The sequence below is a fragment of the Amblyomma americanum genome, chromosome 8, assembly GCF_052857255.1.
Source record: "Amblyomma americanum isolate KBUSLIRL-KWMA chromosome 8, ASM5285725v1, whole genome shotgun sequence".
In the NCBI taxonomy this organism is placed as follows: domain Eukaryota; kingdom Metazoa; phylum Arthropoda; class Arachnida; order Ixodida; family Ixodidae; genus Amblyomma; species Amblyomma americanum.
The window spans coordinates 82,695,294-82,767,382 of NC_135504.1; the positions used below are offsets into that span (position 1 = coordinate 82,695,294).

The window sequence follows — 72,089 nt, forward strand, 5'->3', positions numbered from 1 at the left end:
AACCCTCTCAAATAATTTTACTCAGGAAAACGGCGTTCTTCAGGGATGCATTTTAAGTACTACATTGTTCATAGTAAAAATGAATTCTTTAACCAGTATAATTCCACAGTCCATTATGTACTCGGTCTACGTTGATGACCTTCAAATTGCATGCACATCTTCTAGCCTGGCAACTTGTGAGAGACAACTACAACTCACAATAAACAAATTAGCACTTTGGGCAGACACAAATGGATTTAGGTTTTCTCCAAAGAAAACGTTTGCGGTTCTTTTATCGCTGCAGAGAGGACTGCAGAAGGATCTCACCCTCCACTTGAACGACACCACACTTCCAGTAAAACAAGAACACAAATTTTTAGGCTTAACTTTTGACAAAAAGCTAACGTTTCTACCACATATAAACACCCTAAAAAAGAAAGCCACCCAATCCCTGAATATACTTAAAGTACTCTCACGGAAGCGTTGGGGATCCGATAGGAGGTGCCTATTGCACATCTATCGCTCTCTAGTACGCTCTTCGTTAGACTATGGATCCATAGTGTATGGGTCTGCGAGGCCATCATACCTTAAAAAGATAGATCCAGTACAAAACCTCAGGTTGCGCCTTTCAACTGGTGCTTACAGAACATCACCCATAAATAGCCTTCACGTAGAAGCAAATGAACCGACCCTCACCAACAGGAAAACAATGCTTACCTGTGCATACGTACTGAAAATAAGGTCCCTACCGAAACATCTTTGTTACACCATAGTTACAAAATGCCCATCCAGAACATTGTTCACCAACAAACCTCAAGCTGTAAAACCATTGCTCCTCCGCTTTGAAGAAATATGCCAAGAAATAAACATACTAGATGCACTTCCTGATGTTGCCCAGAGACCCGATAGGTTGCCACCTTGGTACTTGTTTCCTGGTGTATGTGATTTCGCACTGACACACATTCAAAAAAGACATACCCCACTGGAATATATACAGCAAGAGTTTCTTGGAGTAAGTGAAAAATACAACAATTGCACAGATTTCTACACAGATGGCTCTAAGACAGCACTCTATGTAGGGAGCGCGATAGTGCAAGGGAAATGGGAAAAAGTAGTCAGGCTGCCTCAGTGCGCTTCAATCTTTACAGCAGAATGCTACGCCATTGCTCTAGCTGTAGAACAAATATTGAAGAAAAACATACAGAACAGTGTTTTCTACAGTGACTCTCTCAGCGTAATTACAGCAATAAACCCCAGAAATGGAACTGAACCCTTAATAGGAAACATAATACATAATGTAATACGAGCTTATTCACAAGGACATACAATAAAGTTTTGCTGGGTTCCCAGTCACGTGGGCATCAGCGGAAATGAGAGGGCTGATGCAAGCGCCGCACTTGCCCTTAACGCAAAAATAAAACCAGTAAACATACCGCATAAGGACTGCATCAAGTCAGTCCAGAATAAATTGAGAGAAAAATGGCAGGCCTCTTGGGACAACGAGATTAACAACAAGCTGCACTTTGTAAAACCTGTCCTGGGTGAATGGAAGACCTGTAGGCACCAGGAACGATTTATTGAAGTAATTTTATGTCGTCTCCGCATTGGACATACACACATTACACATAATTTCTTACTAACGAAACAAGATAAACCTCGTTGTGAAAGATGTGGAGACGAACTAACAATAAACCATATTTTATTCTCGTGTGCAAAACTCGAAAAACTAAGAAATAAGCACTTTACGAAGTTTTATAATGAATACATTCCTTTACACCCAGCGCTGCTTTTAGGCGAAAATGCCATTGTTAACATATCTTCCGTTTTTAGCTTTTTAGAAGAGGCAGATGTTCTTCAGAGACTGTAAACTTTGATCCACAGCTTTGCTTTAAAATATGATGCATTTCAGCCATTTTCTCATTTCATGAGAAGAGGGCTGAGGTGGTTATTGGAATGGATGGGAGCTTCAGGATCCTTGCCCTGCCAAGGATGGCTACTGAGGTTATCTGACCTTCTTGAAAACATTTATTTTTAGCCATTTATAAAATTTCTTCTTCCTCTTATTACTACCAGAACGAAATAGCAATTTAAGTCCTCTACACAACCATGTTTCCTCCCACCTACAGAAAAGTGTTCATATACCTTGAGCCTGGCGCATGATAGCCTTAGCTGCTTATGTGCCATTAAACCCAACACAACAACAACAGCAACACAGCGTATCAACGGGACACACCTTCGGTTAGGACGAAACATCAGTCGTTGCCACAAAGAAAAACTTATCATCGCGCCTTCTTTTAGAATCTGTTCATATACATAACACGAAGCATGCTCTTAACAAGACACGTGGAAATGTTCCAGGATATCTACAATCGGACGGAACTCAATTTTAACCCTACTTTAGCCGCCGTCGATCCATGCATCGCTGTGTGTAATCAAGGGACCCGTACGGGCCCCGAAACGTCGTGCTTCTTTTTTTCATAAATATTGGCGAGTGTATTATTTCTGCTATGCTCTCTTCTCGCCAGACGGTATTCCGTTAAACTCTGAGCTGTACCTTGCCGATATAAACACCTTACCCCTAGCAAAGTAGCTGGGAATTTGTTCAGTATAGTCAGCCTTTGTGGGCTTATTGATTCATAGTCCTCGCAAAACACTGCAGCGCAGCAGAAGACGAAAACACAGAGAACAGAAGCGCCCCTGGTGTTCGTTTCTATTCTTTGTGTTTTGGTTTTCTACTGCGATACAGGTTTTTTTCGAGAAACTTATTCACTCCGCGTCGCATCGCTCGGTTACTCTAGGCAGGCTTGTTCACCTCTGTAGTAAATACAGGGTGCACGCAAACATCAGTGATGAACTGTTGAGCAACGCCAATGTGAGTCCTCGTATAGCAGACATGGCAGCTCAGCGCACGGAGTTCCCATCGTCTCTGGTCCCAGTGTTTCCGTGCTGGCTGTCCTCCGCTGCCGTTTTCCCTTCTGCTGCTGTTTAAAGCGATCGTTGTGTGTCGCTGCTTTACCAACCTACGTGCGCCATTTACGGTGCAAATCTCGAGGAGCTTTGCTTACGTGTACAGCTAGAAACAGTATTAAAGGGAACGGTCGAGTCTGTGGCGATGGGGTCGGTCAAGGTCTCTTGGCATTTCTTTAAAGTTTGGAGACAGCCCTGTCGTGCTTTCCAACCGCTTGCTTAAGCAATTCGTATTGGCTGCTATGCACGCAGGAACGGAACTTCGATGAATATTCTGCTTTTGAAAATGCAGGAACTGTTCTTAAACTTCCAAACGTTTATGAAAATATAGGCACGCTTCGCGCAAGCATGACGGGACATGCTTTCAATATTTACAGCAACCGTGGGAGCCCGTGAGACTCGCAGCGCTTTGACTGGCTGTTTCCTTTTTGTGTTGTTTCTTCAGGTACAGTGGGCAGAAAAGAAGATTGCCACAAGTGATAGACGTCGAGGAACGAGGAGATCACGATACATCCAGGACTAGGCAGGCTGGGCCATTTATTTTTTTGGGGGGGAGGGGGTGGGGGGTATGAGGTCCAATCCTTCACTAAACACCTCTATTTTTTTTTCTTTCAGCCCAATTAATTTACCTGATATACTTACATATCGCAATGACGGTAGAATCCTGTTGCGACCCTGTGATCACAACCCGCCTTTTTCACATAGCCACTCTGCGCATACATGCCTTTTCTATTCCAGCTCAACTGGCTGAAATCTGCCAAATCCTAGTGCGCATGCACTGGGAAAAGCCATCCGCTTTCGCTTCTGAATCTGTTTTCCTTGGGACGAGCGCTCCTTCGCCGCCTTTATTCTCCCGACTAGAGAATCATCGCTACGCGTCCCAGCATTTGTGCTCCCGATTAGATCCCCCGCGGTACGTGACGTGTGCATGATTTTTCAACAAGTTCTCGCCCACTCGCCAGAGGACGGCACATCTTATGAAAAATGTTGATTTATGCATTGTTTTAATCACTTTTCAATTACGCCGCTCCACGTGTGACGTTAAATATTTTCGACCAATCCAGGGTCTCGCAACGCAACAATGCCGGGCGCCGCCGATGGGAATGCCCGGCCTCTTCCGCTGAACGGGACCCTCGACGCTATCGCGTTGAAAGTTAAAACTGCCGCTGTGGCAAAATATGGCAATGCGGGGGAAAAATGAGACGCTCTTTTGTAATCTAAATATTACGTAGTATTGCAGAGAAGGTACACGAAGTGCTCTCAACTGTCATTAGTACAATCTTTTGAACCTGTCAGCATGGCAATCACTGCATTTCGAAAGAACTCGGCACTGCTCTGTTAAACGGCCTGCTACAGACTAGGCTGTTTTACACACGGGCTCTGCCTGTAGCCTGGTTACGTCATTTTTTCAAATTTTTGCTTTTTTCAATATGTTCTTATATTTAATTTCATTGTTGTTACTTTTTCTCAGAGTGAATGCGCAGTTTAGGCTAAAGGAAACCTGTTTCTTATTATTTACATTTACTCGATCAATACTGTTTTGGGGTGGGCGCTTTTAGGGAGGCCAAAAAACTTGTTTACATCAGCGCTGCTTGATTTTTTTAGTGGTTTCTTGATGTATTAGTCCCTCCAATAGTCACACTTTTTTCCATTTTTTTTTCACGTTCGAACCATATCAGGGAGTTGGCAATAAAGCCAAGACGTTTTCTTCGAGCCGTAAAATATGCACCATGATCTCGTGTTTGGATCATTCGTAGCTTGCTGCTGAAATTATTCTTTCGGAAGAAAATGAGGTGCAAACATTTTTAAACTGCGTATGCGATGATAAGAATGGCGCGTATCTTTATTGGTCTTAATAACTGCGTTAAGCCAAGATGCTTGGTCGGTGGAGTTGCAGTCTTGTGCGCGCCTTTACGACCACTTTTTCGTTCACCAAATCTTACTTCATAATTTTTTTTCGTGGTTAGAAAAGGCCAATCTTGGCAGCATTAAGTTCACATTCAGCGAACATGTGCTGGATCATGCCAGTAAAATATTGGGTTTGTAATAGCATGCTTACAGCTACGAGGTGCTAAGCAACAAAATTTCACGCTTTGCTTGCCGTCGCGATCTGGTCTATACTCTTCCCTAAATCCGACTCAAAACTTCTTGCATCGATCCACTGTCGTATTGACCGAGTATGCTAAAATATGAGCTACTTCACGCGATAGCGTATACAGCTCATTCGGTGGAAAAGCCGTCGGCTAGTCGGTAGCGCGTGTCGGAAATAATCGAGGACTGCGTAAATAAAATCGTATCATGGCAATTTATGATTCTAGTAATTGATGATTGATTGGAGTGTGATGAAGAGTGAATTAAATCATAGTAATTAGTTGTAAAATAAAAAAAAGGTTTCAAATTGCTCAGAATGAAAAGCCAATGCTTGATTGTGCTAATTAAAAACAGTGTAATTGAGAAATACTTCAATTGAACTAATTGGAAAAAATGAAAATGCCTTCAAAGGAGTCAAACTGCTCGTAATGGAAAGCCTAACCCACAAAACTACCGCGTCGTACACTTAAGGAAGAGGATGAGTGTCCTCTCCAATTTTTTATCCTGATAATGCTTGCCTTCATTTCGCAGTGAGCGATAACTGTCAGATAAGTATTCGGCCATATGCTTGATAATCGTACTGTAAGGAAATTTCTGGAACGCAGCGGGCCCTGGGACTGTCCTTTACTTTAGAAACGCGTCTTATTGACGCAGATATCTTTCTATGTATCATAGCGTTAGTCGCTTTTGTGCCGTGAAACTCAGTATAACTGACTAACCATTCTATGTATATGCCCCCGATATCAGTTTCAAGGAAAGCGTGCCTTGCATTTGCGCGTTCATCTCCTTCCGAGGTGTGCAAACTTGTCATTTGCCAGAGCAGATGTTAAATAGCGTAAGTATTAAAACATGCATGTCCCAACCGAAAACTGTTTTCTTTAAAGAACTTTCAACTTGCACCCACGGCACGCCTTCAAAACACTTGAGCTGCAGTTTCGCCACGCCATCACGGAACGCTTATTTCTTGCAGGTCAGATGGCTAGAAGGAGAGACCCAAGTCCGGACCTGCTGTCGTCCAACCCAACGGCTACATTGCATACGTGCCGAATTTGTTTGGGATGCGTCGGCGGCTACACGGCTCCCTTTACAGGGAGAAGTGTTTGACTGCACACTGCCCTGCACCGGAAGCAAAGACCAAGCTTGCCAGATCATTCACCACCTGTCTGCATGGAACGACGCGCTACTCCAGGGCCGCTATGAACTCCGCGAACGAGCGCGAACACGTCCCGAGTTGAAGTTGGCGTTCGTAGCTCCGTTCGCCGCACTGAACGATCTTGAAAAGCTGCTGAAAGTGGCCACGCTCCCCTCTACATCCTGATCAAGAAACATCACTGCCTGACAGCGGTTTGACGTCGTCATTGGCAGACTGAATGTGTACGACGCATTCCTGTGCGACGCCCTTCGTGACAACGAGCACATCCAGAGTGTCACCCTCCTGGATTTGACGCACAACCGCGATGAATTTAAGCTATTTTTCTCCGTGATGCGTCGCTGAAGAACTTAAGGCACTTCGAGTACACAACCGACGCAGAGGTCCGCAAGGCACATCTGAGAGCGCTCGAGTCAACTCTGGTGAAAACAAACACGCTGGAGTCGTTGCACATTCCCGGACTCTGGATTACGACATGGACTCAACGGACCTCCTGACTGCGATTGCCCGATATGCCTCTTTGAGAGAGCTTACGCTATGCTTCTCGTTTTTGGAGCAGGCCACCGACGACCTGCGGCGACGAGTTCTCGGAGTATCTCAAGAACAGCGACACACTGACGACGCTGAGCCTTGAAGGAGACTGCGACTTCGTGATGCTGCGGGAAGCGTTTTCTGCGGGCGCTACGCGATAGCGAAGCATCCTCAGTCTGAAGGTGGACGAGATTTTCGTCGATAATGAGGCGCTTGACCTCATCGCCAGTGTGTTCGCAAATAACACCGTGCTTCGTAGCTTCCTCATTCATCCTGCTTACAAGTGTGTCATTGACGGGGGTGGACATTGTGATAGCTGGCTCCCTAGTCTGACAAGAAATGATACCATGAAGAAATGACGCTGCCTTTTCAGATCTGGCAGCCACCGCAGTGGTTGGAGTTCTTCGAAGTGTTATCGCGGAAGCAGAGACTCAAAATGATCACCATAAGGTTGGGCCTGAAATGTCGGTGTCCGACTTGAACGAGTTCTGCATGTTAATCTGCCAAAGTGGAGCAGAAGAGAGAGTTACCTTCAACCCTGTATTCGATCTTTCCCTCTACGATAACAACTTCAGCCTCATTCGGTGCAAGAGCTTCGTCGACATCGAGGCTGATTGTGAAGACAATGCTGCACAACTTCAGAAGCTGACAGCCGAGGTCTCTGCTGTAAGTCATGTGACGTCATTAACACTGAGCATCTCCCCGCTTCCGGCTGAGGTGGATCCTTTGTCTCCCATCGCCAGCCTCATCGGAACAACAACCACGCTTAAGGCGCTGCGTATTTTTGTGACTGCAACCGATAAAGCTGCGAACTATACAAACTTAAGGCTGGACAGCCACCATCGAGTCGCTCTCAAGAAACCAGAGCATCTCAAATCTGCACATAGACTTGAACATCATGAAGGCGGAAGACATTGAAAGACTGGCCGATGTTATCAGATTGCAGTGATACAATCACAAGGCTCGGTGTGACTGTTGAAGAACGGATGTCAGACCCTTCCGAAGCACTTGTCCAGAGCATTGCCAGAAACTACACCCTGCTTAGCGTTCAGTTCCTCGGTCACTCGGACCCAAACGCGTTCGCTGTCACGGACACGACACGGCGGAACTGCGGTCTGGTGGCACGTGCATCTCAGCTCCGGATGGGAGCTCGACTCGAAAGGTACGTGTGACTTCTTCAAAGACCGTACATGGGTTATTGAAGCGAACAGCTTCACTACGCAAGGTAAATCAGTCGTCGCGTAGGTCGGAGAATAACACTGGACGACCTTCAGCACAGCCACGTAGTCGTGTGTGACCATATGTGGTACAGTTATAGTGCCCAACTCTTGACCCCTGACCTTGACTCATGACCTTTATTTGACCTCTGAACTTTGACCTGCGACCCTTTATATTCTGTCTTTAACGTCTAACTTCTGATATATGACCTCTGACTTTTAACCTCTTGACAATGGGCTATTTTTTGGTTTGATCATTGATCTTAAGAACATCCGATGTGCTGATGTGAAGCCCCGTGATGACATCCGATGGGGAGCCGCCGCGGTGGCTGAGTGGTTATGGCGCTGGGCTGCCGGCCCGAAAGACGCGGGTTCGATCCCAGCCGCGGCCGGTCGAATTTCGATGGAGGCGAAATTCTAGAGGCCCGTGTGCTGTGCGATGTCAGTGCACGTAAAAGAACCCCAGGTGGTCGAATTCCGACGCCCTTCACATACGGCGTCCCTCATAGCCTGAGTCGCTTTGGGACGTTAAATCCCCCATAAACCAAACATCCGATGGGGGTGCCGTAAGACCATGTGATACCACGTCACAGCCGCGGGTTGTGTGGATATATATAGAACGGCTGTCGCGAGCGTGTAGCGGAGGAGCCATGGAAGAGCATCAAACACTTAGCAAGCGTGCTTGCTTATCGCTTAATTCCTGGCTAGCCAAGATAAACTACAGCCAATTTTGGACAGGGTGAGGCTCTGCATGGGAGATAATTTTACGAAGGTGAAATGTCTGAAATAGCGATTTTTCGGTAGTTTCACAGTGCCGCTTTATTCTTATATGCGGAACTAGAATAGAAGAGAAAACGACGAATTTTTTCTGCTAGTGAAGGAACGAGCCTCGTCCAGCGTACGCTCTAATAAATGCGTTCAGCTTAACTTAACGACAACGCAACCAGCCATGCAAAGAAAATGATAGGTGTAACGTTAAGAGACCGGAAGGCGGGCAGAATGGGTGAGGAAACAAGCGCGGGTTAGTGACATCCTATAGTCGAAATCATGAGGAAGAAATGGGCTTGGGCAGGGCATGCAAAGAGAAGGCAAGATAACGCTGATGTTTGATGGTAACGGAGGAATTCCCACAGAGGCAAGCATAGCAGGCGGGTGGCAGAAAGTTATTAACGGATGAGGTTAAGACATTGGGGGGGGGGGGGGGGGGACTACCAATTATTTTGTTGCACTGCACGTTGTTTTTTATTTTTATGTAACCACTCTCCTCTATAATGCCTTCGGCCCTGAGGATACCCGCGAGGGTACAGGTCTTTGCCCTGCAGTGGGTGTTGTCAGGCTGATGGTGATGATGATGAAGATTAACACTGTTTTACAAGCCATTTTTATTTGAGGGAATCTATTCATACCGCTGCATTGTTCAGTTATTAAACCGGTCGAACTTTTTTCGTTAAGCCCGTCTTCCTAATTCTCGCAGCAAATGATGTTTTTTTTTCTTGTAGTTTCTTGCAGGGTAAAAAAAAAGTGGTTAGTGCGACAAAGGTGACAGCCGCTGGAAGGTTGGAATGCCGGCGTGACTTCAAATTGAATTCTTGAGGTGCAAGAGTGAAAGGAACGCACGGAATAGATAACACATCGTGTTCCCCTTTAGTTGTTTGCCTCGCTGCAGTGGACTGTTGACGATCTCATAATGTTACAAGAGCATTTGATGTAGTAGTGTGCAGGTGCATCAAATGTGGCACCCAAAACGAGTCCATTTCCTGCCTTGCATGTTGTTTTGAAACATTTCCCCGTGTTAGGTCTGGATGCTTGCTGCGCACGGTCCCCGCGTCGCTCATTCACGGCGACGGAGGCAACACGTAGATAAAGTTTAAAGCAACGCAGACGGATGCATACGTTCCACCCTCTTACAGTAATGCGTGCTGGAATGCATCACGAATGAACCCATCCCGATGACTGGTTGAAGTGTAGAACACTCACGAAACACACTGCAGTTATCCCGCTTTAGGAGGTGAGCGAAATGTTTAACCAGTGATGCGTCATTATGTATGTATATCCCCCTAGTACAATATTTATCATTCGTGTCTGCAAGCTCTATTCACAGCTAGTGGAGGTTGGCTTAGTGGTTTGATAATCCGCCTCGAATGCGGGAGGTGCCCAGTTCTATCTGCAGCGCTGTCAGCTACGCTGAGGTGATACAATTGGTACAAGCTTGTCCTGGTTTGATGCCCGGATTCTTCAGGGTTGAAATGCTTGGTAAACGGTCGCTGACTCCATCTAGAGTAGACGAGAACGCCTTGTCATGATGTTCTTTGGCCGCAGGTGCCTTTGCGCCATAGAAATTTACCGCTGATCATTGGTACTTATGCACTGAATGAGTTTGTCGCCTTGCCTGATTATTTTGTTCGCGCTAACCTCCTTGAAAAGGAAACGGGAAACACGCAATCTGCCCCTTTGAAAAGGTAAGTCACGTGACTATATAGAGACACGATTTGTTAGTCGCCAACTGACTTTTTAAGACGCCTAGAATTGGGAAATGTTTCCTTCTCTTCATTTATGCGATTTCGTTGTTTCTAGCAGCTACAAGTTATAGGTTACTGTGCGTCACGGCGCGCTTGCTTTATGTTGTTGACTCAAAAGATGTAGCACACAGGAGATGGTGAACAGGAGAAAACTGATCCAGGTTTATCTGAAGCCGCTCATATATATATTTCTATTTGATCAGTCTATTGAGGCGCCGAATTTAGAGAAAATATAATATGCAGCAGATGCAGGAAGAGCATAGCAAAACTGACTAGAAATGCAAGCTTTGTATTTTAAATCAGTTTTTTTATCCGCCGCAAGAAAAATTAGCGGTGACTAGGTCTCCTATGCCTAGTACACGTAGCAAAAGCGGCCACAATGAGCAAGGTTTGTCTTCTTCCATGGCTTGCAACTGACGGCCGAGCGCGGCGCACTTGTCGCGAAACTCGCGCTTGCGCAGTAAGAGCAGACGGCCAAGTCGGGCGAAATCACTCCGGCTAGCGTAGTGTAGCTTTCGCTACAAAACAGGTGCCGTCTTTTTCGTCCACATCGACTTTGGCAGGAAATAACCTGACACGAAATCGTGACGCGGTGTGAGGTCACTAGCCGTCAGCAAATCAAATCAGATTTCTGGCCACTTCGTGGATGGTCATTTAGAGAATGCCATTGTTCGGAAGCGCACGTCACAACTCAGTCTGCTGTCTCGTCCCAAACGGTCCGCTGTGTCCGCAGGACAACTGCCTGTGCCATGGAACGCGTCTTCCGCCATCGTGCCCTGCTGAAGGAGTTCGCCCAGGTGGAATGCATCTCCGTGGAAAAGGCCGCCGCTGAGCTGAGGGTCGCACTGTGCGCGTTCGACGACATGCGCTCCTTCATGGTCATGGCTGGCGTCGTTCGCGTCAGCGTCGTGTGCCACGCCCGGGAAGACATGCAGACGCAGCTCGATGACCTGAACGAGCCTTGCTGGAGGGTGCTCCGGCGCTACCTGTTCTTGGACCATGTGGTCACGGAAGTGCCGCCGGCGTTCTTACTGCAATAAGTGCAGTTTCGTATTATTACCGTTTTGTACTGACGCTGTTCTGCCTTCACAGCAATTTATGGGGGCACCTAAGATATTTTAATTGCCATTGTGGGAGCATTGCTTGTCGCTGAGGTGTTGAGTAGCTCGCTTCGCGCGTTTCACTGCGTTGAGAAGGTGCCGTATGCTTCTTTGGCATTGAGCTGCCTCCTCCGGCCACGCTTTGCTGTCTCGCCTGATGACGTAGACGCAAGCTGTTTAACCTTTAAACGGTGTAGAACCCACAGCGCCGCAACATCCCTCTCCGAAAGCTGAAGCCAACCTATTGTGGCGGGGTCTCTCCCTTTAGTGTAACCTCTAGCGGCGTTTACGTGGATATGACCACGAATACGATTACGGATACGTGAATATGGCGCATCGTATTTCCAGCGTATCTCTAAGGGGTGACACGTCACTTTTTACATGTACATACCTCATCAAGTCAGCCAGGAGGACAGTGGTCTCTGGCCCAGTGCAAGCGTCGGAGGTGGCCAGCGGCTCCCGTCTTGAGCACGATCTGCTTTGTTATCTGGCTGAGGGGGTCGCCAGGGAGGAGGGGCGGCTCCAAACCTGTTTCCATTCATTGCGGAGCTGGACGACCTTCTCAGAGGGGGAGAGTCACCATCCGCAGTGTGAAGAGTGTTTCTCTTTCTTGTCTTAGCTGTGGCGGCGGTAACACTTCCGGGAGGGGTGATGACGTCATTCGCGTGCCCCGTTTCTGCCGTGGTTTATTCCCTAAACGAGCGAAGTAATGTGGGTGCGGCGCTCGCATTAAACCACTTGGAGAATTACTGTTTTTGCACGGGGCGTTTTTATAGTGAGCACCTGGTATTCATCAATGAAGCAGACATTGGCTGGACTAAGTAAGAGCCACAATACTGCCTACAAGAGGCGCTTTTCATTCTGCCATTGTTGTGTGCACTTAGTTTCCGAGGTCTTCTGCTTCCTCCTGGTAAGACACTAAATTTGTTATCCCGTTTAGTTTTCTTATGCCGATGCCTTAAAATTGACCCGGAACAGCTTAGTTAAGCACAGCTAGCCCTGGGAGAGGTGTTTGAATCCGTGGTTGGGGATAAATGTGACACTCCCTGGGGGATGGAGATGAAGTAGACTGGTTGGCTTGAGTTGCCGCCGTGCGAAACGCGTACCACAAGTGTGAAATTTTTTGACGCCGTGTGATCAACCGCTGTGGCTCAGTGGTTATTGCGCTGCTGACTCGAAAGACGTGGGCTCGATTCCGGCCGCAGTGGTCGAATTTCGATGGAGGCGAAATTTAGAGGCTCTTGTGCTGTGCGATGTCAGAGCACGTTAAAGAACCACAGGTGGTTGAAATTTCCGGAGCCCTTCACTACGGCGTCCCTCATAGCCCGAGTCGCTTTGGGACTTTAAACCTTGAGAAACCAAACCATAGACCAAGTTTTTGCAATATTTCAGGTAGCCTGAGGTCCTCCTCATTGCTGAGGAGAATGCTGAGCTTAGCCTTACCTGCCAGATGCTTCGCCCTTCTTGCTGAAGCAAGGATTGTGGTTTTGAGGCTGCCTGGCTTCGTGTTTTATATGTAACGAGTATTACAATTTTATAGACGCCATGCACCATAGGACATTCCACCCGACTTACACACCCTCTCGACGAACCAGAATTATAAGCATACTCGTTGCTATTTGGCGCTGTACACCCGGTGTTGATTTTACCCTGTGCCATAATTAAGCCTGAGCCGACCAGAAGCCTTGTGTTTGGCGCTCTTTGGCCTCGGATGCCCTTGCGCAAAAAAAAAAACCACAGCCACCACCACCACCATCATCATTTCTTTCTGCAATAGTCACTCGGTGGCTGTGCTGTAAATGAGCCATTGCCGATCTCTGACGTTTCCACTGGCATCGAATTCAATGGCAGATTTTTTGTACCGAAGGCTGGTACTAGTATCCGAACCTCTGACACCTGTTCTTTGCGATATATATTTATCAGCATTCGATCAGCGCTTCACGCACCCCCTGTCTAGTCGGCATGTTTCGCTCGTTTCTCGCTATGTTGACGATTACCTAGTTATACTACACTTCACTCTAGAGCATATCTTGACGACGCCGTTCGTGACATACTTGAAACATACGCATTTGTTTCTAGAGGCCTCACTTTCACGCACGGGTTGGCAAGTGATAACTGCCTGCAGTACTTGCACCTTGAGCTTCAGGTCGTCGTCAAGCACATTTGCTGGTCCTACAACCCTAGGACTAAGAGGGCCCCATTGTCATTGGAAAGCTCGCAATACAGGCTTGTTAAACGCACTAATGTAACATACCTCAGCGCTTCCATACATCTCGTTGCTCTCTTCATTTAATAACCGATGTATGTGAAAGCTTATCGAAGAAAATGAAGGCCTGAGAGTGGAGGAAGGCACTACGACGAAAGATCTCTTGCAGGTTATGCCCTACTTCAATCGTGTTTTGCACAACGGTACGCATTCAAGATCGGCTTTTCGGCACCGTGTGCACTTAGCAGAGTGTCGGCATTGATGGCAATAGAATTGACATCAAGGGCTTGTTCCTCCCGAAAAACATTGTTGAATATGATAGTCTGAGTCTGGGCGTTTTTCACGATACCAATACTAACGAGAATTTCGAGAAAAAAGTGGAATTGTGCTTATGGTCCTAATGTCCATTTCTTATATGTGCCTTTTTGTGTTTTGTTCCCCACCCTGTAACAGCCCGCAAACGGCATACAGTATTGTAAATAAAAATAGTAGGTCCCAGTGTAGTTAAGAAGCAGGTCAAGAAGTTCACCGAGTCTATTTTGGTCGTTGTGTACAAACTTAGCTCACCTAGGGCAGGTTCTACATTGTACAAACTGGTTGGTGTTTCAGTTGAACATTCTGCAGAGGTAACGGCCAGAAAGAGTTTCAGTGGCAATGCGATGTTTTGAAAAACGTTTTGTTCCGTTCGAAAGACCAAACCGTGGGAGTGGTGGTGGAAGCGTTTCACAGCATGAAACGAACGACAAGTTTTGACCGTGGTTATGGTGCTCGGCAGCTGACCCGAAAAACGCAGGTTCGATCCAGGCTTATGCGGTCGCATTTCAGCGGAGGACAAATGCTAGAGGCCTGTGTACTGTGCGATGTTAGTGCACGTTAACGATACCCGAATGGTTGAAAATATACCAGAACCTTTCACTACGCAGCCCCTCACAGCCTGAGTCGCTTTTTAAGGTCACACCCACATAAACCAAACATTTTCGCGTTGTGTTTTAACCATTTCTGTGCTTGCTTGTTCACGTGTTTTAGGCCACATTTTTAATCATTTATCTGTTCTTTTATCTGTTAGTAAGCCAATTTATTCGCTCATTGTTTTTTTTTATTTCCACATTGAGTTACATGTTACTGCCCCACCACCACCTTTACACTGTTTTTCATTCCGCAGTCTGCGTAGACATCTCGCGTTTTATCGCCTAACTTTCGCATTTACTCTTGACTGTTTTGCATTTCACCATTTAGGTTTCCGTGGCACGTGTTTTTATTTCGTCGCTTTCCGCCTTTACTCCAGTTTCTTGGAGTGTGAAGAGAGTATGCCATCCCTGCATGTTTGTTTTGATAGTTTTTTATTTACAAGATGCTACGTGGTGTGACTTCAGATTTTCTTGTTAATTCACCTCACCTTAAGTATAGACCTTTTCACTGCCCACACCTTAAGCGCACGTGCGTGTTGGACTGTGCTGCGCATGCGCTGTAGATGCCTGTATGAAATCCGCCAATCAGAATGGTGCTGGAACAGTCCAGTGGTGAGACGGTTGCGCTCAAAAAGGCAAATGTGAAAAAGGCTATAGTTGCCAGTTAGATTTTTCTCCCCCTCTGTTTTTCTCCATATGTGCGAGTGACAAAGGTGGTCGCTCGCCAGGGTTCCCGCCTTGAACGGCCACTGCTTTCGCTTCCTTCAATAAACGGTTGTATGTCTGCAACCCTGGCGCCTTATTTGTTTCTTTACCTCCTGTCCTCGTCCTAACGTTCTTCGAAAATGAACCAACTAGCCCTCAAGACCGTCCTACTAAAGAGCTTTGATCTCCAGGAATCTTCCAGTGAAGCGGATGAATTTCCTTTCATGATTTAAAGGGAGTCAGATTTATTTGGCGTGGGAGGTGATGGTAAACTTTTATTATGACATAAGAGTTTTGGCCACAGAGGCCCTTGGGCCCGCGCACAACACCACTACACTCAAACTTTCATGTTCCTACGGTCGATGACGTCAGCAGCCCGGTTCGTGGCGGTCTTCTGCTGGACGGGGTCCTCGGAGCTTAGCAGGGTCTTCCAGTCCTCCCAGATGATGTGCTCCATGCCCAGCGGTAGAGGATCCGCCGGCCACTGTAAATTTGTTCTTTAGATCACAAACTTCGTAAGCTCGGTTTCCGTTAGGTCAACTTCGACCAGGTCGACCAGAGTTTTGACGAGACGATGTGGAGCCAATGGGGTCGAGTGGTGAGCGACCACCTTGGCGGCAAAATGGAACGAAATGAGAACTGTTCAGAGTTCCAATACGGGAGGGCTGAGAAAGCTGAACGACATGACCACAACAAATATGCAAGCCTACGATTACGTCAAAGGACGTGTGCTTACCTCCACGTTTTGACAACTGAATCTCCGAAGTGCCAAAAGCAATAATGTGTGAACAGCTTTGCTAAAAAGTTTCACGACAGCGCTCATCTTATTGGGACGCACGGGCAGACGCACTGTGTTGATGGTGAAACATGAATGTGCAGTCTGTATTACATTCTCTGTGCCTACTACACGCAGGCCAAGACATTGGCATTGCTCATTTGCACTCACACCGATACCATACAACAGGACCGGAAATGCACAGTCGCCGTTTGAGCACACCGCTGCCCGTATGCGACGACAAACATAAGAGAACCCTAAGCAGTTTTCGTGTGTGATGTCTGCGACGCAAGATGCACAGCAGTGTCACGTAATTCAATAAATACAGCACCGTTATCCACCGCTCGGATGTGTGCAAATAAATAGGCATTGTGCGTAACTGCTCGTCAGCGCAGATTCTAGTTTTTTTCTTAACTGCGCTCGTATGCTTTACCTGTGTGCATAGGTTATGCACACGAAGTAATACTTTCTCGTCAGTAGGCCGCTTTGTTAGAGCCTGAACAGCGGGCGCGCAGACACGCACACTATGGTATTCGCTGTTCAGCTGATAAACATGCCTGAGTGAGTGTAGAAAAAGAAACAAAAACGGTTGACTTACTTATGAAGTTGATTCAGGCGCTGGAAGCCACCGGTACCTCGGTTGGCGGCGAGGTACCACATCCAAACAAACAGCAACTCTGCGATGACACCAGGAGAAAATGGTTGCTACAATGTAAACAGGTGATTACATGCTATTACTGATGATCTCTGGGGATTAATGAAGCGAGTGTCTAAGCCAAATGCTGTGCCGGTACTCTATTGATACTGTTTTTCAGCAGCGCAGGGGACAAATGTCGAGACAAGTACACAGACATGGTGCTGAACTTACAACTGGTTTATTGAGGCGATTTCCACTACTTAAATACAGTGGCAACCAATCTCAAAAGAAAAGACAGATACACAAAACAGATTGACGATAATGACAATTATTGAGCATAGGTCTACAGTGGCACAACACCAGCTGTGCACATTTTTCTATTCTCATTAAGGAAACTTAGTTCTTTATCAGACAGCTATTGAGGCAACGCTTACGCAATCATTTTTGAATTTATGGATTTCATGGGCTTCAATGATTTCACGAGTGATTTTCATTCTCTTATCTGACAGCACTCCGCACTGACTGAAAACAGGATAACACGCCGGTTTTTTTATCTTTTTTATTTCCTCTGTGCAGTCTCTGCAATGAACGCCAAGGTGACGAGATGCGGTGCCGCTCACGTTGTTGTTGTGTTCCCGCAGCCAGTCGTTGAGGCAACTACCAGTTTGCCACGTGTATCCTTGCCACATGTAAGCGGAAACCTGTACACAACATTGTTTCTACATGGTACAAAACCTTTTTGGTGTTTCTTATCGCATCCCACTATCCTTTCATTGCTGCTGTTTAGAATTTGGCAGTTTAGAGAGCTTATCGGGCGCGGAAAAAAATGTTTACATCAGCACGCACTCCCACCCTTTTCGGATTATGTGAAATGCGCTGTAGATAAGGAATAACCACACACTTTCTTTTTTCTTTCTTATGCCTTTCAGTGGAATCTCTGCGGCCTGAATTAACGTAACGTAAGTTGTAAGTTCAGCGCCGTGTCTGTGCACTTTTCTCGTCCTTTGTCCCCTGCGTTGCTGAAAAACAATGTCACACCAACTTGCCCAAGCCTCGACAGTATCTATTGGTACAACAGTGGTAGTCAACCAACCCCAAGCATGTCCAAGTATGCGAGCGCAATGTAATCGATTAGACGCACAAGCTTAAGTCTACGCCCGCTAAACCTACGGAGTGGGGCACCAAGTTCTGCTTCAGACTTTTGCTCCTGTAAGACAGCGCTCACCAACAGTTTTGTTTTTCAAATTACAATTATTTTCTAGGTGCCAGATGGCCACTAAATATTACCGAGTGTGACATGAGATGTCGTCACGTACTATTTCGATACAACGAGCTCTCGCATAATATGGCGCTTATGTGCACTGCCCCATAAGCCGTGCAGTACCTATCAGATTTGTCATGGTAACACTGCTTCCAATCTTCTTGCGGTAAGACGTAGGCAAGGCGATGAAACAATGCCCAGATATACAAGGCCCGAAAAGAACACATAATTCTCTGCCGAGGCACCGCTTAAAACCACCGAGCAACGGTGGTTTGTTTCATAGCCGCGTAGCGAAGCACTTATGGCAGCTTTTAAGCTCAGAGTTTGTCTAGAGTAAGCTGAACCCTTGTCCTCAGGTCCACATACCTTTCGATCTGTAGGAGTGCCGTAAAGCTCCGATATAGTGTTGAGAACCAGAAACCTGGTGCTCGGTTACTTTTGGAAAAGGAGGTACTTACGGTTTTATTTAAATCCAGCTAGTGTTTCTTGTATCAAGGGTCATTTGTGATTGGTCAACAGTTCATTCTTCCTTCGCACTAGCAGGCGCTGTCATGTGATTATGAACCGTTTTTACATTTTTTCCCTCTGGGTCCTAGAAAAAGGCGCCACTCGCCGACACAATACAAATATAAACGAACTCACCGACGAATTTCAGGCCATTGCGCTTAAATCCCGGGTTCTGTTCACTGGTCGCGCTCAGCCCAGGTACCACATCCAAACAGAAAGGCCAATCCTGTAAAAATTACAAAAAAATCGGGGTTGCACCCTAATAAGGCATTGTTATAATTTCCACCACTAACACTTCACCGAGTCATCAACTGTAGGGGAGTAGGGCGGGTGGGTGTGGGTAGATAGGCAGTATTTGAGGGTGGATACTTTTGCTTTCTCAAAGGGTAAGACTAAGACCAGAACAGCATGGAGAGTTTATTACTCTTACCACGCAGTCACTTGTTGAACAATTCGAAAAACCACGCCCACTTTTTGCAGTATTCTCAATCGACGTCAACAGTTTGTTAAATGGCACTGCAGGCGTGACGTTTTCAAATTTCAAAGGGCTCCTGAATACATGAAGCATGGGGAGAGTTACTGCAGTGTCAAAGAATAGCACTACCGTTTAGGCTTGTCTCTCATATCTCGGCGGACACCTGAACCGCGCTTTAACTGAAGGAAAATGAAAGTTTGCTTTAAGATAAGGAAACAGCGCCTGTCGTAGGTTGCGCCATTTCCTTTCCTCAAAAAACCAATTTCTTTTTCAATTTGGCTTTCAGAATTTATCTCCAGGGTTCGCGCGTCGTTTGTAACCGGACTTGGTTCAATTTCTTCGCATACAACGAGCAATAATGGCTCTCCCACTGAAATCTCTAATTCCAATGTACAAGTTCAAAAAAGTTAAAACAGCACAAATTGAGTAATTAGTCATTGGAATCCACCCAAGAGCACCCATACGGCTACAAATGAAAGCCATACAGCTTTCACAGAAAGTTCGTAGTCCCGTAGCACGGCTTAGCCGGACCAGGACGAATTTTGCTTTGACTACGATGTTTCTGAGAAAGCTGTATAGCTTTCCTTTGTAGCCATATGGCTGCACATGGGTGGAACTAGGGGGATTCCCCTAAACATTTTACTAAAACACCACATGTTAACAATAATAGATAATTAATACGTTCTTGTCTTTAGAAATTCTGGTTCACATTATTTTCTGTACATGTGCGTCTTTTCTGTTTTTGTTTCTTTTTCACAGATCGGATTGTTGCGCCTGGGCTGGTTTATTAAACTGTTGATGTAGGTATAGTGTGCCCGATTTGTAGTTCCCTTGGGCCTCCTGCTTATATGTAGTATATAACCATGTACGTACTGCACAGTAAATATGAAATAAAAATGTTCATGTTCAAATGAGATGTATAGTTTGCTCATATGGCCGTTTAAATGCGTACCTTGGGGGGCCATCCGCACGAGGCTGTTTCCAGCCTTGACGTCGGACTTGAAAGGGGACAATGTGCTGAAGGCACCTGGAAAAGTGATGACGTCATCAAAAAAGCGAAAGAGGTGCATAGAGGGACAAATAGGCACATAGACACACAAGACAGGCCCTTAGTCATTGCAGCAGCACATGTTTTTCCATTTCGCCAGTGCGGTTTGCCGCAGTAACCTCAAACGTTTTGGGACGCGCGGGAAGGCGCAGAATTTTGATGGCGAAGACGTAAAGCACAAATGGGTAGTTTGTATTATATTCTCTCTACTTACTACACTTCGGCCATGACATTGGCATTCATTTGCACACACACCGATAACACATCTCAGAACACGCGACTGTGAGGAATTCCTGACCATAGATTTCAGGATCCAAGGTAGCGATCCATATATTTGCAACCGGAAATGAACAGTCGCTGTTTGAGCACACAGCCAGCCGTATGCGATGGAAAAAAGATGTGGCTCAAATCCACGCTGTGAAAGTGGTTGGACAGCGAAGCTGTAAAACGACACCCAATTACCCACCACTACTTCACTTGAAAGTTCCCACACGTGAAACCGGAGACAAGTGAGATGCACTTGAGCTGTATGCTACATGCCTCATTTAAAGGCAGATATGCTGTATGCATTCAATTTTTAGCCTGGCGTTTTTTGCTTACGACGACACGAAAACGCAACCATAACCTTTATCGGCAAACACACGCGGCGAGCAGGAACGTGCTTCGCATTGTTTGCAGGTGCTGCTATCATACATTATGCGGCTTGCACTTCACACGAGGGCTTCGAATGGCATCAACTCGGTATGGCAGTCGCATACCGAGAAATCACGGAAGGCTACAGACTCAATAGAAGGAAATTACCACCCCCCGACAAATCGCTCTCACTAAAGGAAACAATGGCCTGGAGGAAGATACAAACAAACACCCACTTTTCGCCAGAAGTCTTATGTATATACAATCAGTACAGGGCAGAGGACAGGCTATGTAAATACTGTGGAGCTGAAGGTACTTGGGGACACATAACTATAGAATGTGGCAGCTCCCCAGGGGCTTCGGAGTTCAATCATGAAACAGCCTGGGACGATTTGATGCGAAGCGAGGATCCGGCTATGCAGAAAAAACTCGTCAGCCTGGCGGCCGAGTCTTTGACCGCCCAATGGCACCATCCCTGGCACGGTAGCCCAACCCGCCTGGGCTTTCGTCTTAGGCTGGGGCCCACGGGGGAGCAAACTACCACCGTTTGGCTAAATAAAGTTGACTGACTGACTCACTGAGCTCTGCAAACGTAATGTTTACCGGAACGCGTAGTTGTAATTGTCGCCACCGCGCGTCGGAAATATTCCTTCCCTTAAGGCGCGGTTTGGGTGTCCGCAAAGATATATGCGACAGGCGTCATTTCCTTTCCTTAAATTGTCCAAGGAGCAAGGCGTCACACTGAACGGATGACGACGTTCCGTGGACCCCTTGGCAACAACGCTGCATGCTGCACCCAGTCGCGTACCGCTCTTAGAGACTCTACTTAAGCATCATGCGATTTTTTTCACTTGTTTATTATTTTAAGCAAATTATGCCAACGCCGTTATCATATATTATGTGGTTTGCACTTCACACGAGGGCTTCCAATGACGTCAACCCCTTTCGAAGAAGCTGAAAACCTAATGACGGATTGGATGGTGTTTCCACTGTATATAAAATTTTACTAGGAAATTTGCTCAGCACCTGAGATGCAGAAATATATAATGTGCTATATACGGAGAGGCTCACCGGACTTCACTGAACTTACGGTTTCTCGCGTGCAAAATTAGTGCATTTTCGAGCGTGTTTTTCTTTAGCCTGGCGTTTTTTGCTTACGACGACACGAAAATTTCCTTGACCGGTATACAGCTTCGCTGTAAAAATTGGAGACACTCAGGAGTTTTGTTATTTGACGTGTGTGGAGGCGATAAATAATGCAATGCAATGTCAGGTGATTGGATTAATACAGCACCGTGATCGACTGCTCGAGTGTGTGCCATGGGCCTCTCGCCAGTAGGCCGCTTTGTTAAAGATCCTGAACAGCGGGTGCGCAGATGGGTACACTATTGTAATCGTTCTTCAGTTTTTAAAAACATGGCTGACTGAGTGAACAAAAAACAAAACAACGGTTGACTTACTTATGAAGTTGATTCTGGCGCTGGAAGCCCCCGTTATCTCGGTTGGCGGCGAGGTACCACATCCAAAAAGACAGCAGCTCTGCGATGACACGAGGAGAATGTTGCTGCTGCAACGTAAACTGGTGATTACATGATATTACTGATGATCTCCCGGGTTTAATGAAGCGAGGTCAGCTCGTACTCTAATGCTACAACACTGGTAATCAACTGACGAAAGCATGTTCAGGTATGCGAGCACAATGTAACCCAACAGACGCAGAAGTCTAAGCGCACTAAAACAACGAAACGTGGCACTCAATTCTGATTCAAGCTTTTGCTCCCGTTGAAGGCAACGCTCACCTCGCAGACCCTTTTTTTCAAATTATAATTATATCCTTGGTTCCAGGTGGTCACGGAATCTTTCTGGGTGTGAGTCTTACTGTTTCGTAATAGTGAACTGTGCTCTGTGCCCTAGAATATGGCGCCACTCGCCGACAAAATAGAAATTGAAGCGAACTCACCGAAGAGTTTCAACCCGAGGCACTATAATCCCAGGTTCTGGTCAGATATTTCCCTCCGACCAGGTACCACATCCAAAAGAAATGGCGATCCTGTAAAAATACCAAAAATAGGCGTTGCAACCGGAAAAAATGCTATACTTTCCACCACAGCACTTCTGTGAGTCATCAACTTTAATTATCAATCTTTAAATTTCTTGTTTATTTTTATATAGACTAAGCAATCCTTCTCACGCATTTACATCGGTTTTCTCCGAAATACTCGAGCAAAACCTGCTTCAAACACAATCTATTTTCGTTAATTCAATTTAATTACCTATTTGTAATTCATCAACAAACTTTCCCATTTGATCTACTCATGCACTACCTAACGCAATCAAACCTTTCCACCTATATTATCCCCAGAACGACATAATCGTGCGGATAAAGTCAGCGGATATTTTTTGCTGACGCGACATAATCATATAATGCTTTCGCATTAATTACTCAATGGCGGCAGCGCGCAATAGCAGAGGGGTTAAGGTACGTATACTTAAGGTACATTCGTAAGGACGTATACAGTCTTTGGCAAAAGTTACCAGGCTGCATGGTTTTCTTCTCATTCGTATATTGAAGCTATTATGCCAGCCGTCAAGCTCTCAATCTCTGTATGGTAAAAAGAACCCTTGTCCTCACCTTCCGATAACTTCTTGTTATATAGGGAAGGCGTAAAGGCTCTACTATTCGAATGAGAAGCAAACCTTGCAGCCTGGTAACTTTTGGCAAGGGCTGTACATGCACTGCTTCAGTCAAAACTTTCGTTACCGGTTCTATCCCGCCCTATCCCCGCCGGCAAGAGGGAATCATGCTGATGTGGCGGGATAAGATGCACCCACACCACGAAGGCACCATGGACCGAGCAGGCAGCCCCGTTTGCGCTCCCAACACCAGTCCTTCTCCGGCAGTGGCCGTGTAAGCAATTAATGAAAAATTATTCGTGTGGGAGGAAAGCTGCCGTCAAGGAAAGTGGAAGGATATCGCAGTAAAGATGCAGCATGTTTGTCTGGAGGTCCGGTCATTTATAACTAGTGAGGAACAGGCCAGGCACAACCCATGCTGTCGCTCAAGACGTAATGCGCTAAATTATACGTAGTAACAAAAGAATAGTTTAATATTCATTCTTTTCTCATACCACCGTCGACTGGAACGACCTTGCAGACGACACTGCAGCAATATCCTGTCCCGCAAACTTCGCGCGCAGAGCCAACAGGTGCATGTTGTCATGATAGCACTTGACCAATAAACATTACATACAACACATTGAACCCTCCTCTTTTGTAATGCCCTTCAAAAAGGGGCCTTTAAGGAAATCAAAATGAATGAATGAAAAATCCTTGTACTCAACCTTTAATGATTCATTCGCAGAATTCGTGACAGGCTACGGACAAGCTTTCTGCAGCCTAAGTCAGTTTTTTGCTAGTTATCACTGACGTAGGCACCGTACAGAGAGAGAGAGAGTGCCTGCGACGAAAGTGTCCGACGGACTATTCGTACGTGACACCAAAACTTAATAGAAGCCAGAGCACGTTTCCGCGCTGTCGTATTCAGTGTAAGCAAATTGTCATAGTCATATGATCACGTGGTCATACCACCACGCAGTGAAGTTCGGTTTGACCTAGCCCGTAGTTTTCACACACGTGTGCAAAAAAAGCGACAGGTACCGACTATCCTCGTAAAGATCAGCGCTTTTCGTTCATTTTATAGGTACTGTATTCTTACGATAGAAAGTTATCGTTGTTAAGAACCTTATTTCGCTAAGACCTTTCTTTTCCTCTCACCTACGAGTGCCTGAGAAGATAACCCTCTGTTGCCCTGTCCTGTAGTCAAACACACGTTACTTCTCCCCAACTCCCTTTCTTTTTCCTTTAAATTGGTTTGGTTAGTGGCGGGCTCAACGTCCCAAAGTGACTCAGGCTATGAGGGACGTCGTAGTGAAGGGCTCCGGAAATTTAGACCACCTGACGTTCTTTAACGTGCACTGAAAACTTCCGATATCGATGAGGATGATAAAAATACCTTCAGTGCAGCACAAGGTCAAACCGAACTCAACTGCGTGGTGGCATGACCCAAGCTATGGTGTTATGACCACGTGATCATGACTATGACCATTAGATGCCCGACCTTGACTGCTGAACTTAACGCTTGACCTTAGCATTCAATTTGATGCAGTCGGCACCTGATCTTGACCTACGACCTTGACCCTTCACCTTGAAATTTGATTTGAGACAGTGGAGACCATGCTTAACAGAGCTTTCGCTCGTGCAACTAGGTTCAAGCCACGTTGAACACACCAGCAATTTTTGCAGAAACTTAGAGGGGGGGGGGTGGCACGAGGCAATCGCTTTAACTCACTTAATGTTGTAGAGTGCTTAGTGAGAATGTGCGAGTTTATCGAGATGCTGAAGCAGAATAGAAGGTGTACATATATTTAGAATGTGCAAAGCGACCGGGCCAGTCACTTCCAGAAGAGCCCAGTATCAATCCTGCTCACCTCCAGCTCATCCCTGTTGCACCGGGGGAGGATCGGTGTCGCACCCACGTGACGAAGGCACTGCAGACTGCGCAGTCTGCCGCGGCTGTTGCTTGCACTTCAGCACCACTGGTTCTGCTGGTTGAGAGCGAAGCGAGAAAAATTAAAGCTGGCTCGCTACGACTAGCGTTGTGGCGACATGCTCTATGTAGAAAAATGGTGGTTTGAGCTAGTTGGTACATATTCACAATTTCACCAGCGCTGCGACTAGGAACAAGAACAGAGAAGCAGAGAAGCATTGTGGTGAGCCCAAATACGCTTATAGGGCAGTGAAAAAAGGAGTGAGCTGTCCTTTAGCGCACACCTTTTGATACAAGGGTGTGCGCTAGAGGAGAGTAGTCTTTTTTTACTCCTTTCTGTTTAAACTGTACAGCGTCGAAACGGAGGGAGCGCGTGCCGTCTACGCCCCTCGGCGCGCTGAGTGACCTCTAGCGGCGGCGGGCTGCGGACAGCAGACGGCACGCGTAATCCGAACGCTCTAGACAGAGCTGTGGAAGACTGTTTGATTGTAAAACATCTATTGCGCCGAGAGCAGGTTGCAGAAGACACATACCAGATGGCCGCTAGCCCATGGCTGGCGGTGACCTCATTGGCCCGCTTGATTGCCCGTACTTGAATCTTGGGGCCCGAGCTGACCAGCACGGCCTCCCACCGCTCGAGAGAAGGGAGCTGTATCAACTCCACCGGAGGCGGATCATTTGCGCAGTTCCACAAAATGTGGTCGTATGTTGCCCTTTCACCCTATTCATGGCATTTTGGGTCGTACTGGCCAGGGTACATGAGGGCAAGCACTGCCGGATTAAGAGGAAGCGTGTTTGCACTCGGCGCCAGGTGACTTCCGGCGCTTTTGTTAACGATTTTTGGGGCGGGGGATATGCGCGCCTCTCCAGCCTAAAGGGATGGGTGATGTCATGAAATGAGACAAAACCGTCCCTCGTGAAATTCGGGCCGTAGGACGCGCTCACTGGCCGGTCGACGAAACCTCGGGCTTGCGCGTGAGCCCCTTCGTTCCCTTCATTAGACGACTGGGCCGGGACCCAGATAAATTCAACTTCTCTAATCGGAAGGGGGGGGGGGGGGGGTGTTTTGAAGGATGTGGAGTGAGGTAGATGTGATACGGCTCTTCGCGAAATTCCGAATGGCTGTTTTGGAGTCGCTGAATATAATATCAGCACGCGTGTTCGCTATAGCTAAGGCAATTGCCGCTTCCTCCGCCATCTCGCAGGAGGTGGTTTCTATCGACGCGGCCGCCAACGGGGCGCCGTTCCCGCGCGCTAAACGCTTTTCTCTGGGTTTGCTGATATTCCGCTCCGTCCACGTACGCCACATTGTCGTTTCGGCCGTATTTGGTGTATATGGAGGATCGCACCACAACAGCGCCGAACTTGCATATTAATTGTTCGGTCTCCACCGTTCGAGCGAGGCTGTTATGCTGTGGGCCCTAGCGCCGCATCTCTCTGCTGCCGTGTAAATAGTGTACATTATGCACCTTGTTCGGCAACGGAAGACGCCTTAGTCACAGCAGTAGCTGGGAGAGGTGGGGTGCACAACTTTTAACACTGGTGACAGCGTGCTGGTGTTGCAACAAGACGCGCAAGCACACAGGAATCGAAATATTTTTTCCATGGCGCAAATCTAACGTCAGATTGGCTGACAAAGAAATGAAAAATGAAGAAAGGGGGTGTGCTGATATATGTGTTTTTATAAACTTATAAGTTGCAGTTATATTGTGTCGCGGTTGCCAGCTCCGCGCCACTCACTTCGGCGTCTCCTAATCCCCGATTATGACAACGCTTTATCTCATATCACCATCATAATCAGCCCAACTGCGTCCGCTACAGAAGAAACACCTCTGCCATATCTACATAGCTAATCCTGCCCTGTGCCAGCAGGGTCCAGACGATGCCCGCTGACTTCTCAAACTCATCCGTCAACCACTCTCTCAGCCTGTGATCTGTACGTGCGCAAAACGGAGCAAACTAACACAAAACAAACTAATCGCAGAGGCATAAGGTGATTTCGCCCCTCGTCACATGCAGTAAAAAGCAGCGGCCTGACCATTCTCAATTGGACCTTTGTAAGAGCTCAGCGTGCGAAACGGACACAAATAAAAAAAAATGTTCTACCAAAGAGAGATCCCTTTCTCATAGCACCTACCCGTGTTCTGTGAAGAGCGCCTGCAGCACCAAACGTGTATATAAAAGGCGGCTTAAATCGATTTAGAAAGGATCTGTCGCAAGTTGCGCTCACCCATGAAAGCAACATTCTTCGCGAAATTAAAATACCGGTGCCTTGAAAAAAAATTAATATATTGTCAAGCAAGAAGTGGAATACGATTAGCTCTTTCAATGGCGTTCTTGTGCACAAAATACTAAATTCGGAGTCATACACATTTGCCATTCTTTTGCGTGTGTTCAGCGGTTTCTGAGGCCTTGCGGGTATTGAGCGCTTCCAGTGTGTCGCAAATGGCAGCTTCAAGCTCTCGCCACCATGGCGTGGTGGCTCAAACCTGTCCCAGAGTGTTGCGCAGAATATCCATCATTAGTAAGATAATGTCTAAAGAACACGACTGTACTTTTCGTGCTCTAATATTCGCACTAACGTTCGAGACTGGTTGTTGTCTTGGCGACACACTGGTATTTGCAAGTCGGTGAAATGCTTTTAGATTTGAACAAAGCTGCCAACGTGGATAAATCACACTGTAATCACACTGTAACAAACTTTCTCGATAAATTGATCAGGTGGTTACCTCAGAGGAACGTGCTTCACGCACACAAAAACAGCGACGTCATGGGCATTCTGTCCAGATACTCGCTTTGGTGGGAAAGGCCTCGAGTAATCTAGAAGAGAATGCAGTAGCATACTCACCCATGAGGTTCAGGGATCGGGGCAGCACAAACTGACCTCGCCCCTTGCACCACATTCCAAGAAACGCTGTTCCGGCAGAAGGCACGGGAGGAGGAGGAGGAGGAGGAAGAAGAGGAAAGGCAGGGAAGGTAACATAGATTAACATTAGCATCTCGTGGGGTTGGCGTATCTGCATGGTCAACTGAAGAATCAGGTACATCTAGTGACCACTTTCCAATAACCTTTTCTATTATATCCTCGCCTATCAGAAAATGTGGTGCAACCATGAAATTTCTGAACCACATTATGTACAAAAAATTGATATCTGCCTCACTCCCCTCCATAGTTAGCTCAGGTCGAGCACAAAGAGCTCAGCGGACAATTACCTTTCTGCAAGATGCTGCTGAGAGCTCTGTATTCTCGGTGTGCACTACTGCTCCTGCCAGACAGCCGTCTCCTCGGTGGACGGAGGAGTGTGAGAAAGCTTATCGTCGTAGAAAAGCCGCCTGGAAAAGCCTTTCCTATAATCAGAGCCCAGCTAATTGGATAAATTATAAGTTCTTCTCTGCATGTTTCAAAAGAACTGTTAAAAAGGCAAAGGAGGATTATAATCAAAATTTAAACACGTATCTCTCAAAACCCCAGAATAAGAAGGCTCTCTATAGATTCATGGCGCAGAATAACAGCTCTCCGGCCTCCAATCGCATAAGGTCAATGGTAATGTCTCCGCAGGAGGCTAAGCAAAACCTTGAACGCATCGCGCAGGGGCTGGCCTTACGTTTCCAGGTACAGAAAGCAGAACCTTTGCACACTCTCACCCCCAGCTCGGACTATCCTGAGGTCGACGTGTCGGAGCTCCTGCAAATTGTTTCCTCGATGCACTCTGCTGCTCCGGGATCTGACGGGATTACTGTGGGCATGTTAAAGATTTTAGCGCACGACTTTCCAACTCACCTTCTAGATATTGTAAATGCGTCATTGGAAACCTCTTGGATTCCTCACAGTTGGAAAATTGCGAAAATAATTTTACTTTTAAAAAATGCAGACAATGGATTTCAATTAGACAATATTCGGCCGATTGCTTTAACCTGAAATTTAGTAAAGCTAATAGAAAGAGTAGTACACAGTCGCCTCACAAAGCATGTTCATCATATTAACGGCCTCAGCCCCGCACAGATTGGCTTTCGTCGCGGTTGTTCCATATGGTCCGCGCATGTGGATCTCGAGAGCCGAATACGACTCTCAATGCGCCAGAGAGAAGTTTCGGCCTTGGTGACGCTTGACGTTGCGAAGGCCTATGACAGCGTGGAGCACACAGTCCTCATTAACAAGCTTGCTCAACTACAACCACCGCATTACCTCTACGCCTGGATTTGTGAATTTCTAAAAGATAGATTTTTCTTCTGTACAGACGGATCTTTTTGTTCTAATACCTATGGTCAATCAAGAGGTGTGCCGCAAGGCTCTGTTCTTTCTCCGCTGCTTTTCAACATATTAGTTCGGGACATCCCCATTCATCCTAACGTTACAGTTTATGTATACGCAGATGATATAGCTTTTTTCGCATCAGCAAATGATATTCATGTGCTCTACGGGTATTTGCAGGCATATCTGAATGCTCTTGAAGTCTGGTTGGACCAAATCAATTTATCACTTAATGTCAGCAAATGCGGCGTGCTGGTATTTCCACCCGACGCTCTTATGTACATCTCGCTAGCCTACCGCTCCACTCCAATTCCGCAGGTGGAGTCGGTTAAATACCTAGGTGTTACTTATGACCAAAATTTGGACTGGCGACACCATATTAAGAATAATGTTATTAAAGGGGAACGTGCACTGGGCCGTTTGACCCGAGTTGGCAATAAAAAGTTTGGCATGCGTCGTGACACGCTACTGTTGCTCTATACGGCTTATATGAGACCGATTCTGGAATTTGGTTGCCCCTTGTTCTCTGGTAGCGCGAACTACAAGCTGCAGCCATTAGCCTTACTGGAAAGACGTGCCCTACGGCTATGCCTCGGGCTCCCAAAATCAGCTTCCAACGCTGTCCTTTATCTGGAAGCGCGTATCCCCAACCTCTATTCCCGCTTCCAACTTCTAACAGTGCGTACTTTCCTCAAGTCTTTTGACCCGGCCCCAGGCGTTAGTATTCCAATTTTTGTATCCCAACCACACCTTTTTTTGACTAATCACTGGCCACGTTATCAGCTTCCGCAAGTTAGGTTCACGCAGAATCTGTTAGCTCCGCTTCAGGTTGATCTGATCTCCTTGCAACGAGTTGCTGACACGCAGGCTGATCCCGTCTTCTATTACGACTTTATTTCCCCGTCCCATGCGAAGCATATGCCCGCACATACCCTAAATGGTCTTCTTTCTGAACACCTACAGAAGTTTCCACATCATACTGTTCTCTCCACTGATGCCTCCGGCAGCTGTGAGAAGGCGGCGATTGGCATATATTCGCAGATCTAGATTGGAGCTACTCCGTTCGTATCCCTGATTATACTCCTATATTCTTCGCAGAGTTCTTGGCCATTGGTTTGGCTCTTCTCAAAATTCCCAGACATGTCGCACGGGTTCTTATTCTGACAGACTGCCTTTCAGTTATTGTCTCTCTCCAAAATTCGGAAAAATCTTTCTTGACTCGTTCACTTAGGTTTTTTGTTCCGAGCACAGTGCGCGAGATCCGTTTGGTCTGGGTACCTGGGCATTCAGGCGTCTATTTTAACGAGGTGGCTGATTTATTGGCAAGGTCAGCTCTCAGCGCACCTGTAATATATCCCGTCCCTCACCTCATTCTGTTAGCAGCTTCACGTTTCCAGCGGTTCCAACATATTTCAGCCACTTTGAGTGATCCGTTGCTGAATACCGTGGACTTTCAACACCTAAAGTACCCATGAAATATCCGGTGGTGTAAGTCAGGGCTTTGTGAAGTGTCCATGACGCTCCTGCGATGTAGAATCCCTCACTTAAACTTGTACTTATGCAGGTGCGGGTTCGCTGCGACAAACCTTTGTGTATCATGTGGGCAAGTTGAATCAATCGATCATTTTCTCCTCTCTTGCCGGCGGTTCGCGGTTCAGAGAAAGCAATATCTGGAGGTTCCTCTTTCGAGACTAGGACTGCCTCTGTCTCTTACAGTTCTTCTATCGTTCGGTGCGAGTGCCAAGGGATTCCCGTTAAGCAGTGTATGCGGCTACCTTCACGATTACATAAGTGCAACTAATCGATTATCTTGTTAGCTATACACAAAATTCTTTCGCATGTCCAAAAAAGGCTAGATTGATTCTATTCCGGATGACTCATACCTCTTGAATTCATTTTATTTTTCCCAATCTTTTTTATCTTGATTCAGTCTTCTGACCTTTCCTTCCCCGCGCAAATGCTTCATTGGCATTCTACCCTATACCTTGGCCAATCCCCCCCACGTGGGTATGTGCCATATTACTTGAGGAGAAGAAGAAGAAGAAGAAGAAGGTAACTGGAAGAATACCAGGTTTGCTGCCCTGCAGGGGGAAAAGAGGGGGGAAGGGACAAACTGCGATGTAAGATCAGAGGACAGAACTGTTAATATTAAACATGTGTCTATACACAGATTTCGCTTTCCTTGCTGGTTGCAGGTAACGGTACTGGTACGTTCACATTCTTACAAAGGCGCAAAAAGAATCAACTCCGTAAACCATTGAAATACGTGAAGACAAACTTAATCGAGTTTTGTGCGCACGCAAAGGTAGGCATGTACCCAACAGCGCATGGTCTTGACGACTGCTTCTATCGAAAAAAAAAAATCCATAATCCGGCCACCTGCAGGTGCCACCAACTCCACGAGATTTCGGGTACATGCAGTTTGCGCCTACTCTCGCGCCTAGACATCTGTTCGACACCGATGCGCTTAACGCGAACAAGCTAGCACATAAAAATATAGCTCTAAGAACCATTCATCAAATGAGCATGTGGGGTACGTGGTGTTACGCATTTGATTTTGCACTGCTCTTGATCTTTCACAACATCTGCTCTAACTAGCGTATACGGGAAATCGCAAGCACTGCGATTCAGCTCTTACAAACATGCGTTCGCAATCCGAGAGAAATATACCGAGTGTTTCAACTTAGGTGAACCAATATTTCTTAAAATAGACTTTTTCAGGTATGAAGGCACCTTCTACGGCACAATGAATGATAGCTGCGTTGACCAACATCAGAACACATATAGATAATATGAACTAGTTATCAGAAATGAGTTAAGCGACTGAATAGATAATTTTATTTTTGTGTTTTCCTGCCTGAAAAAGCCTATTTAAAAAAAAATTTGGTCCACTTCAGTTGAAATACCGGGTATGTTCTGAGTAGACGCGGTAGCAGTGACACATTACAGCGATGGGAGTCGTCAGTTTACCTCGAATCGAAGAAGCGATACATTCGTCGGTTCCTTAGACGACCTTAAAAAGGCTTTCCTAATCGCTCCAGGGCCTGCCCTCCTGCCGGGAACACTTGAGCTCCGCCTGAAGGGTATGACGCGATATTATTAATGGGTTAATGTCGATATGTGCCGAATTAGTCATTCTCTACTTAACATTAATAGATTCCTGAGAGTATGCTCATACCACTCCAGGCGCATTGGTGCAGGGGTTAAGCGATGCTCCACTGCCCTGCAATGGCAGGTGCCGCCACAGGCGAGGCTTGAACGACCCAGGTTGCTCTTCCGAAGCAACCTGTTTCGACCAATGATTAACCATGCCTAGCATTCTTGGACCGATTTTTTTTTAATATTGGAAAATTATAATGCATTCTTATGAAAACATTGAAAGTAATGGTCCTTGCTTCCGATGCGCGCCAAATTCTCTCTTCTTCCATCGCTCAAGAGTGCCACAAAAACAACCAATGGGGAACGCTTTTGACAATAATAGAAACGTTAATAGCAAGAAAATGCAAGCCTGCCGACGGGAGATCTGCGGATATGTTTGACTGTTATAGTGAAATCTCAAACATAAATAAATCGCGTTTACAAACTCTTTCCCGATCAAAAAAGCTTTTGCCCAGAATTGTAGGGTATGGCCACCTGCCATTGTGGCCAGACTGCTTGCAATCCGGTGAACAGGTTGAGATGAAGCCACAATGTCACGTGACCTAGGTTGCCCGCCTTGCCACCTACGTTGCGTCTGAGGATATTTTTCGTGGATTTTTCACTCACGGTCAGTGACGTCGACAACAGACGTCGATGATGACGCCGGCAAATAAACCGCACAACAGTACGAGGTTTTTCGAAGGAATTCAACTACGAATGGCAGGCCATGCATATTTTATTGTGTACTGTTCTGTTAGCATTCAAGGCGTTTTTGTTAGCTCATTAGGTTACTTCAAATGACGCTTGCACTTTGTAGTACAAGGGTTTATGTTTTGTACTTTTGTGTTTATGTTGAACTATATACATCGTCGTTTTGTATGTCGTTTTGTATGTTGTAGATGTACATCATGTTTTGTGCTTTTGTGTTTATGTTGAACTATACATCGTCGGACCAAGTGGTTGCTATGAATTGAAGAAAAGGAGTAGCCGGAGCCGTTATGCAGCACCAACCTCTCCTTTACTGTTCATGCAAATAAAAAAAATCATTTAGCAGGATACTCTTAGGGAGTTTTTTCTAAGTAACACTGCATATGGCGCCGACCACCATTATCATTTTTTGCACGTCAAGGCTGTGAGCAGACGATACAGTCCAGTGTGTAATAACATAAACCTACCGCCGTGATCAGTTTGTAAGGAAACTGACCGCGGGTGCACGCACAGCGCTGCTGAGAAAATTCGAGGGCAAAGAGTCTATGGTGTGTGGTTACGGGATACCATTCACGAGGGGCACATCCCCTGTTCTCACCACTCCGGAGATTTTCTTGCTTTCGGCGCCATATTTTTCCGACTACGCAGCTGAAGAAAATTCAGGGGGCACTTTGGCGATCTAAAGTGCGCGAGGCGAACGCCTTTCTGTGCCTACTTTGGCTGCTTGTTAATTTTTTATATATAACGTTTATAACTTTTATTTGATCTTATTTTTATTTATATATTTATTTCTTATTTTCTAATTTTTATTTTATTCCGTTTTTATCTCTTAATATTTTGTTTAGCTATAATTTTTACTTTTTAAAACTCTATTTTTATATATTTTTCATTAATTTAGCTAAGTACCGATTAATGCCTAATTACAGATTAATGGCTGATTACTTATTAATTTCTAAGGGCATACGGGTTATAGCAAATATGCCATTGATGACGTCATAGTGCGACTGATTTCGCGGGCGTACGGACGTACAATGATGAGCCATTACAGACTTTCGCCTTGAAAGCAAATCCTAAGGTCTAAGTATTTCGTCCAACGCTGTGAATCCGACCAGCCAGCAGCCAGTGCAAAAAGTTCAAAAGGCCAAAGGTTCACCGGAGGAAGTAGTGAAACCGGAGAGTCCCCAAAAACTCACAGCAAAGATAACAGCGAACTAACCGCTCAGGTTGGGACAAAGGCGTTGGAACCCTCGGCGCTCGGAATGCCCCGGCCTCTGCCTAGGTACCACATCCAAAGGAGAGCCCTATAAAAAAAGGGGAAAAAAATTCCGCCTAAATTATAAAATTCACAGAACAATATCGATCACGTCTCAGCTTTGACTGCGGCGACTTCTCTTATTAGCAAGACGTGCCGGCTCTCGTATGTCCTACTGGTACTACAGCGTCTAAAAATTAGCTCTAATCGCTCCCGAACATTTACAAATGTATTGTAGATTACTCGAGAGCTTTTGCACTGCTAAATTTGGTTAGTGCATACGGGAAGTAGCGCTGCGCTGCAGATTTTATAAACTTAGGTGCTTTCCAGTAAGGCTTTAGTGACACTTGCATCGCAAACTGAGGCGACCATAACAGCATTTTTGCTCGCTCAAGAGCCATGCTACTAACAACCACTTCGGGATTGATGTCCCAAAGCTGTTAGTTTAGTATGAGAGACTGTATCGAAGGACTCCTGATTAAACAGGTTCGACTTACAGGGGTTCTTTACATTTCGAAGACAGTGCAGAGCAGGCGGGTGTATTGTGTATTTAGCCTCTGCCGAGATAGGGTGCCAGGTAGAGGTTAGCACCACATAGTCAATTCCAGAAATAAGATCTTTTTCTCTAGAGCAGACAATGCAGTCAATCGTGGGCGTGACCACATGACCGCAGCAGGCACTATCGGGTGGACCAAATCACCTTTCCAGATAACCCTACATGGCGTCAATGAATTTTCCCAAAAAGAGGGCACTCAGGCCTCTACCGTTCTAAAAATCATGTTGATTTCATCTGGATTACGTTCAAAGACGCAGTGCAACGAAAAAAGTTAGTATGGTGTGGTATCGTAATGTCACTAAGCCACTCAGGCTACGAGGGAAGGAGCGGTTGAGGGTTCTTGATTAATTTAGACCACCTGCCGATATTTAAGGTGCACTGATATCACACAATCGAAGGATGCCTTTTGTGTTTCGCCTCCACTGAAACGCCGCTGCCACAGTCAGTATTTTACCCGGGTCCTCTGGCTCAGTATCCAACCGCCTTTCTGTGCTCAGTGCGTTGTCACATTCTTGCCTTTGCAGCATAACCCTCTAACGCTATAAAAAAGCAGTGGCCAGTGTGAAGCTTCCGATCTCCGGACCCCTAGCGTTAGGGCACATTTCAGGCGCAGCCGCCGCGGTGGCTCGGTGGTTATAGCGTTCGGCTGCTGACCCAAAAGACGTGGGTTCGATCCCGGCCGCGGCGGTTGAATTTCGATGGAGGCGAAATTCTACAGGCCCGTGTATAGTGCGATATGATCAGGACACTTTGAAGACGTGTATAGCTTTGTATTTACATTTAGCCTTATAGCACAGCTATTTTGACACAAAAGCAGTGCCTTAGCTGTCATCCGAAACGAATACGATGAATCGTAGGGGCCCGCTGCGTGCACTTCTCGGGTGGAAACTTTCCTCACCTGTGACAGCTGTTGCCACTCCGTACCCTCTGTTAGGAGAAGGCGGGTCTGGCTGTCCGCGGCCACCTTTGCACCCACGTCACGAATGCACTTCAGTCTGAATGCAGAGCCGCAGTTGCTTATGTGAGACTGGTGCTCGCCTCGAAGCTGCTGCTCTCAGTTTCACGATAGGGGGACCACGTGAAGAAGTCATTTCTGTAAAATGAAACCAAAAGTTTATGATCAGAAAAGGAGTCATCAAGATAAGCGATAGGATGTTGCAGTACTGCGTATCAGTACTGATCAGTGTATCAGTGTATACGTGTATCAGTGTATCAGAGATCAGTGTATAACGATCGCAGCATCTATATGGCATGGAGAACAAACAAGTGCGCTGCTTTTCGACTATCCAGGTTGGGTTCCTTAAAAGCTCTGAACTCAGATTCTGGTTTATGGGTGTATAACGTCCCAAAGCGACATAAGGCTATGGGGGACGCTGTAGACAAGGGCTCCGGAAATTTCGGTCTCCTGGGGTTCTTTAACGTGCACTTACATCGCAGAATACGCAGGCGTCTAAAATTTCGCCTCCATCGAAATTCGATCTCCACGGACGGGATTGAACCCGTGTCTTTCGGGCCAGCAGCCGAGCGCCATAACCACTGAGCCACCGCGGCAGAGATGAGTAAAACTAAGCTGGTTATGAATTACGGCACGTACCTACAAGTTGCTACATGTTACGGTTGAAAATAACGGAGGGAAACTCAACATAAAGGCTGACTGAACCGCACTTCTTGTCGTATTATTGAGCTCGCGTCGCGCTTTTTGTAAATGTAGAAGATTATTCTATAATGTTGAGAGAACTCTGGCCTTTAAGGGTAGCGATAAGGGTAAGGGTGTATAGTCTCCACAATGAAGGTGAGGAATTATAGGGGTTGTAGAAATAATTATTCCGTCTAATGCCTCTGCAATCTTGTAACCAACAGAACTAACAGCTTTCCACGCGTTAACGTGTGCATACCATCTCTCACGTTAAAGCTGACTCAAGTGGTGGCTTTATTTGATGCGTCAAATTGATGTGAGAAGGATAACTAATAACATTACAGGTATGGAAACAAATCCTTTTTTGAGAACTGAGTCTAAGGAAGCAAAGTCATCCCAGTACTGAAAAATCCAGCGAACTTCCAGTGAGATTTGTTTACTCTAATTTGCGGCCCATTTCCATTCTGCCTATTTGTAGTAACTCATTAAAAAGCTGATCCACAGTAGAATATCAAGCTATATAGAAAACGTTCATTTTAAACACCCTAAAGCATTTCGAATTTCATCCTGGGCCTGCGTCTAGCCGCGCTTTAATTTATTTTACTTACAGGTGAGAAATTTCAATGAATAAACAACTATGTTCTGTAATTTCCGATTTCTCGGAAGTGTTCGACAGTACATTTTTTCCTCCCGAGATTGCGTGCTTCATCAAGGAGAGTCCGTGATTCTACTACGTAATAACATAAAACAACTGCACTAAACTACTAAGTGTCCCTGGGGCGGGTTAAATGTTTAGGGGAATGACCCAAGGTGTTGTAGATTTGTAATAAGGGAGTAATTACTCACTGACATCTTCCTGAGCGCAGTGATACGGCTAAATAGGAAAGCTATACAGCTTCCTCAGAAACTTTTTAGTGCTGGTCCTGACTATGGAAAAGATGTGGGAGCAATGACTGATAACATTACAGATATGCCAACTCGGGTGGATGTCAATGAGTAATTAGTCTATTATTATTTGTCCCTTGGGTGTTGCCGTAAAAATGGCTGGTAATTTAGCGTCGCTAAGCACGAAAAAATTTATCCTTTCTAAATAAAGATCTCATTCGTTCATTCATTTGCTCGTAAGTCTGCTTATGAGCGCAAATGCAAAAGCCTTTCTCTGCCCTCTCTTTCACCCTCCCTTTCTAATTTTTTATTTTTGATTTTCTATTTTTATTTTTCCTTTAATAGTTTTTCTTTATTAAAAGATCTAATTTCCTTTGTTCTTTTTAAATTTATATTATTGCCTATTTTCGTATATTTTTAAAAATTCCCTTTGACTGACAGGTGAAGCGGATAAGTTTCCTGCGGACAGGTCTTGCGCACACTCATGAGCCAAGAAAGGCTTTCGCCCAAATATTGTGCGAGAGCACTGTCACCGTCAACATCCCTTCGCCCCGCCCAGAGCCGTGTCGCGCCACTGCTTCGGGCCTCGGCTCTGCGGCTGACGATTCAAATATCTGCTGCTTGTGTCGGCGAGCACTGGTCGAACTACCCAGGGTCTGACCAGCTAGTCCTCTTCCCTAAAATTTTATATTCCTAATCAATGTTTTCAACAACAGCAATTAGTCGAAAGTGCGTTCATGGCCAACGCTGTCTCGACTTAAACTCGAAGACGACAACTTGGGTGTGCTTGAGAATGCAACCCAGCACAGCCTTCTTTTTGTGTCAAACATCCTGGAGCATCAAAGTATTCACAGGGCAACTGGAACAAACATTGTCGCCGAATATTTCTCACCTTGCGACAGGTAGTGTAGCAAATGCTGCAGGGCCAGGTTTCAGTAGAGTCTGCACGCGTTGCGGACATTCCAAACGACTCGGTCCGGATCGCTGACGGCACGACACTGGTTGCGGTTGCAGGCACCTCTGATGCTGTGCACAAAGAACCCAGAGCCAGCGTCTGTCACGGCACGGAAGGGATTTCTTGTTCTTACCATGGTCTTCATGAGAACTCGAAATTTCTTACTTAATACGGAAAAAAAGTGTTGACTGTCGGCAAATGTTGAGATTCGTCGAAATTGCCAGAACGCAAATGCACGTCCGGTTGCACAGAATAATTAGCTACGTTTATGAATGAGTATACCGGCGTATACACGCAAGTAATGACTGCGCACTTATCGCAATGATTTAGGACTGCGAAACTAGTTCGACCGTAAATGCTTTCAGCGTGTTCCATTGCTACCTTGTAGCCATGCGGCTCCGGTTGCATTGTGACTAGTCTCTTTGTGATACAGCATAAGCTCTCATTCCCTGGGATGGTGGGGGCGTCTGCATTCTCCGCAGTCCTCACAAAAGCTCTCGAGTGTGTGTGTGTGTGTGTGTCTGTGGGTGTTTGCGTGCTTGCGTGCATTGGGTTTTATGGCACATCAGCAGCTGAGGCTATCATGTGCCAGACATATGGTTGGAGTTCTTAAGAAAAGATTGCCATTTTATGAAGAGATTTTCTTTTTTCTCGTAACATATCTACCCGCCACAAGTCTACTATTGCATTTTCACCTAAGAGCAAGATTGGATAGAATGGGACATGTTTGTTGTTAAATATTCAGAAATATTTTTCCTTAGTACTTCTAGTGTTCAGCATGAAAATAAAATATGGTTTACTGCGACCCCTTCATCGCATTCACAAAGTGGATTTTATTGCCAAACAGTACGAAGTTGTGCGTAAGATGAATATGTCCAAGGCAAACGCGACAAAAGAACACTTCAATAAAGCGTTCTTAGTGCTGACACGATTTCAATTCGCCAAGAATTGGCGTTATCAGGTGTAGTTTGTTGATTTCAGACTTCCAAAGTTAACTGCCATTTCATAATTGGTTCCTTGTTTACTAGCTCTAAGCAATCTTTGTGTGGAATATTTACTTTGTCTGGTTTGGTTTGATTTGGTGAGCTCGTCCCGCACAAGCGTCGGCTCTTTCGCTACCGGCTATGCCGACTGGGTCCGGGACCCGGCATAATTATTTTTCTTCCCCATATGTTTCTGCTGTTGCTATACTGTGGAATATATTGTATATTAATGGGTGTACTGTGTGTCGTTGAGTGTAGTGCTTTAGGAATGCTTTGTGACTGTAGATCATACTCTTCTTGATGTCCTCTCGCAATATTTTTAATTGCGAAGCAGTCAACGTAACACTCAGCTGTAAACATCGATGAGCTCTGCAGTAATCGTATTGTTGCCTCCAAGTTGTCTTGTACAACTGCCCTTCCAACATAAAGGCATGTTTTTGATCCATCTGTGGAAAATTCAATGTAATTCTCACAAGTGCAAGGCATTCTTGTATGATGCGCTCCTGTGGGGTTTGTTCCTTATGGAGGCACGAAAGAGACAGATCGCACACTGCGGGGAGTTTGTACCACGAAGGAAGTGATTTAGGCTTGTGCGCCGTGCCGAGTAGTGTTCCCAGTAACTCGAGTTCAAAGCATTTTTCCTCAAATTACATTAGTAATGACCTTACTGCTTGTTGTTTATTACTGAATATCGATCCGGACGTGCACTGGGGGACTATAAGAGGTGATCTGGAAGTGATCTGATTTTATAGATGTACGCGCATATCACCAGAGCTCTTCTAAATTCAAGGGGAGGCTCATTGTTTTCAACAAAGGCTAATTACGGGTGACGTCCTGTACGCGCCTATAGCAAGACGCAGTCCCAAGTTGTGCACCGGGTCTAGCTCTTTCACGCAAGACGATCTCGTTGATCCGCACATCTAAAATCCCGTAATCTAAATGTATAATGTACTAGGTAAAAGTAAACGTGTAGCTCAAGGGTTTTAGAGAACACTTGGGCTACTCATTTACTGTTACACATTTATTCTTCGAAGTGTAGGGTATACAGTTAGCCACATGCAATGCTCCGGTTGAAACTTCGCTCACCACGACAGCTCTCTCCTGCCGCATCAGCTGAGCAGCGGGCGGGTCTGGCTGTCGGTGAGGCGACTTGCACCCACGTGACAAATGCACTTCATATTTCTCAGCCGGCTGCAGTCCTTCGTCCGACACCGGTACCGGCCTCGCCACTGGTTCTTGTAGCTTCAAGAGAAGGAAGCTACTTGTGAAAACAACCATTAATGTATTAAAATGAAAGCTGTCATCTTGAAAAGTGACAAGATATGGCAGTAAAGTGTAAAGAGTAATGTAAAGATATGACAGTAAATTGAAGAGCAAGAAGCCATGCTGGCTCGTCCTTACAAAAATTTTTTAGACAGTCTGTAGACTGTTTGTGAAGTCTATAAAACCCTAGAGAACACTCTATCGGTAATACAAATCCTAGAGACAGTCTACAGATAATCTATACATTCAGTGCCATAGACTTTTAACAAACTTTGGTCAATAGACAGTCTATATATAGGTTATGAATAGGCAATCTATAAAAAGGCAATAGAGTCTTAAGAAGACTATAGTGTGTCTGTAGACCATTTCACCTAACTAATAACGACCGACCGCACGCGCTCTTTCATGAGAATGCACGATACGGATTTTATTTCCTACATGAGATTGGTGTCTGATAAGTGCGCAGTAGATAAATTACCGATGAATTAAGGAAGGTGCTTACCAAGTTGCTGCATATTTCAATTGGTACAGATCGAGACTTTTTGGACATCACTTTTAATTGTGAGGAAACTTTGCAATATTGAAAGATACTGTTACAAACATACTGATCGTAATGATTTCACGTTTCTGGTTGATTGGTAATCGGGGCTTAACGTCCCAAAGCGACTCAGGCTACGAGGAACGTCATAGTCAAGGGCTCCGGAAATGTCCACCACCTGAGGTTATTTAACGCGCACTGGCATCGCACAGTACACGGGCGTTAAGTATTTCGCCTCCAACGAAATACCGCCGCGGCCGGGATGTAATATTAGTTCGATCCTAATACTCTGATTTTAATGAGCGATCGTTCAGTGCCCAGGATCACAAAAAGGCGCAATGAAAATACCGTTTAATGCACGGCTTTTTCATCTGATGAGCAAGGATTGTAATGAAGTTGTTTTTGCAGTTTACCCTTATTAGTCATTTTACAGCACTTGAAATGGCAACATTGAAGCTCTCAACGTTCAAGCCAGTTTATCAACTTTTATTGAACCGTCATAGAAGAATATGTTTTAATTCCTGGAAACATGGCGCCTTCAGCTCACCTCCCTCTATCTCTGCTTGTTCTTCATTTCTATGTGTTTTATATGGCGATAGCGGCATAGGAGAATAGACAGACATCTCAAAATGGAACGTTGTTAAAACGTCGGCTCCTTCGCAAATGCCGCCCAGAGGATGTCTAAATTTAATATTATGCTCAAAATACTGATTTCGCGAATGAAATAATTGCAAGACTTCAAGAATTATACCTCAAGATTCCAAAAATGTCGTTCTTAGAAGAATTGTTTTTGTTTTTCGCAATGACCGGCGTTTTCTTAAAACTGCCACAGGAAACAGATGGGGTGTGTTTTGTACAATAAATAGGAGATAGCTACAAGTGTCCTAAGGGGGGATGTGCGCATATATTGAGCTTTATAGTGCAATCTTACGATGTGCAGAAAAATTTGCGTTCATAAGCAACTGCCCGTGGAAAATGCGCTCGACAGTACTGTTAACCGAATATATTTGTCCTGAAAGAACAATAGCAGGCGATATATGGTTGTAGACAGCAATATCTAAGCCTAATCCCGTTTGCGTCTTATGGTGCTGCCATCGCAATCTGTTCATGCGTGAAATCATATCTGATAACAGTATGTACATGCGCACTAGCCCCATCCCACCGATCCCTGTGGTCAGTTGCCCCAAAGTAGTGCCTCCGGCCTAAACAAAGATAAAGTGCCACAAATAAAAATCCTGCACATGTTAGGCACTGGCAGGCTCAAACCAATGGCAAATAAATACACAGGGCGGAAAGAAGGCCAAAAGTGGAACGTTTGAATCGAAAGCTAATTGGAAAAATAAATTTGCGCCGCGGTTTTCATGACGTGTCCATGAGCACATAGAGATTATGAAATCCGCGCACGAGCAGATTTATTAGTGAAGGAAAAACTTTAAAGGAAGTAAGACCAAGATGCAAAAGAAACAAAATGAAAAAGGATGAAACAGGGCGAAATGCAAGAAAAAGACATGTAAAAATGAACGCGAAAGTATGTATCCAGGAAGACTGTAATGACGGGCAGGAGGTGACGATCGAAATGGCAACTGTAGGAGTACAAAACTGTAGGGGAAAGAAGAGGATACAAAAAAATAAAAATAAATGATGGTTGATTAGCATAGTTAGGCCAGATGCTAGTTAGGTGAGCTAGCAGTCCGGTTTTCACTTCGATTCCGGTGTTCAGATCCAGTGTTCTCGGATATCAGTTGTTCAGATATATGCGCAATCGATCTCTCTCTACATTCATAGACGCCTGGGAGTCTTCCTACCTCTCCTGGCGCAGCCGTCAAGCAAAGCGCCACTGCCATTTTGTGGCAGGTGCTGCCATCGGTGGGGCCTTGGTTGGGTGTCAACTCAGATTGCTCTTCCCGAGCAGCCTCGCATGATTATGGTTTTTGGGGGCTTAACGTCCCAAAGCGATTCAAGCTATGAGGGACGCCGTAGTGGAGGGCTCCGGAAATTTCGACCACATGGGGTTGTGAAGTAACGTCGTTTCATTGGTTTCGAATGTGCACGGACTTGCACAATCCACTCGTCATTACGCATTCAGCAAAGCGCACTCACCCGGCCAGTGTAGTGGAATAAACGCTGCGATGGATTAGTAGAGGGGAGCTTTGCGACCGTCCACCACGGAGGTATGTATACTCCACACCGGGAGAGAGGTCCACGTAGGCAGTGCTGCGATAGGATCATTTTACATAAGCCTCCACCTTGACAATTCACTGAATATGAAGAAGCGCATCAGTCATTAAGGTGAACTGTTTTGGCGCTAGCCCTAACGACCCCTCACTGCTCCCTTCTTCCCAATACACGCAGACAGCTCTGGAATGATCTGGAAGGTTGTGTTCATTGGTTATTTGCCTCAGATCTGTTTCTAAATGAACACCGATAAAGAAACTGCAGTTCCCATGCACTGAACGGCCACCATGATGTTTTCCTCAGCACCGGTTAATCTTAAATAAATGGATTATCATGCGCTCCAGATATACTCTCATCATCATCATCATCATCATCATCACCATCATCATCATCCTTACTACACCCACTGCAGGGCAAAGGCCTCTCCCATGTCTCTCCAATTAACCCTGTGCTCTGCCAGCTGCGCCCACCCAATGCCTGCAAACTTCTTAATCTCATCCGCCCACCTAACCTTCTGCCATCCCCTGCTACACTTACTTTCTCTTGGAATCCACTCCGTTACGCTTAAGGACCAGCGGTTATCTTGCCTTCGCATTACATGCCCTGCCCAAGCCCATTTCTTTCTCTTGATTTCGACTACGATGTCATTAACCCGTGTTTGTTCCCTCACCCACTCTGCCCGCTTACGGTCTCTTAACGTTACACTCTTTTCGTTAGCCTCCACGTTTCTGCCCCGTAGGTGAGTACCGGTAAGATTAAGCTGTTGTACACTTTCCTCTTGAGGAAAATCGGTAAACTGCCAGTCATGATCTGCGAGAATTTGCCATATGCGCTCCACCCCATTCTTATCCTTCTAGTTATCTCCCTCTCATAATCCGGATCAGCTGTCACTACCTGTCACTACTCTCATCATGAAAACGGAACTTATTCCTCTTGGAAAAACTTTAAATAAAAATATCGGACAAAAAACGCATTTCATTCGGCCAGTTCTTTCATCTATCCAGTGCAGAGATTGGGTGCCACCAACGAGAACCCACCCAACACACAGGTAGTGGAAGCTAGCATTCACTTGTGGCTTTGCTGGGACATCCCACAGCTAGGCATTTTGACAGTGTGGTCCCCCCTGTGCACACCCAATAGACAGGGCATGGGTGACTAACTGAACAAACAAAGCTCCCCAATGATTCTTTGTCGGTAGGACTGAAAGGTTACCACCGGTCCTCCTCCTTTCATCTCCCCTCCCCTCCCTGCCGCCGCTCATCTGTTGTCTCTTGTCCGGCTTTTCTCTTCATATTTTTGGGTAATATGTGGACAGCGGTGCTTGCCTCAACGAGTGTCTGAAGAGAAATGGAAAGTGCCCCCCCCCCACCCCTTAAGCGTTATTCCTTGGCTTTCACTCCTTTTCACTTTTTGTGGCATGCGCAAAACTTATAGCACTCAGAATGTAATATTTTGGATCAAGTATGATCAAACTTGACTCTCAACCAATCCGAAAGGCAGCGCCCAGTTTGGACACGACCTCACTTCCGCTGCCGAAAATGGCCGCTGCGTTGCGACACGATCAGCTCGAGACTTGCATTTCAGGAGAATATTAAGATATTAGACGTGATTTCAGAAATCGCTTTTGTCGCTCAGGAGTCACAACGTCCTGCATGCACTGCGTGCACCCTGCATACAAAGGGTAACAACCTTATCCTTGATTTAAGCTGCAGAACCCCTTTAACAAAGATGCTAGGTCCCCAGCGCAGTACATAAATTGTGAATTAAGATTGATTTAAAACACTTCGAAAGCAAAGAAAATTTACAGGATTGCACTTGTCTGCTTAGGAGCGCAAATGCGAGCGCCTTTCCACGCACTCTTTCACCCTTTATTTTTCATTTTTTATTTTCTTTATTTTTGTCTTTCTTTGTCTATCATTATATTTTTCCTTTTTGTTCATATTAATTTTTTATCTTCCACGTAAGATTTTTCTAAACTTCAGGTTTTTCTTTATTTAATTACTATACGTTGCTTAAGAACTATTACTTATTCAACTTTTACATTTTTGTTTTATTTACCACACAACATATGACTGACAGTTCGTGCGGACAACTTCCGTCCACGCCACTCATGAGCCAAGAAAGGCTTTCGGCTTAAAAGGCAAAACGCTCGCTTGCCCCGCAATACAGGTACTTCCGCCGCACTGTCTGTAGATACCAAACAAAGTTCCTGAAACATCTGTTGATACCCTATCAAGAAAGACTTGTAAGCCCGGCAAGCATTGGATTTGCTAATGGATTGCAGTTTGCTTTCCTCCTAGTACGGAAATCATGAGTGCGCTCTTGAGGAGTGCAATGTAAATGTCTATGGCGGTTTACAGGGGTTTATCTTCCCAAAGTGACTCAAGCTATGAGGGACGCCGTAGTGATGGACTCCGGAAATTTCGACCACCTGGGGTTCCTTAATGTGCACTGACATCGTACAGTACACGGGCCTTTATAATATTGAAATTCGACCGCCGCGCAGTGTAAGTGTAAATGCAATGTAAATGCAAGGTGTGTAAAAGTAAATGTGTGGAATTAAAGACGTTCGATGTTTGCGATTGTTGTTCAGTAAGATGTAGGCCCCAGTTAATCCGGTGTGAAAGGGATGAGCTTGCCTGTGCATGTTGAGACATACAGTAGCAATTCAGATAAAAGCACTGGAAGTAAGACGATCACAATTTCCATACAGTGTAGGAAAGTTGATATTAGCTGGAGGCCCTGATTTTGCAGGGTAATCAGCTCAGGACCGTTGTTTAGCTTGAGAATAAAAAATCAGTTGGCAGGGTTTATAGAACCATTAAAGAGGTTCAGACTATGTAAGAGGCTCGCCGGTTGGTATGAATGCCAGACACGTAATAAGACATTTACCCCCCGTACATCTACGTTGACAATTTAGACTTGCTTGCAATTTAGACTTGTTTTAGAATTTTTAAGTGTGACGAAGAAGAGCTTCCCCCGCCATGATGGCATACACAAGATGCTCCCTGACAAAGCCGTCAATGCAAGAACTTGATTCAGATAGTTATGCTTCAGTAATGAAGGCATGTCAGACAGCCGAAAAAGTATCCCGTGGAAAGTAGTTGGCTGAAGTTTAGAAGTCTCTGAAATCAAAAGTTACTATCAGATAATGCGGGTTCATGGAGCTAGAACAAACACACTACGTTTGAGCCCTGAGTCGCATTGACGAGTTTATTTGTCTTACTTGGAGAAATTTCTCTCAGCGATTTCCTGATTTTAATGCAGTGAAACCACCACTAACAGGGTGTCTGTGAAGGCAAGTCTACGCGCTTAAGTGAAATAAATGTGCTTAATTTTTCAGAATGCAAGTTTTTTAAAAAAGAGACCCGTACCAGGTTTTCCCGTACAGCCAGTGTGCATGTTTTCCTGGTGGCGTACCCAGTACAAGAGAGCTCTGGTGCTGCCCAACCATTACACTATATTGATGATATATATTACGGCCTTCACCATCCAGGTTTGCATGAAATGATTTACTTGTCTTTGTCAGAGACAATGACTAAGCACGACTGGAATGGCACTGCAACTAGCCTTTACTATTTTTATACCCCCAACGAATGCTAACCCGTGCAACTAATACCATATACTGACGCCAACGAGTATATTTAACTTTACCCAACGTTTCGGGACAAACTCGGCCCCTTCTTCAGGGGTGACTAACGTGTGCCAGCAGCAGCACCGGCTCCCAAGCTATGCCCGCTACAAAAGGGGTCCCCCGAAAGGATTCAGGTGTTCGGATGTTCTATTGCTGAGCACATGTTCGCTGGCCTGATTTCCGGCTGCGGACGCCTCATTACAATGCAGTCGAAACGCTAATATGCCCGTGTACTGATATCGGTCCATACAAAGAAGACTGAACTTTTCGAATTAATATGAAGCACATTATATTCCAAGCATACGGTCGTTTTTGTTGGGAGTCGTAGACATTTGGGCTTATGCTCTCTTCAAAGGTTTTATAACACAAAGTGTGAATATAAACTTGCGATTTAAAAAAGGAGAATACTCATAAAAGCTGCTGTTGTTTGTATTTTGGTTTTCCTCCAGCTAATTGCATGCTACTTAATTTGGGGCAGCAAAATATCTAGTGCCGAATAATTCCGAATTGTTACCTTATCCTGCCCTTGAAGTTAGTTGAGTGTGTGATCAGAAGACTGCTGAAGCTTGAAGCCCAAAGTTCATTAAACACTCAAACCCGAAGAAGCTGGACAGCAGCTGAGCAGTAGGGTTGGTTAAAAAAAAAAGTGTCCCTTTCAAGGAACGAACCTGGGGCTTTTTTGCCACATCCACTTCACACTCCCGGCATGCAACACGGGAGCATGTCACTGCACCAAGATGACGCATGCATTCGCAAAGCGTGTCTTCATTAAGACCGCACGGCCGATATGCTGGATGTTAACGATATCCAATAACTTCCAGCCAAACAGGCACCTACACATCACTGGCAACTGCGCAGAATGGGAAACAGTGCGTGAAAAGTGGAGCACGAGAACGCTGTTGTGCGGCAAACCTTTGTGGCTACTTGCCTGTTGTCGCATGTTGGAATTCACAGGCCGCTCCTGTAGCCGGCGTTCTTGAGAGGCCCGAGTTGATTTTGCTGCATAGAGAGTACACATACGTGAGAGAAATTAGACAGTGAAAAAATACTGTACTGCTCTTGACGTCTCGGCCGGGGCCGAAACTCGCCACACACTCGGCGAGTGATGAATGCAGTACGTAGGCCAAACAGACAATTCCTTCCGATTCAGATTTGGTCACTGCCCCTCAGTCCCTCCGCAACCTCCCTCTATCGAAGCACCTCGGAGAAAAAGGCCATGAGTTCGATAAACTGAAAGTAACAATATTACAGAGCGGCTTCAGAAACGCTTGTGAGCGCGAGCAACGAGAATCAGATTTTATTTTTTAAAGTGGATACTGTGCAAGCAGGCATAAACGAAAGCCATGATGACATCTCCAATTTTCAGATGTCGGAGAACTACGAAAATTCTAACCAATAAACAAAGCACCCCTGACTGCGTCGTCTGAGGTCATACCTTTTTGCATGCCACAACTCATCCTCAGCTTCACAAGCGGAGTTCACAAGGCTCCGACAGAGCCACAGCGAGACGGGTTTTCCTCGCATCAACTTCATATATACGGCTCGCTTCGCTACTGTGTCGTAAGGTGCGTTCTAATACCTCCCAGTACACGGCTAATTAGGCGTCTTGCCGGACAGCCGCCATCTTGGGACGCGTTTAAAAAGGCTGCTGCTCGATGGAGGCGAAATTCTTGAGGTCCGTGTACTGTGCGATGTCAGTGCCCGTAAAGAACCCCAGGTGGTCGATATTTCCGGAGCCCTCCACTACGGCACCCCTCATAGCCTGAGTCATTTTGGGACGTTATACCCCCTAATCAAACCGAATTTAATATCATCCGGCCACCTAACTTTCTGCCGGCCTCTGCTACGATTACCTGCTCTTGGAATCCACTCCGCTACTCATAAGGACCAGCGGCTATCCGGTCTTCGTATTGCATACCCAGCCAAATCCCATTTCTTTCTCTTGATTTCGACTAGGATGTCATAAACACGTGTTTGTTCCCTCACCAACTCTGCCCGCTTTCGATCTCTTAACTTCCATCTCTCTCTTAACTCTCTTCTCTCTTAGCTCTTAACTCGTTTACATAGCTCGCTGCGTTGCGCTTAAGCTGAACCCTTTTCGTCAGCGTAAAAAAATAAAAAAAATATCTTACATTGTTGGGTTCAACGTCCCTGTGCGAAACATGGGCTATGGGGACGCTGTTTAAATAATTTGTTTACATGCATTCCTATGGGCCACACCCACCGCTGTGAGACGCACCTGGAGACAGCGGCGCCACCACATCCTGCTTCTGAACCTGGTCATGTTGGCCCATAAAAATTATGAGGTAACTGCGGCGCCCGCATTGGAGAAATGCGTAAGCATTGACGCCTCCATACCCGTCTTTGCCTGCCGTTTGCCTAAATTAATCAAGTTCCATCATGGCCGATCTTGAGTTTTCCAACTTGGTGCCATGCTTCGTTTTCAAATTTGTCGCCATGCTTCGCTGCGCCCACACCTCTGGTGTTTCAAATTTGGCACCACACTTTAGCTCCACCTACTTTCGATGTTTTGAAATTTGGCGCCACTTTTGCTCTGGCCCCGCCCACTTTGGACCTTTTTAGCTCTAATTAATTACCCCACATGCACCTCACTATTTCTTCTTCGTGATATTTTGATGTCCTGTCTAATGCAATCATTCTTTCTCTTATAGCTCAATTCATTCGAACGTTATCGTGATGACAAGCTCGGGATGACACGAAACCGCGAACGTAGCCATACAGTGCTTGCGCATTAAAAAGTAATATTTGCGGACAGTTTTCTGGGGCCACAAAGTGGAAGCTACGAGTGCGGGACACCGGCTTCCAGAAGCGCGCTGTTCGCAAGCGCTCACGAGCCGAAGACCCGGGCCTGTGAGCTGGCGCCACGCAGCTGCCAATGCGTAGACACTGGAAGCTTTCCCAGGGTATGGCATGCTTGGCGGATAAAACGCCAGCCTTGGAATTTCGGAAAAATTCAGAAGAGCAGACAGCGCATCTATTGCTTTTGCGCATATATTTAGGCGTTATTAGTGGTTATAGAACAGCTAAAGGTTAGAGCTTTGATAGCATTGTTCGAAACAATACCATGGAACGTGTTCTTTCGTATTCTTTTTCGCATTTCTACTAATTCGAATCACAAAGCTTAATAAAAACTATTCATGATTCTTCTTTGATTTTTGAAAAAGGTTAGGTGGGCGGATGAGAATTAGATGTTTGCGGGGATCATGTGGCCGCGCCTGGTTGACGAGGTGTTTATTTGGAGAGAATTGGAAGAAACCATTTTTCGGCTGCGGGCGTATTCAGGCTGATGATGATGTTCAGATATGTCCGTTGAGAATGTCCGACAATATTTCTCATGTTTAAGAAACGAAAGTCGCAAAATTGTTTTAGCGCGAGACGCTCTACAGTTTTTCAGAATTTACAGGTGCGCCCCAGAGTCGTGGAGATAAAAAATTCTAAAGACAGCCTCATTCGAAACTTGCTGCATTAATAAGTTAGTTGGAAGTTCAATGACACAAGAGCAACTAAGGCCAAAGAGCGCCAGAGAAATGTATAACTTTGTGTTGCCAGGAGCAAGGATGCAAGGAGTTCCCTTCCACCGTGATTGGCTACGGCGCCCTGTTAGTGCCAAAGTATATCTTTTCAGCGTGTTATGCTTACGAAAAAATTAAAAGCCTTAAATGCTGACAAAATATTCTCGAGTCAATTTATATAATATATGACATTGCAAATGGTACAATGGAATCATCTCCGAATAAAAGATAAGAATGAAATGGTATGTGAAATTTATAAAATTTGCCAAAATGCGTGTGCCGATGCGTAAACTTATGAAAAACTGAGAGTGGGCCACTGCAGTGCTGGCACGTCGGCGACTGCGCTCCAAAAAACAATAAATTGTGTGTTAGGTGCATGTGTGTGCGATTTCTAGCCTTGTATAAAATCTGTTGATAGCAATCTTTCCAATAATTTACACTTGCTGCCTTCTGAAAATTCCTTTTACGAGCCAATAACACTTTCGCAATGGCGGAAATAAACATGACATACGTTTCCTAACCTTTGCCTTTCGCACGCAAATCATACCCATCACAACTTGTATATCTTGATTTGTACCTCATTGGAAGGTTCTGAAAAAGCGCTGTGCGCGAAAATGCTGCCGCTGCCATGACGTTTGTTCATACCTCCTTTACCCCGAAATATTAATATTTTCACAGAACATAATTCTTTGAATAATGTGTACATAATATACAAAATAATAACAAAAATTAAGAATCAGAAACAGACATTTGAATTCCCGCTCATTCGACAGCGAGCACTCACCGGGCCACTGTAGTGCAACAGTGGCTGCGCTGAACACACGTGGCTGAGTGGCTGGCTGGCAGCCATACGCGTTGCAGGCATTCCAGGCGCAGAGCTGTTCTGCTCTGTCAGAGCTGCGCAACGAGCATCTTACATGAGACTTCATCATGGTAACTGAAACCACACACAATCAAAAAGCACATCTATCATTAATGTGCACCCCTCGGACGCATACTCCTAATCACTTCTCACTGGATCTTTCTTCCCCATATAACCTGTAAGGAGTGGGAAGATCTGGCGCGTCTTGCCCAGTAGTTCATTGGTACATATCACTATCTTCCCGCGTCCATTTGACGATTAATTGAAGGAGGTCCTCACTCCAGTAAAATCTACTTTATTCCTTGCAGACAAGCATTAAGTTCTACAGTCGAGAAATGCCTGAAATGCTGTGAATGTGCCACGAACCTACAGTTTAAAAAAATAACACGATTACTTCAAAAACATTACGAATTGGCGCACGGCGCACACTTCAACGTAAACAGATTTGCTGGCCAATTGTTTAAAAGATATACGTTTGTGTCTAATTAATTATTTTCTTTACAGTCCGAAGTTGCTTCCATAACAAGACAGCTAGAGTGTCCTTTAATAAAACACTGCATTACATGAGAGAAGAAAAAGTTAAAGCTCCAAACAGCAAGTTATCTTCTGCCTTTAACGAAAAGAAATCCTTTTGTGTGGCCACGAAATGGCTCTATCATTTTGTTCTGTCCAGCAGATATTTCCAATGTGGCCGGCCTCACTAAGTTCGAGAAAACAGCCCCAGCAGCTTAAGTAGGAAGCTTTAAAAGTCGCGTGCACATTTGTAGACTCCAAGCCGCAAACGGTTTTGCTGAAATGCAGTCTGGAGACTTCATGCGCAAGATGGTCGACAAGCGCTGTTCGGAAATAACTTCAGACACATTCCCAAAGCGTTGTGTTTGCAGCTGCAGGTTAAGCGCCTCACCAATCAGCCAAAGACGCTCATGTATTCGGTAACGTATAGCATATACATATATACTTACATACATGCCAATTGATGCAGTGTGCCCGGGGACCTAGTTTGCCCAGAGACCATTTTTCGCGCGCCCACTTATCTCAATGCCTTCCTTGCCCTTTTCTAATTGGCTTTGCCGACTAGGGGCGCGGCGTTCGGTTGCTTGAAGCTGGCGCTAAAGCCACGATAAGAGTAGACATTATATATCACGTATCTTTCGCTACCTTTGTGTCGTTTATTACGTAGACCATGATGTGCATGTGACACTGTAGTTCAATGTTGCTGGTGGATTCGGATATAAATTCCTTCTAGGGGACTTGCTACAATGTCGCCTGTTCAGCAAAGATAGACACGAAACCTCCACTGAGATGTGCGAACGTCGAGGTGGTCGCGACAGGTGTTAACCACCTGCAGGAATGGCTCAACTCCAATTGTAAAAAACCTTGAAATATGATTCAAGAACGACTGGGCCACAGGAAATGCATGCCTTGGTTAAAAGTCACAAATGTACATTGCCTCAGCGGCGTGAAGGCACCAATTTTTCTCAGACGCGTGCCTTGTTATGCACATTTCTTGAGATTCGTCCCTAACCGATTACAGCAGTATACAGATGATTCGAATGCAGCGAATGTCCGTGTGCAAGTAACATAAATATCCTGGATAACTCTTTAAAGTGTTTTCTGTAAAATTCTACAGAAAGGATGTGCTACACCAAATCAGAGATTTATCCTGTTGATGTCGAAGTTAGCATATTTCTCAACACCGACGTGCTTTTTTTGGGTCCACTCGCTAACGCAGTAAAAAATATTTCCCAAAATGAGCAGCTTGAGAGAGCGGCATCCACCATTTTTATGCAGTCAGGTTTATGCTCCAGTAATAATACATAGCTTTTTTTTAATTACGAGTCTAATGTGCACGATCCCATGGGTGTTAAGCCTTTCACCAATCGGCGAATATGAACAATTTTTTACACATCTAAGATGCTTACTGCTACAGTGATCAGGAAAACTGAGAAATCGTCTGTCCAGTCTTGAGGTTTTAATGATGTATTCAGGCTGAAAAATACTCGTTTTCAAAGGAAACAAAATATTGCAATGAAAACGGTACCTCAACCAGCGGCTTCTGATGTGTCAAAGCCTGAAAATTCAGACACTTTGGTTGTCTTTGAATTTTCTTATATTTCCCTTCCTCATTATATTAGCCATTGTACATGGAAGAATACTGCGTAAGATGCAGGGCTTTTAGGCAGACCAGTTGACGCAACCAGCCTAGACGATATGCTTCACCCTGTGTGGTGCTCACGGTGAAGAAAATTCAGGGAATAAGGTATGCGCTGTTTTATTGATATTCAATGTTCTCAACCACACTATAGCTGAGATAATTCTCGTACGCTACTCACTGAGCACTAAGCACTCACCCGACCATTGCAGTGGAATAAATAATGTCAAAGGCTGACTGGTTGCTTGGGACTTTCCGCCAGACGCGACGAAAGTATTCCATGCGACGCAATGGTCGTCCACATCGGCCGGGCTGCGGAAAGAGAATCTTACGTGAGCTTCCACCACTCAGTTGCACGAACACTGACTACAAGCTGTACCGCGCATTCTGTAGCACAATGGTCCATTGCGGGCACGAAATCTGCGGAGTGGTCCGTATCGTGTCAACTCTGAGAACACTTATATAACACTTTTGAAGAGAAAGCTTCACTACGTTAGGTAAAGAAAAGTGAGCCTTAGGTCAAGTGTGGTTATAGGCCTTACCATATGTGGTCCACCATGATGCCGCACCATTTGACATTTGACCTTTAGATTTGCAGGCAGAGGGTGGTAAAATAGTCCGCAGCGTTCATTAGGTGACCAACCTTTCGCGATCAACCAGTAACTGCCACCTGCCAGGGTCATAGGTTGGGCGCACTGCATATCCAGTGTGCGGAACGCACTCAACGTTATAGACACCAAAACGCGTCTACTTGCCCAATACACCACAGCTTTCGCTCTCTAACCAGGTTCAGCAGCGGTTAAACAGCAGCTACCTTTTCACATTTGAGGTTTTGTGTGCATCAATATTTCCACTTGGCTGTGCGCGAGCAGCGTTCTGATTGGCGGATTTTATGCAGGCATCTACTGCGCATGCGCAGCACAGTCCAACACGCACGCGCATTCAGTCAGGCTGTAGACAGTGAAAAGTTCTACAGATCTTTGGCGCTAAAGAAAATTAGTCAAAAGGCACATTGTTCATACCTTCTTTAGCACTGAACACATGCTTTGCAGCATAAGGAATGATCAAATTAACGACTTTTGCCTTTGGAACCCCGCCTTAAATAACAAAGTCTGGAAATAACACGGGTTGCGGCTATCAACTCTGCTGTAATAAGTGGAAACGCAGTACAAAATAAAAAGAAGAAAAACTGATTGCAAAAAAAAGTAATAACCAAAATACGCGGTACCAAGGATTAGAAAAATGGTCTATAGACAGTCTATAGACTTCTTAAAGACTATTGCCTCCCTATATATTCCTCTTTGTTTATTCATAGTCTAAAGACTATTACGTATAGACTATGACCTTGCACTATGCCATGCACTGACCATGCATATAGACTATGACCATGCACCAAAAGTGCATGGTCATGGATTTATAGATGTATCGATAAACTGTGTATAAGATTTGTATTGCCTATAGACTGTTCTATAGGGTTTGTCTACAGAGAGTTCGTAGATTTTATCGACAGATGTTAATGGACAGTCTATTTACTGTCTAGAAAGAAATTTTTGTAAGGAAAGAGCACGGCAAAGGTACGAGGTTATCTCCGCCGCCGGCCTTCCCACCGGACGTTGTTCCTATTTTGGCACCTTCGTGCTTAGCGCTAGAGCAGCCATTGGGAGCAGTCAGTGCCCCCTGTAGCTCGCACCATACACTGAAACAGTGGCGAAAAGAAGGTTACCTTGTGAACGGCGACCGCAAGCGTCTGTGGTGGTTTCTAGCGGTGGGTTGGTTGTAGGGTCAGGTTTGCTGCCTGCTGAACGGGCGCGGTGTCAAGCCCTGTTAGTGAAGGAAATAATGGGAAGATCGTTAGGGTTCCGGGGAGCTGGTAACTGTTATTCCTCACGAGCACTCATTCCGATAACTGAAATCGCAAAGATTGACAGCCTGACTGCTGCAGTTTGACTCGTGGCACTGTTCTATCTTCGATCAGTCCGGTGAAGCAGCATGCTCTAGTTTATATCCTTTTGTCTAAATTTGAAAGGGCTGACAAGTTGTTTTATGCAATGAATATATAAAAACCTTTGGTTTCCAGCCTTTTTTCCCAACATAACTGACTGCTGCTTATTCGAAGGGGCACACCGAATGTTCGCAGCTGCCGCTACTCCAGACGAACGAATGTTTTGGGCGTTTAACGTCCCAAAACGACTCAGGCTGAGGGACGCCGTGAAGAAGGGCTCCGGAAATTTCGGCCACCAGGAGTTCTAAGTTTATATAATTAGTAATAAATAATGATCTTATATGCCGTTATGAAGAATGATGTCACACCATTAATTAGTGCATCTAATTAAGGGATTAATTGATGTAATTAAAAGATCCTAAGAATAGATAGATTGATAGATAAAGAGTAGGAGGGAAACACAGAGATGTTAACCAGAAAGGAGTTCCGGTTGGCTACCCTGCACTGGGGAAGAGGGATTAGGGGGCTCAAAGGAGGAAGAGAGAAGGGGGAAAAAGGCGTAACACACACACACACGCACAATACTGTCACAATTTGTCACTCAATCCAGTCGCTCTCAAGTAGACAAAGAGTGCCTTGTATGCCTTCAGGGCAGTCGACTGCTGTGGCCACGGACCGAGGATCTTTTGCTCTGTTAATGGGCGAGGATCGAGGCGGTCCAGGGCACAACACAGTGTATGTCTTGCACTCGCAAATGCAGGGCGCTCACAGAGAAGGTGAGCGATGGTCTCCTCACAACCGCAGCTTTCACAGGCAGGACTGTCCGCCATCCCCATCCGGAAAGCATAGTGGTTGGTAAAAGCAACGCCGATCCATAAACGGCATAACAATGTTGCGTCGCGACGTGCTAAGTTACGTGGAAGACGAAGGCGCAGTCCAGGGTCCAGTGCCTTGAGGCGGAGGTTGCAAAACTCTCCCGTGTTCCACGCTAAAAGTGTGAGCTCCAGCGCCAAAGGGCGAAGCCCACACGCTGCGTCAGGTCTTGATATTGGGATCCTCACTGGAAGTCCGTCGTGAGCAGACGCGCAGCCGCATCGGCCTGGTGATTACCGTTAATGCCACAGTGTCCTGGCAGCCATTGAAAAATGATGTCATGACCTTTGGAAACGGTGCCGTGGTACCGTAGACGGATCTCAGCAACAAGTTGTTCCTGCGACCCGCGGCGTAGCGCAGCTTGCAGGGCTTGAAGGCTGCTTTAGAGTCGGTGAAAACCGTCCAGTCATGTGGAGGTTCTTGACTGATGAACTCTACCGCAGCCCGTAAGGCTGCGAGTTCCGCACCAGTTGAAGATGTTGGATAGGTCGTCTTCACTTTCATGAAGATGGATCTGGCCGGTATCACCACCGACCCCGCAGAACTGGTCGAGTGAACTGATCCATCTGTGTAAACATGTATGCGGTGACTGTGGTAAGAATGCAGGTGATTCAATGTCAGTTGTTTGAGAGTGGGTAGTGATACACCAGCTTTCTTCGTAATTCCAGGAATATAGAGGTGAACCCGCGGTTCATGAAGACTCCATAAGGGTGAGCACGGTCTTGACGCAGGGGTGAACTCCGATGGAAGATATGCGCGATGAGCTTCAATGACTTTGACGAATGCAGTACGCAGCCTAATTATTGGGAGTGTTGCGAGGTGATGACAGGGAATCCGTGTGAGGTGCCGAATATGTGTTCTCATGATTTCAACAGCAATGTATGTAGTAACAGGATGTTGCCGGGCAACAAGTAACAGTTGCTGCTATTGATGCACATTTAGGCAGTCCAAGGCAGATACGGAGAGCTTGCGCTTGCACGCTTTGAAGAGTCTTGATATTTGTCTTTCTAATGGAACTGAATATCGGAAGACTGTACCGCATGTAGCCCAGAAATAGGGAACGGTACAGTTGCAGCATAGAAAGCACTGATGCGCCCCAGGACTTTCCCCCGAGGAAGGAGAGGATGTGGACAATCGCAATTAGTCTCTTTCTCATGTCGTAGACATGTGGATTCCACGAGAGGTTCCTGTCGATGACAACACCAAGGAATCTGTGGCTTCTCTCATAGGAAATGGCTTCACCATTAATGCGAATGGTGTAGCGTGACATTATTTTGCGTGTTAACGCCACAAGTGAACACTTTTCGGTCGAAATGTACAGGCCCTGCAATCGAAGATAAGATGTCAATATTGATGCCGCCTTTTGAAGTCTTGCATGAACTTGAGGATGGGTCACCCCTGATGCCCAAATACAGATATCATCTGCATATACAGAGATCTGAGCAGATTGAGGCAATACGTCGACCAGGCCGATGAGAGCAAGGTGGAGGAGAACTGGGCTCAGCACTCCACCCTGAGGGACTCCGCGCGAATTTCGGTGTAAGGACGTTGGTCCGTCCGCAGTCAGGACAAAAAACGACCTCTCTGATAAATAGCTGCATATCCAGCTGAACGTGCGGCCTCCGATCTCAGCAGCTTCCATGGCGTCCAAAATGGCCTGATGCGTTACGTTGTCGTACGCGCCCTTGATATCCAAAAACAATGCCACGGTCAATCTTTTCAAACTTTTGCTGTGTTGCACCGACGTTACAAGGTAAACCACGTTGTCGATAGAAGAGCGGCCCCGTCGGAACCCAGACATGAAGGCTGGATAAATCTGATATCGCTCCAAGTACCATTCCACGCGTGTCAGCAGCATTCTTTCCATGACTTTGCCGACGCAGCTGGCGAGTGCAATTGGACGGTATGATGAAAGGTCGAGCGGTGATTTCCCCGGCTTAAGAAGTGGAACCAGACGACTGGTCTTCCAATCATGAGGAACTATGCCAGCAGTCCATGACTTGTTGTAAGTGTCCAAAAGAGCCCGTCGAGCTTCTTGGCCAAGGTTGGCAAGTGCGGAGTACGTCACACCATCGGGCCCTGGTGAGGATGACCTTCTACAACAAGCAAGCGCAGCATCAAGTTCTTCCATGGAGAAAAGTGCATCCATCCGAGAATCCCTTGACGGTGGAACATTGTTGCAGTGCAGCGTTGCGCCTGAATTCGGAGGGCCTGTTATTCTTGCGCAGAAATCTTCGGCTACCTCAACCACACTGCGCCTTTGGTGGAGCGCTACGGATTTGAACGGGTAGCGCTGTTGAGGGGACGTGCGAAGACCCCGAATTACACTCCAAACGCGTGACAAAGGCTTCCGTGGATCAAGTGTTTGGCAAAACGTCCTCCAGCGTTGTGTTTGCAGTGCCTGAATTCTGCGCTGAATCTTCTTCTGAATGCGCCTAGCATCTCTTAGATCTAGGCGCGACTTTGTGCGTCGGTATCTGCGCTCTGCCCTGCGCCGTTGTGATCGTAGTCGCTGCAATTCGAAGTCAAAATCTGTGTATTTAGCGACATGGTTAAAGGGGCAGGTGGCGTGTTCCATGGCCTCCTTAATTTTTTGTTCAAGACCGGTAGAGAAGCCCTCTGTGCAAGCAGCTGCCATAAGTAACTTAAAACTGCCCAGTCAATGCGCTGCCTACACGTGGCTGGGGAAAATTTAGAATGGCCGGCAATAATAAGATAGCTTGGGATATGGTCGCTGCATCCTAAGAATAGGTGGTTACACCACAGTATGGCATCTGCTTAACAATAAATATCCATAGAAACCTTACGCAAAATGACAGAAAACTCCATTTGAGGTATAAATAATAACTAAAGGTTCTGGATTTAAAATGACGTCGACATCAAGTGCCGGAAGTCTCGGAAAACAATTCAGATCTTAGAAAACATCCGATTAGTATTTGTATGAGAATTGAGCTCAGAAGAAATAATGTGAGGCTACTCAAGGTATTTAAGTCAACCTTTGCATTTAATGATTCAATTTACTCCAATAAGCATGCAAGATTACATTGCTCTATGCCAAATAATAAATTTCACTTCCGATCTCTACTTCACCCCAAATCATTAGTGGTCTGCAATGAGCCGAGGTCTCTTTGCCTGCACTGTCCTTGCACAGATGCGATTGCACTGTCGTGACTGACACGGGGCAGCAAGGTGATTTCAACGTGGGCCAGAACGAAAACATTTGACAATTTTTAAGCATATTACAGTAGGATTCAAGAATTTCGCTCAGATTTTCCTTCCGTTCATTGCACTCACCAATCGGCAGTCTAAAGCAACTTGCTTCCAAACACATCGAGATACTTGAGACTGTATATTTCACCCACGTAAACTTTTTGTACTATATGTCTTAGTGAAAAGGTTTAATAGATTCGAGATGCTTAGCCAAAGGTAACTAACTCCCAGGTAACCAAGACATTCAATGCTTGCAGAACTAAACACCTTTAATTTCTTGCTCTCAGAAGCACCTGCTATCCGCTTTAAACACAGGTTTCGATTCTGTTCCCTGTTTGTAAAGTGACAAGCGCCGTGTCTGTTAGAGGAGTGGTAATTGTTCTGCTGCAATTCGCTTAAATTCGACTTATTTCAAGCTTATGTAGCAAAAACTATGACCAGTAATTTTGAGAACGTTAGCTCTTTGTCATCACGTTTGCATATTTCGTGGTGTCTGCTACCATCCTGATATCACAGCGCCACCTTTCGCAGCAACCGCTCATCACGTTTCGAGATTTCGTGGGGCCTCCTGCCACCCTGAGATCAAAGCGCTATCTGTGGCAGCAACTAGAATGCAGCACATATCGCATTGAGACTTGTAGAGCCGTCGACAATTCTTAAATTCGTTCCGCTATACATACTCCGACAACAAGGGGCACCCTTCCGAGGACAGCTGTGTGCCGAATTTAAAGGCAAATGAAGCCCTATGAATTGTGGTATAGAAATAAAACCACAGTTTAGTAATAGGTAAACATTGTATCCATGCAATTACTAATTGAAGTGGTACCATATCGCACCGCAAGCCGAATTCTAGGTCCACCTTGACACCCCAAACGAAGCAGATTCCGTTTGGGACGTATCCTGAGGGGGCGCAACTCGACAACGGGTAGACGTGGATCATAATTTCTCTGGCAGATGGCGCTAGGCATCGATCGCTCCGCTAGGTGGAAAAGTTGGTTTACTTTTCCGAACCGCTCGGGGTTTTCTTCACTGGCCCCGCTAGATGCGGAAAGACTCGTTTTATGCACGGCCAATAAAGCTAACGCTCGTTACTTCAACGTCTCCTAGACGGTGGCGGTTTTTTTTTTCTCCTGCAGGGTTTCTTCACAGGACCACCGTTATTCAAGGTTTGGTACCGGTCCTTTCTGGCTCGACTTCAGTCGCGGCCGGTGTGTTGTTATTCTGAGCAGAAAGGACTAGAAATGGGTCCACAGCGACGGAATACTCCGTACCGTACTGCGGATGCTACGGAAGGAGCTCGCCCAAAAAATTTACGCCATGACCTTCAGCATTGTTATTATCCTTATCGGACACAAGTTCGTATAGTCGTTTCGAAAAAAAATAATCAAGCAGTTTTTTTTCCTACTTCCCCAAATGCAGTTTCACCGGACGCACCTCAGTCAAAAAGTTGCTCACATGACCGGATCAGTGTGGCAGGTTCTTGATTGCCTAAACAAACTTAAAAAGAAAAAACTGCGGCGAAACACGGGACGAGAAACAATACGACAGCACTAAGCGCCGACCAGCAACTCGTTTTTCCAGCTGTATATATCTCGCTTCTGGCGAAATAAATACGAGTTGCTTCTTTCTTGTCCCGTGCTTCTGCGTTGTTTTGTTTTCTTAAGCTTAGTTCGCGTGTTGGCGAACAAATAGGATCCTTTGCACTTTCTGGCGCCCCATATGTGTGTGGTATGGGGTTTATGAAATGCAACTCGATGATGATGATCATGATGGATTTTTATGGCTCAAGGGCATCTCTAGCCAAAGAGCTCCATGGCAGAAGGCATTTTCGATTACTCAAGGGAGGGTCAAAGACCCATTTTTCAGGCATTTCACCCTGCAGAAGCCGAGCACCAAGCCAGGGTAAAGCTTGTACCTATTGTATCACCGGTGGGTACCCGGTGCCACTGGAGATTGAACCCCGCACCTCCTGGATGCTCAACCACTAGACCATCGCTGCGGTCACAGAATGAAACTCTTCTGGTAGCTTAGCGCCTTACTGCCGAAACAACGAGGAGAGTGCGTCGGCTCTGTGCTGTTTTCCAAGAGAGGCAAGGGCTCACCGTTCGCTGTTTCCTTCGGCGCAACAGCATGTATAGGCGCGGACATGTTATTCGAACTCCGCTGGCTCGAGCGACGCACCAAGCTGTGTCGGTGTTCACGCCTTTTCTGGCCAGTACCAGGTGCCGGAGTAGACCTGCAGTACTTGCTGCCTCCGACAGCTGCTTCCATGACGACGAAAAAGCCGCGCCGGTCGCCTGGGCTGCTGCAAGAGTGCCTGATATGCAGAGAAACCTTTAAAGTGCCTCTGTATTGCTTCATGTCGTTGTCATAAACATGCAATACCGTGCGACCTGATGTGTAGTACCTATTCATATCTAAAACTATCGCATTAAGAACCAGCGCTAAAAAACACACACAGAGGACGACACTAGACACACGAAGGCGCTGATGTCTCGTCTCGTCCTCTGTGTGTGTTTTTTAGCGCTGGTTCTTAATGCGATGGATCACAACCAACTCGCTCAATCCTCAGTTCTACAGTTCAAAAACTATTGCCATTCAAAACTAGCACGTTGTTACTTCATATGCACTTGCACTAACATCATTATGGCAAAGCGTAGTTTAAGTTTGCTTACAACCGAGGCGAATAAAAAAAACTACTATCTGTAGCACAATGTGTGTAGCCTATTTTAAGCATGCCAGACGATTTTACATGCTGCATTCCAAAGAGAGAGAGAGAGAGAGAATGTAAAAGGACTCGCCGCGCCGTACGACGTCTTACATGTAAATAAATCTTACATGTAAATAGATCACTGCCCACTGTTCTCAGACCACTTTCTTGGTTTCGCTAACCCTCGGCGACATCTGTGAAATTCTTCCCAAGCAACAAGGCTTTCGGCGATGGCCCAATGACAAATTGCAAATCATGCAACAGAGCTGTTTTTAGTCTGAAGCGATCCGAACACCGGCCGACCACGCGAAGGGGTCATCGTGGCGACACTTTAAAGCAAACTCTAGGTTCCATGTGTGCAGCGCCCACAATCCCCAAGTCCGGGAGAACATATTTTAAATCGGGCATTACGTGGAACGTTCCGCTCACCTTCTCAATGACCTCTATGAGTTCTTGCTGCATTCTAGCACACTGTCATGATGTCCCTGTTTCTACCTGCTTCCGCCATGGTTGAGTATTTTTTCGGCCGAGAAGTCGCGATGTCCCCCTTTTATTGGTTCTGTTAATCTAAGGCACACGGCTGTCACGCGGGTAACCTTTGAGCTCAGTGCAGGTAGCCCAGGTGCTTCAAGAAGGGCGCCTCGAACGGACGGCCCAGCAACGACCGTTAGTATTGCCCCGCAGTGAATGCTTGCTCAATTCCGGCGAAATTTACAGTCCACACAGTCCGGACGTGTACTGTAAGCTGTCGAATATTTCTTTCCGCACGAGTATTTCAACAACATCACCAGGTAACGTCATAAGCTATAGGTTGACTGACATCGACGCTGCTTTTTTCTTGCTATTCACGTCACTTGTGGCCAGAAGTGTTGGAGGGGGGGGGGGGTGTTGCGTTTTTTGGCTGGTGCGCTTCGGCCACGTGGGCAAAATGCAAAAGCGGCACTACGGTGCTCGATGTCAGCTGACGTCTTAACAGCTAGGGGTCCGAAGTGTTGGTAATGCGGTGGCATTAGCATGTGTTAATGCCTTTACTAGTGATGCCACTTTTGGTCTGATGACGCCCCTTCCTGCCGCCAATGGGAGTGCTCCCGTCTGGCGAGGTCACCAGACCAAATATTTCTCACTGGCTGGAGGGAATTAATGTCACCAGAGTAGATAATTGACATTGGCTGGAGGAGAGCGACGTCACCAGAACAGAAACGACGTCACTTCCAGTAAGGGCGTCAACGGTGCTGAGTTTTCCAGCGATAGTTGTTAGGCGGCCATTCCTTGGCTCTGCGTCATAGTCGTCCGCCGTCGTCAGCGTAAGCGATGGGAGGAAGGATGCGTTAGCACCCGCCGGTTTCGCCGGTCAGCCTGGGTCGCATAAGCCTCCAGGTGGCTCTGTTTGGAACAAGCCGCCTGCCAGTGCAGGGGTGCGTCATGTGACCACTACACCAGTGGTCTTAAACAGTTTTCGCTGAATCATGTGTTACGCTGTAGTAATCGAACTGTGAATTATTTATTGTTGCTATTAGTTTCGGTTCTGGCTGCACCTTAGTGGGCGGCGCATGCATGACGTCACACTCACTCTAGCCTCTGAAGCGTCGGCGATCACATGCGGTACGATTTTTACCGACACACGTGGACGCTAAAATTTTTGGTCTTGCTCGAATTCGATGTTAACTGCAGCAGGTCTCTATGTGATTACGAGACCTATTACAGCTATTACCTGTCACCCCAATGCCTATTATAGCTTGAGTGGCAGCCGCTAAACAAACAAGTTGAACGGTTTGTTGTGTGCACCCAAAGAATGGCACAGACTGAGCAGGTGCTAATTTTTGCAGGAGACTCGCAGGAGGGGCGGATACAGTTACGGTTCTTTCTTGCACCAGGAATAACCACACTCCTGTTTGTAAGCCGTGCCTGACTCAGTTGAATAAGAGGAGAAAACTTACCTCTGCCTGAAGAAGATGTTCAGCAGGCCCAAGGCACTGCCTTCGGTCCCGGGATGAGGTTGGCATCGATGCACGGTGCCCAGAGAGCGCCGACTGCGAGAAGGCATTGAAAGAAATTTGCGTGTACATGGCAGTATAATTGCCTATTGCCTCTCACCTACCATTAGCCAGCATGGAATTAAATTTGTTCCTGAAAATTAGAGCTGTCGCTTTTCTGTGGTACGCCGTTAATTATGGCTAAGCGCGTTCAAATGTATAAAAAAGTCTGGGACGGTGCAGAGGCGCTGTAATATAAATGCTGGAAACTACAGAATGCTGCCTAGCTGCTGCCCTGGATATTATTCACAGTCTACAGCTGCTTACTGTTATGTGTGATGGCAGATAGAGGGCTGTGATGATCCCAGGTGGCTAATGTAAGTTTTCTTTTGAGCGTTACATCTTGCTCATAACGTTTCTTGATTTCTTGGACTCTGCTACCAACTCTCTTCGGCGTGGAATTTTCTAAGTCCGAGGAAATCAAGATGGCGGCCCCCATAGTGAATCCATATAGCAACCCAACTGGCGATTGATTTGTGACGTCATTAGCATGCGAAATTGGTGATTGATGAGGTCACTGATATATCCAATTGGTGATTGATTGGTGACGTCACTTATAAATCCAAGATGTCGGCCAATAATGGTAATTAATTGATGACTTCAGTAACTATTCCAATACGGCGGCCGACTTGGGCGACGTCATAATCCAAGATGGCGGGAAAATTCGGGCGCCAATGACGGCGTCAAAATGCAATGTGGCATACAAAAGTGAAACCACGCGATTATGACGTCATATGAAATCTAGTAAACCCAACAGCTAACGCCGCTCGTTACTGCCACGTCTTCCAGACGGTGGCGGCTGCTTTTTTTCCACAGTTATGGCAAAATCGTATGCAACCACGCACTGAATTCCTTTTCTGCAGAGCTAGTTGGAGCCACATCTGTTGTGAGTCAGCTCAGGTCTCAGGGCCAGCATTCAATCTCGCCTATAAGAACGCAAGATCTGTTGCTTTAATGCACGGTGGACAAAGAGGACACCACACTGCAGGACACGCGAACGCCTTGACCGTGGTTGGACGCACGAAACACTTACCCGTGTCAAGAGGACAAATTTAGTGCTGTACTAAATGACAAATTTCGCCCAATTATCTTATTTAGCATGATTTGCAAGAATTACCACCGCTCGCAAGCCAAGAGTTCTACAAAACTCCTTTGCAGAAGAAATACCTACCGCACAAGCAGTACCACGCAGAAAAGCAGGAAACTTCGTTAAAGAGAACATGCCGTCTGTCAGCAAGTGTTTTTTTTTTCCATAGATTTTTAAGTTAGACGAGACACTAGCACTGTAGATCCATTGTGACTGGATCCAGCTTTCGGTGCACTTCTGACAAACTCGTGGCTTGCGGGTCGACGCGTGAGTCAATGGCTTATTTATCGACTGGTTAGTCAAGAGCGGTAACATTTTCTGCGAAAGGATCGTAATTCTAGTACATATGGACAGCCTTAACAAGGTTTTGCCCTTACGAACATTGCATTTTAAGAAGTAAAAACTTTCACTGTTTTATAGTAGTAATGATTTCGACCTGCATGTAGTAAGGTACTGGTTGGAGTTCAAGTGCGTGTATTGGGTTTAGATAAGCCGAAGGCTGTCTTGCCCCAAATGCGAGGCTTAATGATTGATTTAATGTGTGATACACTTTTAGTGGTATTTTGTCTATAGACTACGAATAGACACAAAGAAATATCTGTAGAAAAGAAATGGAGTCTATAAGAAGTCTATAGACTGTATATGGACCATTTCAGTAAGGGAACAACAGATGAGTCTGTCGTGCTCACCCATCCCCGCTGTAAGCCCGCCTTGAGTTGGGTTGCTGTGAAGTCCCGCCTCGCACCCACGTGAAGAATGCACTTCCATGCATGTTTTCCATTCGAAGACACTGCCGCTGCTGCTCCTCCGAGGCCATCACAGCTGGCGATGTCGCCTCTGGACAAAAAGACAAAAGCGAAAGCTGACTCGTCTCATCAGCACAGGATCTATAAAAGCTTTTCGGGCGCCTGCTCATCCGTATCCTCCATTATGTGCATGATAATGAGAAGCCGTTAGAGAGTTTGGCAAACGTGCATTATCACGTCGCATGTAGGAGACGGCTCTGAAGCCGTAGTAACACACTTTGTTTTTGTTCGGTTAACGGGGGTTCAACGTCCCATAGCGACTCAGGCCATGAGAGACGCCGTAGTGAAGGGCTAAGGTAATTTCGACCACTGAGAATTCTTCAACATACACTGACATAGCACACTACACGGGCCTCTAGAATTTCGCCGATGACGAAATTTGACCGCCGTGGTTGAATCGAACCCGCGTTTTTCGGGCCAGCAGGCACCACGGCGGCTGTGGTATCTTTAATGACACAAACACCAAATACTGCCATGCACCAAACGCGAGATTTATTGTGTTTGCAGTGTGAACAAGCTTGTATGAAACTATTTTTGCATATTATAGCCTGTTTGGGTGCACTGCTTTTAGGAACTAAAGAACACGACATTAGCCGGATGCGGTTTACCGTGAGCTCATCTCCACATTCTTCACACATCGATTTACCTTACCACGCTAGCTTAGATTAGGTAGCATCGATGCGCCACTCTCACGCATCACCAGATATGGCGATATGGCGGGCAGATTGCCTGCCATTTTTATCTAGAGGCGCATCATTCATTTCACCCGTGCACTGTTCCTGCCCGGCGAATAAGCCGAAAAACATCGTAAGACAGTCACGCAGCAGTGCGCGGTGCACCCTAGTTAAGTTCCCGACTGTACATAACAGGTATCAGCGATGTTGAACATTGGTTACAGGTGAAGAAAAGGCTTAGTAACAGTCTCGGTGAACACCTGAATAATGTCTATAGGTGAACACCTTAACTGTTCCGTTAAAAAAGCATGAAGCAGTGAAAGAAGCAGTGAAAAGTGGTGCCTTAGTGGAGGATTTCCATTCGCTTCGACTACCAGGGGTTTAGATACACCCTAAGGGTTAACAGGGATATCTAGAAGGCAGGGGCTGATGAACTTAAAGATATCGAAAAGAAAATACCATTAAACAAAAAAAAATAGATGATCGATGCGGTAGAAATGCGTTAGGCGAATTCTTTCAAGAGCGTTAGTTCTTACGCGTCACGTTTCTCGATTTCTTTGGATGTGCTACCACCTCCCTTCGGCGTGGAATTTTCAAAGTCCATGGATTACCAGATGGCGGCCTCTGTAGTAAATTGATATAGCAATCCAATTGGTGATAGATTACTGAAGTCATTTACATACAGAATTGTTGATTGATTGGTGCCATCGCTGATAATGCACGACGTCGAATTCGTATTTGCATTGGGGTACCTCACATTAATCTAATTCATATCAATTCTAGTAAACCAAACCACTAACGCTCGTTACTTCAACGTCTTGCAGACGGTGGCGGAAATTTTTAATTTCGCTTTTAATTGTGTTTTAATTGTGTTTATAGAAATAAAAACGGAAGGCCGAAAACGACAGCAACGAACTCTAACGTGATATAAGCGCAGTTCATAGTTGAAGGACTGAAACTGGTGTATATTGCATCATTGCATCTCCAAGTGCGCCACGGAAATGATCGGTGTCTGTGATAGCAGGTAGTGCGGCAGACAGGTGGTTCCGCTCGCGTCAAGTTATTGGTGAGGTGGAATACGAATAGGTGGCTGTGTGCTGCCACGGTTATGAACCTCTGAAGCAGGTATTAAGTATCTGAGGTCATGGATGAATATAAATGACAGTCTATGATGTCGTGATCACAAATTTTTTTGGTAAGATATCGGATTGCTATAACCTTGAGTAACCTCCAATGAAAATAAAGCAGGTGTAAATTGCCTGCAAAATTGAACAACTTGACTGTGCATTGTGCAGATGGCATAAAATGCCGGACTCGTGCGTACTATTCACATAAAAGAGAGTGCAAAAAAGCTATGTTTACGAATTTTTTTTTGTCTATGGCATTAATGATGCTATGATCAATTTATAGTGAACGTCCCTATAGTAATGAGTATTGGAGCAGCCTTATGCAGAACCAGTCATATATAAGGTATGCGTAGGGGCGCGGGCGTAGGTATATGTTTATGCCAAGCGTGCTTCACACATGACGGTGCCAGGCGTGTGTGACCGTGCATCACACACGGTCACACAGTGTCACTCGTGCATCTCCACAAGGCAAGGAGTTTGGCGTTAAAGGATGAGGTTTCGCAGTGTTCTGCTAAACGCGAAATGTGCACGCCTACACGATACCCTCGAAGTCCAAACAGGTCCAGGAAAACGTCGGGAAGACCGTAAGAATGAAAACAGGATGCTTTGAATGCAAAACCAAAATAAAGCTTAGCAATTACTGCTTCGCTGAGCTTATGAAAACTGCACTCCTAAAAAAAACTTCCTATATCTGCGCTCTTGCAGCACTGCCTTATTATATGCTTACTGCTCGTCCATTTTCACTACGAGTAAACACATGGGGCAGGGGCTTAACCCTTACATATTTTTAGACAGTCTATTGACTATTCATAGGCTGCTGTCTACGAAGACTTTAAACTCTATAAACAAACCCTATATAACAGTCTATAGCCAATGCAAATCCCATAGACAGTCTATAGACAATCTATAGATGTATGGCCATGCACTTTTAGGAGACTTGTCTACAGACAGTCTATAGACTACGAATAGACAGAAAAATTTCTGTAGGAAGGAAATAGAGTCTAAGAAGTCTATAGACTGTATATAGACCATTTATATGCTTACTGCTCGTCCATTTTCACTACGAGTAAACACATGGGGCAGGGGCTTAACCCTTACATATTTTTAGACAGTCTATTGACTATTCATAGACTGCTGTCTACGAAGACTTTAAACTCTATAAACAAACCCTATATAACAGTCTATAGCCAATGCAAATCCCATAGACAGTCTATAGACAATCTATAGATGTATGGCCATGCACTTTTAGGAGACTTGTCTACAGACAGTCTATAGACTACGAATAGACAGAAAAATTTCTGTAGGAAGGAAATAGAGTCTAAGAAGTCTATAGACTGTATATAGACCATTTATGTAAGGGAACAACAGATGAGTCTGTCGTGCTCACCCATCCCCGCTTTAAGCCCGCCTTGAGTATGGTTGCTGCGGAGTCCCGCCTTGCACCCACGTGAAGACTGCACTTCCATGCATGTTTTCCATTCGAGGCCACCGCCGCTGTTGCTGCTCTAAGCCGTCGCCGCTGGCGTTGGTGCCTCTGGACAAAAAGACAAAAGTGAAAGCTGACTCGTCTCATGAGGACAGGAGCTGTAAAGCTCTTCGGGCGCCTGCTTAGCCAAATCTTCCATTACGTGCAGTATAATAACAAGCGCGTAGAGAGTTTGCCAAGCGTGCATATACACATCGCATGTAGGAGATGGCTCTGAAGCTGTAGTACCACACTTAGGATCGGTTAACGGAGGTTCATCCTCCCAAAGCGACTATGGCCATGACGGACGCCGTAGTGAAGAGATCCAGAAATTTCGACCACCTGGGGTTCTTTAATGTGCACTGACATCGCACAGCACACGGGAGTCTACAATTTCGCCTTCATCGAAATTCGACCGATGCGGCCGGGATCGAACCCGCGTCTTTCGGGTCAGCAAGCCGAGCGCCATAACTACTCAGCCACCACGACGGCGTAGCACACTTTGTGGTGACCTACTAGGAGGGTAGGTAGCTATTGAAACTACAAAGTATGATATAGTTTTCTGAAGCAGGATAGAAAATGCGCCTTCTCTGACGATTCAGACAGGCGAGTCACTGTATGGTAGTGTGTAGACTGTGTAAACTGTCGTTGCAGGCGTAATAATAACTAAATATATTTTTCCTGAAACGCAAAGATAACGTGTTGTTTTGCGTTTAGAAGGCTGTTTTCTGGCTATTAACTTAGAAACGCTTACATGTAATAAATTATTTACATATAATGCTTACATAAGGCCAAAGCTTCTGTTTGCATCAATAGTATGACGAACACGTTTTACTGTCGCAATAACGTTAGTAGCAAAAAAATGCAAGCTTACAGAAGGGAGATCTGTAGATATATGACAATTATAAGAAACTTAAGAGTATGCGAAAAAAAGACGTGTAAAAAAAACTTCTGGTTGAAAATTGCGCTTGTGCAGAATTTGTGGGCATGTAGCCTCAAGGTATATGCCGCGGTTAAGCAATCATGTTGAGCAAACTGTCATGCTAACATAGGAAAATGTTCCACCATCGAAGCTCTTTTCCCGGTCATCAGGTGTTTCCTGATATTAACATGTAAACGGTTTTGAATGAAGCGAGAGTTTTGAGAGTTTCCAGTGACATGCTGTGAGAGCTTGGGTTGAAAATGAATGGCCGCTGAAACGAGTTAATTTTCCGGGTAACTTTTTGCTGGTACAGGAGCACTCAGTGAGAGGGCCTTCGTGTCGCTTATACTATCACGATGGAAAGAAACGCGAACAATACGGCGTCTACGCATTCCACTGTTCGAATTTCTTTTGGTCGCCTTTTTACCTGGACAGCCGCAGCGGTAGCGCAGTGGTGGAGCATCCCCCTCGCATGCGGGATGTGCGGGGTTCGATCCACAGTACCGCCGGGTACCCACCAGTGATACAATGGGTACAAGCTTCCCCTGTTTGTCTGGTTTCGGGTTTGTGCAGTTCACGCGGGCAGGCCTCTTCATGCTGACGCAGTTTTGCCATGCGGGGCTTGTGTGTTAGGCATAGCTAGTTTTCAATTACTAACTGCCATGCATCAAAGTGCGTTGGTGCGAGTGTTGGTGTTTGTATGCTTTTCTTCGCGTTGTATGTTTTACTCCAATGCTCGCGGCTTACGCCCCCCTTCCCACTCTGCCCATCAACCTCTTACAGTTATAACAATGCCACCGGTGCCAAACCTAGGAACGGGCACCTAATACCTGCGCTGCAAGCATCGAATATGGGTGCCACCACATTCTGCAGGTTTTACAAGCAAGCTATCAAGATAGTGTTTTGCCGCACGGATCCCGCAGGCCAGACTGCATTGCTATTAACATGTGGAAGTCTGTTCAGGCCTTCAAGTCACGAGTTTGAACCAAGGGGCGGAAAAATTTTAAAACCTGATTGTCTCGGCAATGAACGCATGATTTTTTACCGCAGTAGATACATCAATAAAGCCACGAGCAGCCATGCCAGAAAAGACCTACTCCAGTCTGCCTTCCTTTCAAATCCGTGTTGTCAATCGCGCTGTTGTCAACTATCAATCTGCAGCAACTTGTCTTCAAGCTCATACCCAAAAATTCTGGAACAAAACATTTTGAGTGGGATACCGTTTATGAATGCAATTTTTTCACATGAGATTTCACGATAACAAGCAATATATTGGCGGATTACCCGACGGCAATCTTGTATTTTTTTTATCACGTTTTTCTTATCAAAAGCGTTCCCCATTGGTTTTCTATGGCAGTCTTAACTGATCAGTGCGACCGACGAAAAACACTTAAAGGGAAAAATTTTGCTACATTGCAGAATAATGGACCATTACCTTCAATATTTCTATAACAGTGTCTTAC

At 45.8% G+C, this 72,089-nt stretch overlaps 1 long non-coding RNA gene across 9 annotated transcripts; it reads right to left on the reverse strand.

The window, feature by feature from the left end:
- Positions 1-15,631: 15,631 nt before the first annotated feature.
- On the reverse strand, positions 15,632-38,735 carry LOC144100482 (uncharacterized). 9 transcript variants are annotated; one of them, XR_013307676.1, is made up of 9 exons: positions 38,575-38,735; positions 36,060-36,254; positions 34,570-34,654; positions 25,197-25,310; positions 22,670-22,759; positions 22,170-22,248; positions 19,981-20,055; positions 16,747-16,825; positions 15,632-15,857 (listed from the first exon to the last, which is right to left on the reverse strand). It is a non-coding gene; the product is annotated as an uncharacterized LOC144100482 (long non-coding RNA). The 9 variants fall into 8 exon arrangements; XR_013307681.1 differs by having other exon boundaries at positions 15,632-15,983; XR_013307677.1 differs by lacking the exons at positions 34,570-34,654; positions 36,060-36,254; positions 38,575-38,735 and adding an exon at positions 28,104-28,207 and having other exon boundaries at positions 25,197-25,313.
- Positions 38,736-72,089: the final 33,354 nt, after the last annotated feature.